We start from the raw sequence: 69,385 nt of genomic DNA on the forward strand, positions 1-69,385 counted from the left end.
AGTCAAAGGCAAGAGCGCGTATTTGTATATAGAACGAGTACGTAAACGTACGTATATATATATAAAAAAAAATATGTACGCATACGCGCAGAAGTAGTATATTATAAGTTGGCTGAAACTGCAGTACATCAGGCTTGGCTACGCCAGCGCGGCATTTCTTTTGGTCTGCCTAAATAAGAAATGCTAGAATCACGTATACACGTCGTCATAAATATTAGCACGATAAATTTCGCCCCAGCGCGGCGACGACTGCGAGGACAAAAAATTCGTTTGGTCCGCGAACTCGGGTAGCTGCGAGAGCCCGCGAGAGTGTGCAGTCTATAGAAGCGATATTTCTTCATTTCCTCGTTGCCGCACAGCAGTACCAGCCTCTTTTTTTTACACAAGCGGCGCCGTTCGCAAAACGCTAGATCGAGAAAATCGGAGCAGAACTTTTCTACGCGCAGCCCGCACACATACTTTGCTATTAGAAAAGCTACTTTGAGGTCGCAGCCGCCAAAGAGCCCGAAAGAAATGTTCTCACCATGACGATGTAAAGTTTTGATTATTTCCTACGAAGCACGTATATCTATGCAACCTCGGCAAAGTAATTGGAAAACTCATCAACTACATAATACGTGTATGCAGCCACTGCGCGATACTACCAACAGACGTATATACATCTAGCGAGCTAGTATATTCTAAAACTTGGAAGACTCGGCTTTTACCGCTGTAGCCTCTGCGTACTTTATTCTGGCCGATTAGAAAATTGTTTGGCAACGCTTGATATGATTATGCAGCAGCTTACATATAAATATATATAAATATAGTGCAGCAAGCGAGCCGTACATACGAGCTGGAAGTTTTTTCAAGAGACTCGACGAGCTTCCTCGAGCACTATAAAGCACCGAGCTGCAGCATTCACGGGCTCGTTTTAACTTTTTATATTAAAAATCGGTTTCTCGTGCCTCGAGTATAGAGGTGCGAAATTGAAGCCAAAACTTTCCACTCGTATGCATCGGCGATAAAAAGAGCTTTTGGCGAATAACACGCGTCTCAAGTACCTGTGCAGGACGAAGCGCCGAGGCAAATTCGAGCTCGACCTTTTTTTTTACCCAGCAAACTTGTCCGAGTCGGACTGCAACGAAAGCCGATGCCCCTGGGGCTGATTTTCGTTTACGAAAAGTCCAAATAATCGAGTTTGGCGCGCGACGCCGTATCGTCGCTCGGCTTGTTTGAGCACTTGCGTCTCGCGTTTACTCGTTACTTCCTCTCGCGTGTGCAGAGTAATTTCCTTGGCAAGAGCGAGCGCGTAGTACGTCACTCGTCACGCGCTATTTGCGGCGCGCGCACGCACACCGAGAAATACCCGTCGAGCCGAGCGACAAATTGCCAACGAGCTAATTATCGATATTTAATAATACGATAATGTTGACTTTGACTCGTTGTCTTTTCCCTTTCGAGGCTGCTCCGAGTCGTCGACGTCGACGCCCGCGGCTCAACTGTCGCACCGTGACGTTTTATACACATGGAATTTCGAATTCGGCGTGTGCGCGTACGAGGTAAGCTTTTAGCGGCGCTCGTTGGCTTTGATATCGAGGTAGGCCAGCTCGCGCGAGCTAGGTAAAGGCAGCTGCCGAGAGAAACGGGCGCTTTATACCTTGTTTGAGTTGGCGACTCTCGCAACGAGACCGACGACTCGATAGCTTCTATGTATAATGACTCGTACACGGCACATTCACGCATTGGTTAACGAGCGCGCGCGCAGCTTGTTTTCGATATACAACTCAACTGCACCATACGCTTATGAGCCTTCGCTATTGTGCTGGACGAAACGACAGCATAGCGCGTTGCCATTGTGTCCTACGGCCAGCCGAGAGAAATCGATCGCAAGTTCATTTTCTGACTAAATTATCGTGTGATTTTCGGCTGCAAGCGCGTATAAGAGTTGCCCAATTTCTAACTCGCTGTAAAAGTACCTAAATGCACCTAGAAGAAAAAAGTAACCAACCATTTCGATGGGAAATCACCTCAGCTTTCCCAAGTCAGATTTCCAAAAATTATCCATTTTTTTCGAGGAAATTGACGGAAAACCTTCAAAGTCAAACATCTCAAAGAGGGCATTTTGAGATTTTTCTCAATAGTCTCAATCGAAAGCTGGGAAAATTTCCTATCGATATGAAAGTTTTTACAAGAACGTGTAAAAACACGACTTTTCGTGGCAGCTGCTTCCGCGCGCAGTACACCGCGCGGCGCCAAATCTGACGTTTTTACACGTTCATCGCTGTATTTCACTAAGTAATAATCAATATCACTCTTTGTTAACTTGCATATCGATAGGAAATTTCCTCAGCTTTCTATTGAGACTAGAAAAATCTTAAAAATGCTCTTTTTGAGATATTTGACTTTGAAGGTTTTCCGACGATTTTCCCGAGGAAAATGAAAAATTTTTGAAAATCTGACTTCGGAAAGCTGAGCTAGTGTCCCATCAAAATGGTTGTTTACTTTTTTCTTCTAGGTGCATTTAGGTACTTTTATGGCGAGTTAGAAATTGGGTGATTACGCTTAATAATGCCGTGCGGGCCTTGCGCTGGAGACTTGACGTGAAATGACTCATAATATATACTATTGGATGAACTATTGGATGAAATTTGTTTTAACTTCTGTACAAAAGTCAACATTTGTAAGTACTCTACCGGCTCGATCGATTCGATTGCCCGATACGTATTAATGCGGATAAAATGAGAGACCGGAAAAAATATGGTAGGATGCGGCGTGCGTTTTTCTTGCGCGCATATCATATATTGCTCTAGCTTGCCTGCAATATACGTATTATGTATACATGTACGTGAGCGAACTGTAGCGCAAGACACAGAGCTTGATTGCAATAGAAGCTTACATTCTGTCCAATATACATATAATGTGGCATCGATACAGGCTTTGGTCAGCCTCTCTCCCTCTTTCTCCCTTGTCTAGAGATGCAGGCCCAGCAACTGGTACGGCAAATGCGCTTTGTGGCTTCGCATTTAAATTCGATACACCGATCGCAGTAATATACACACATTCATGTGAAATACGTCTATATATCGCTGCTAGTGCCTATTTCGCATGTTAGATTTGCTCTGGAGTATGTGTTTCTGCGAGTATGTGGGGAGAGGGCTATCGAAAACCAGCCGACGTATACATTTTTAAATGAGAGAAATGTCGAAACGTAGCAAAAATTTCTCATATGCAGTCCGCTCGAGGAAGTTTTCACCGATTTGGGAGCTATATACATAGACGTCGATTGATCGAGTCACAACTCAATATTTGTATCGCAGGTCCAAAAATGATCGTGACACAATTAGAAACGAGTCAAACCTCGTCCGATGATCCTGGTATCGCTATAAGTCACATTCGAGGGGCCAACTCAGCAGCGAAATGGGCCTTTCTTTACTCGTGAGGGAATTTTTAAGTATAATGCTCGAACTCGCGTAAGCTTCAGCCAGCAGTCAATAGTGGCCGCTTGTCGAAACTTTGCTCATAGTTTGCCAGTGCAAGATTTATATTGTATAAATACTGCAGCAAGCAGCTATAGGGCAAGTTTTGCCTTTAGCAGTCACGCGTGAAAATTGCTTTAATTGATTGCTCTACGTAGGAAGAAGTTGGATGTATACGCGCGGAGAGGAAAGGAAGCGAGGCACAACAGCGGTAACGTATATAGGTGCAGCGAGCGCAAGGGAAGACCTCAAAATTAACATGCTATATAGCTCGGGAGAGGAGGGCAGCATCGAATGGCGGGGGGCCGAGTCTGCAGTAGCTGCTGTGCTCGCGAGATTTGCATAGTTTCCCATATATACGTATATACATGCACACGTGCAGCCCAGCTACTTGCATATAGTGCAACACGCTATATATACAGATGCACGGAGCTAGTATAACGCAGCGCGCGTTTGACCTGTTGTGAAATTTGCATTAAACGGATAGTCCCAAGCACAATTGGCTTGTATACCGACGTGCCTGTATACGCTGTAACACGCATATTCGTAAGCTGTATACACGTACTTGGCAGTCGAGTCAATCCGATTGATATCGTTGCTGTTTCAGTATTATTACGATTATATTATTATTTATATAATATATATCATGGCGTTGTTGATGCTTATTAAAGCTAGCGCGTATAATGCAATATGGGCTATCCGTGAGCCTGACGGAAGAACCGACGTCAATCGAGTGGACGAGACAGCAATTTTAAAGACGCTGATAACTGTCGCGTCCAGTTGCAGTAAGGGCTCGCGCGCGCCTACCGAGTGCAGCCATTGCAAACCACATCGCCGCATCTGCTGTAAACGGGGCGCGAGCTACGCGGAGAAAGCTTCAACCGCTTGGATACTTGGTTACGTTTACAGGCCTATAGAGTCACGGCGCTTTTACCCGTTGGCCATGCGTGCGTGCACCGACGCATTGTCGGCTCGATACACCTATGCGATGCGTACATCGTTCACGAGCGAATTTGGAGAAAACCGCAGCAGTTACTGGTGCGAGCTGTAGCGCTGGCCATGCGCTCCGATCGCCAACTGCGGCTCCAACTTGATGGCCCGATAATTTGTCGACAAAAGTCCAAACGAGTCTCGAGCCAACTACCAGTAGCCTGCCTGACTTTTCAAGGCCACCAATTAAGAGCTGCTCCAAAAGACAAAGTCAATTGAAAAAAGGAAGCTGAAACTTTGCCTCGTCCATTCAATGAGTTTGAATCTACCTGAAAAATCAATCAGGCGCAAATATCCACGTATATTGTATATTATATGTATATTTAAAATATTATATAAATGTATATTGGAGCAACGTCAGTAGCAGCGGCGTCGACTGCGGCAGTAGCTGGTCGGGCTTACAGCAGCTACGTATGTATACGCCAGGGACTATATGGACAATAGACGACGAGGCTGAATTATGCAAAATGCAGTTGGCAAAATGTAGCCTTCCGTCGTGGCCTGCGGCAACGAGACGAATAAGCTCTAGCTCGCAGCCGCTAGCTTACATTCGAGGGGGAGTGCATTGCACTGCGCGCGACTCTCGGCGGCTCGACTTCTAGCCCGGAAACGACAACTTCTGACTGCGGACTAGCTCGCCGAGCCTTGGCTAATATAAGCTGCTGCGTCGACTGGTTCTGCGAGCTCCACGCGTACTTGGCCATTTTACGACTAATGCGTTGGGCAAAAGTTTGCGAGCACCTCCTCCGCTTGTAGCGACACCCGACTGCCCGACGCGACGTCCACTTAATTTTGTTTACTCTTTCACGCCGGCTCGCAACGTGCCAACCGCGATTCGACGCGCTCGCGATACAGTCTCTAAACCATCGAGAATGCCTCTCACGCTCTTCGCTGCACTCGCCCAATAATTCCGCTATTAACTCATTGTTAAGGAGCTGCAGCAGCAGCACTTTTTTCGCGTCCAAATCGTTCGGCTGCATTTTTCAACGAGATCGCTCGGGGCTCCGCCTCGTGTTTTATCATTCAAAGCGCGAGGACTCGTTTTTCTTTTCCCTCGCCGGACTTTTAGCAGGTCCGCGTGTTTTCGCCCGCCCGCTCGCCTCTGCATATTCCATGTTTTTTATCTACTCTACTGGCGTTAAGTAGACGCGCCGCTCGTGAATCTCGAGTATTTTATGTTACTGCGTGGCATTTTGGCAAGTGCGCAGGAACTACTGCTGCATGCGCGCTTGCGACGACGACGAAAAAACTCCCACACCGCTAGCCTCTTTTTCTGCTCGTTAGTAGTATTACCGGGCCATTTTGGGTGGCTGTACTGGCTGTACGAGCTGCTGCGGCGCAGCTCCACGCTGTTTTTCGTTCGACCTTTACTTCATCACCGTTGCAATAAGAATACGAAAGTACTGATTTTTTCTTTCTTCCGTGTAGGCTATTATTTTTTGTGAAACTTTGATAAATAAAACATGGTCTCGATCAACAAACGACGGCTCATACGTATAATACAGCTTTACACTCATTCGGAAGGTTTCGTTACAAAGTAAGGAAAAAAGTATAGTTTTTATTATCGCGCTTCTCAATCTGTATCTCCGTATATATTTTTATGTTGTAATATCTGAATAAGCACCTACGCTGCTGACGATCTTCTAACGTTCTAACTAAAAGTTAAAAATATCTCATTCTTCCTAATGCCTGTCAAGCCCTTTATAATTATAATAACTATAGGGATGTTCGAGCATCCGACTTTTCGACTTTATCGCGTCAAATTTTTTCGGGCACTCACACAACCCTATCAATTTTTATATTGTTTCTGTACTGAATTAATTACAATATTAAATCAATTATTATGACTTTATTACTGAATTAACTATCATTATCAAGAATTAAAATTTTTTTAAATCCATCTTTAACCCAATTTATGTGCCTTTCCATTACCAGTGCACGAAAAAAATTTGAGTACTCGAAAAAACCCGAGTACCCAACAAAACTCGCATTCACCAAAAATTCTAGTACTCAAATTTTTCTATTTAATTCGAATTCGAGTAGAACTAGTAAAATCGAGTACACGCACACCTATAATACTAACAAAATAGATTATGAATTCTTTCATTAATTCTCGAACCTAACACACACCTTCACAATACAATAAGAGAATACAAAAGTGTATACAAAAGAATGTAAAAAAAAGAGGATAAAAAAACAATTGAACTTCAAAAAACTGAATCATCAGATTAGGTCAACGCCTCTTACGAAAAGTAGGAAGTTTATATTTAAGTTAACACATAAACTTTCTACTGTTCGCCATTGTAAAGAGAATTGAAAATCTGCGATGTACGTGCATCCAGTTTTGTACAAAATTATTATTTTGCGCCGTATAAAATTGGAGGCAGTTCAAATAAAGAGAAGCGAAAAAGAAGAAAAGAAAACTGAATTTTCTTCGGCGTTTTTCAGATCTATATATTTTGGTCTTTACGTGTCGCTTATCTACCTAAATTCTCTTTATCAAACATATTATTTATGCGACTATTTTTCTAAAGAATTTTTTATTGAAGTGTGTATTTGATCAATAATGACCTTATGCCTAAAGTTTAGTATACGATGTCAATAAAAGCCTGAACATCGTTGCAAAAATTGCATTAATATATTCGAGTTCTTAAGCCTCGAGTATAAACGAAATGAAAGTTATTTTTTTGCTATTTCAATGCATTCCAATCATAATTTGTTTTGTTGATGAGTGAGTTATCCAAAAATTAAAAGAAAAAACGTTCTCCTTCATGATTCAATTTGATAAAAGTAACAATTTAATGAGTGACGAAATAATCGAATTCTTCATCAAAACTTCAATATAGTTTATCCTGGACCACTGAAAGACACAATTTTATCTTTGACGATCTCAAGTACAAATATATTTGCTTAGTTGTATAGGGCATATAAAAAGCTTTTATTCTTTTACCCTCTTTCTTTGTCTTTCTTGCTCGTTCCCCAGACTGTGCACCCCACAAACCGAAGCCCTACATCTTATTGTTATAATGTCGCACTGTGTGCTAGAGTGCAGAAACGCTTAATATGAAGTGAGAGTCATACGCGTCCGCGCAGAATATATGTAATAGGCAGTAACAGATTGCAGACTCTGTTCTGTATGCCAACAAATGCGCACTTGAATTTTTAAAGCCACTCGACCAATCGCTCGTTGGTTTTGCTCGTCGCCGTCGCCACCACCGTCAAAGTCCTCCGAGTCGTTGCGCTGAGCCGTAAATGCCCAACTTATAAAATGCGTTTTTTTTCTTCAACAACATAACAGCCAAGCCTGGCTATTGGAGAGAGGCAGGGAAGAGGGAAAAATTTGAAATTCACGAGCACGAGTCTAGGATAGTGTGGCGTTTTGAGCGGTATCAGGCGGCTTGTTGCTCGCTGCGCCGATTTTCTCATTGAACCAAGCTCGCGTGCTCTAATGGCTGTTGCAGTTGTAAAATAGTTTTAGTACTGAAGCTATGGCGCGCGTACATTGTACCATACGGCATGCGGCATGCAGACTGGGCAGGGTCAGAAAAAGCAAATTTACGCTTTTACGTACTCACACTACGATATCCGCGTTGCCTCGCACGTTACAGCTGGCCCGAAGAAAAATTTATATTATTCATAATGCTTTGCGTACTGTGGTCCAAGAACGAGTAAACAGTAAAAGTAGCTGGAAGCGCATACGGCTACACAGAAACCTCGAGCTTTCAAAAGGTTTTTTAAACTAAAGGCCAGCACAAAGTCCGATCGTCGCGCAGCGGCAGTAGCTCTACTCGATCGGTAACGTATATGGGACCCAACTCGACGATGAACAAGTACACAAGTATACTCGAGCCAGAGGAACCTGCTTACTTTAATCTTCTTTCTGCAATCCGCCCGGGGCTATGCTCTCTCGTTCCAGCTTTATGCATATTCTTGCTGAAACTTTCACGTCTCATTTCCGGACAGCTTTTCAATGTCTCGAGACCTGCAGCTAATCGAGACACTCGTCCCTTGCCTCCGATCCCCCGATGCCGCCCGTACGCGAGAGCGACGTGTGTGTGTGTGGCCTCGTCAACTATGCGTCGTTGCCCGCGGACTTGACTGCACCGGCGGCCGGCGTTGAGTACTTTTGACCCGAGGCTATACGAGCGGACCCGTCGTCTACCCCAGCAAAGAAATACACGACTCGTTATCACTTCGACGAATCGCGACAACTTTTTTTCCTTCGTAACTGTAATTTTTTCTTTTTTCGCTTCTTCTGTCGTCCACAGCTGCGGTCTGTTCGTGTATCCTTGCACTTTATGCAGCGCGCATCATGTACCCTTTGGCTTGGCAATCAATTCTCTCCAGACCAAGACGAAAAGTCATAGTCCTGATTGACAATTGTAACTGATGCAATCGCAAGACTGACTCGATCAACCTTATTTTTGATCTTCTTAATTATGCGTATTGGCTTTCTCGACCCACCAGATTTCGAAAAGTTTGCCTTAAAAATATGTTTTCTTGCTCTTAAATTTGGAGAACCATCGTAAAAAATTCGAAAAAATTTACAGTTGTAAAAATGAAAGTTAAAAGTAGAAAAATAATTTGTCCTAATTTTTTAACGAGCTATGTGTTGCCCTAAAAGAAAGGATTTTCCTTTGATAGAGATGCTTTCACGCTAGATTTTGCGTTATTAAGCCCGACAAAATATGGATCAATTATTATATTTTGTATTTTTATGTGAAGAAAAGAGACAAATTTGCAGATTGCATTTTCAAGGCTTATTCAATTTTGAAAATATTTTCAAGGTACCTTTTTTAAGTTAAAAATGACTTTAGAATCGGCAAAGAAAAGAAGAACTTTTGCGATTTTTGCCGAATCCAATCTAAATTCGGGCCTAAAATCTTGACTATTGGATTATTTTCATATGTTCTGTAATAAATCAAAAGCACGCCAGAATTAGTGACTCGTTACGAGGTGATTAGGATGGATATAGATAAAAAAATATTATTTTAATCTCAATATAAACTACTACTATTACGAATAATTTATTTACGAGTAAATTACTCCATATATTTTAAAAAAAAATTTTCATATCTTGATTTATATTTTAATTGTGTGAAGTTGGATTTAAACTCAGCCATATTTGTCACAACTTTTATTTCAACTTCATAATTACACATCAAACAAATAGATTTTATTCATATATTACATAAATACATACTTACAAGTACACGAGTGTATAATAATTTCAATGTTTATGCACAATTTTCAGGTAAAAAACAAAGCGATTTATTACAAGTCAATTCATGCTTATTTACAATCAAGCAATTTAAGTAAATGGTAAAAAACAAAGCGTATTATCATTTCATTATTACATAACATTCAATTTAGATAAAAAATGCATGTAATTTACAATTAATTTACACGTGTGTAACACATTTTTGTCATTATATTTACACAAATTTTGTACATAAAGGTTTCTTCCGGGTATCACTTCTCGACTAGGAAAGCACAGATCCAATCACACTTTAATCGAGCTTTTTCATTTTCTTTCATTTATTGCATTTTCATAAGCTCGCAGCAAAGATTTTGTTGGTAAAATTTGGGCTAATTTGTTTCTGGCAGATATGACTCAGTCACAATTCTCCTTATTGCTATCATCGTTGTCCGATTTATAGCCGATAGCCTTCCTTGGCATACTTTGCTTTCGAGATCGTCTCTGCTCTGGTAATTTATGATGAAAGCTGTTTACAAATATAAAATTAGTACTTTTTAACCGAAGCTTTCGAAGACGGTTATCGAGTTAATTTGTTTTTTGTATAGACTTTTTTGTGCTCGTTCAACTTCGCTTTGTAGACGAAAATCACAAAATTTTTTGTTGGCTTTGACAACCTGTATTGCACTTTGCCTTAGGTTAGAGCAGTGGTCTGCTGCTGAGAATAGGCGCTCGTGGCGAGGGCGACGATAAGCTTACCATCTCGTAGCCGCGACCACTGCTGAGCTGCGTCCCACAAAGAAATTTCATCTTTTAACTATTATTTCTATTCATACAAAAACTTTGGTTGAATACATATGTTGACACATAAAACGTGATTTTATTTCGACAGAAATGCCTGCAGTGTTCGAGTTTTACCGAGGAAAATTCTCGGGTATTTTTTGGCCAATTTTTACATAAAAATGAAAATAAATAACTTACTCTTATTAATAATCACGAACATCTTGGTTCAATATTTATTTAATAAGAAAGTATTATTATAATTATTACTATTAAAAAGTTGATAATCTTCAAAATTGCCAAAAAAGCATCGAGGTTTTTCCAGGAAGCGTAAAAATTAATTAAATAAGTCAACGAAAAATTACACAGCGCACAAGTTATAATTAAGGTTTGGTCACCCTGTCTGTTTCAATGATGAGAGTGTAACGATTTCAATATGAGCATGTCAAAAATGACAAAAATAACAACAAAACCAGCAACAAAGCCAACAAAAATTGATGAAAGTGCATAAAAAGTAAAGGTAAAAAAGGACATTGATTAAGAAATAATAATGAATTGGTTCATCAAAACATAAACTGAGAAGAAATGAAAAGTATCGAAAGTTGAATGGCGATTATGGCCAATCCTACTTACCTAAGTATCGTAGCCGAAGTCAAAGCGGCTGTTGCGGGCACTATAGTAGCCGCCGAGGCCGGAAAAACTGGAGGTCCGGGCGGTGCTCTGCCAGCTCCAGCGACATTGCTAAAAATTCAAACAAAGGCTCGAATCAGCTTAATGCAAATGGCTGCGTCAATTGCGTACGGAATTTGAAAATACTCACAGGACAACGTGCGCTTCTCCCACATTGCTTAAGTTGGACACGTTGAGCATGTCGTTGTCGTTCTGGACTGGGGCACTCGAAACCGAGTTGGACGAAGCGGCTACGTTGGCCAGCGGTATCCTGTGCATTTGCATCTGATGCAACTTCAGTTGATCCTTTTCTTCAGCAAGGAAAGTACATCTCGAGCATTGGTACTTGTTGTGCACTTTTTCCGTATGCGAGGTGAGCCGTTCTGCCCGAGCCGCTTTGTAGTCGCAAATTTGGCAAGGGTACGGCCGGTTGTGCGTTTTGAGGTGTCTCTTGAGGCACCAATTGTCGGTTCCGATCCAAGAGCAGTAGCTGCAACTGATTCTGTGGACGTAACGAGGACGCGGCGCAAAGACCGATTAGTACGTGCAGCTTTTTCAAACGAGGTTAAGAGATATTATTAATTATCACGTTGGTTATATACTTACGTTTTCTTTTTCGAATTGGATTTTGGAGGCTTGGGCGAAGTCCGACCATTTTGTAACCTTTTGACCGCTTGAACGACTGCATTTTGCACCGCCACTTCGGCTTGTGGAGCTTGCTGCTGTGCCGGCACGATGTTGGTATTATTGACAAGGGTCGAACTAGCCACAACGATGGCAGCGGCGGCATTGAGAGTAGCGTCGCGATAAATAACGTTGCCCGTCGATTGACCGCTGCTGATCAGCGGCAACTGTTGAAGCTGATACGTCGTAGTTGGGCTTTTCACCGCGAGGAAGGTGTTGTTGTTGTTGCTCGCCGAGTACGACGGACTCGTCATTATGGAGAATGCGTTATTAACGTTATCGTTGGCTTTGGGGCTCGTGACGGTGGCCGTCGCCGAGTTCGAAACGACGCTGCTGGCGCTGCTAGTGCTGTTGCTTAAGTCTCTTCGAATGCGCGACACCTCGTACTTGTGCTCTCTGTTAGGAATATCAAAATTGCAATACTCTAGCGTGACTGAAGTTTAAATTATTTTATGCTCGATTTCGATAAACGAACAAAGTCAATGCGAGTGCGTCTTTACATACAAGATAGGCTCAGATTTGACGAACGGGCTAAAACTTGAAAATCAGTCGCAGGGAAAGACGAAGAGGCGTCGTTAGACAAAGCGCGCATTTCTCAGCCGACGCGAAACTCGCTCAAAAATTACCCGAGTTGGTGCGACTGTGTGGCAGATGCACTCATACGACAGCTGAGCGTCAGAAGAGCTAGGAACTGTTGCAACGGCTGAGTGGAAAAGTTGGTGCCTCGTCTGCAATCTCGAGCACGAGCGCAGCTCAACATTCGCTTCGGAGGCGTAGCGCGACACTGACAAATACGCGATTACGCGAGATTAATAAGGAATCGAATTTCGCTCACCTGTGTATTCGATGAAAGTGTTTTTTCACGTGATCCGGTCTGCTGAAGGTCTTGTGGCACAAATAGCAATGGTAGGGTTTCTCGGCTCGATGTATGTGCTCGTGTCTGGTGAAGAGATCCTTGCGATCGGTGCCGTAATGGCAATGGGGACACATGTACTTCTTGCGCGTGCTCGGCTCGCTCTTGTTGTTCGCGGAGGCGTCGGAGTTGCTCGAGCCATTGGCAGCAGCGGCCTTGACTGCGCCAGAGCCGACCGCTAAGAGGGACGTCGCCGTAGGCTGATGCTGCTGCTGCTAGATTTACAAGAGGCGCACAAAAGACAGAAGAATATGAGTGTTGGGATCGCATACTAATGAGCATGTATATGTGCGTGCAATAGTAGCGTCGAGTGTACAGACATCGCACGCTACTAAGCCAAAGAAAAGTGCAACGAGCAATAGTAGTCCTCCGGGAAATCATCGACGCGTGGGAAATCTTTGAGAAAGATGAGGGCGCGAGACGCGTATGCGACGTTACGCCGCTGCTCCGAGCTACAATGAGAGGGAGAGACGCGCGAGCGTTGGCGCACGGCTCCAATTTGTATCCGACTCCGTCTGCGCTTGCTTTGTCGACTCTATCTTGCTCGCTGCAGCTCGAGCTCTTTTGTGATTTCGGCTCTTATCCGTGCGCGCATAAACGCCAAAGATTATTATTATTACAGTCGCAAGCCTCCTTCGTTTGAATATGCATGTGTGCGTCACGGAACCAAGTACGAGTATCGCGCGCGTTTCTTCCTTAACTACTGTTCGGGTCGTCGAGCCAGTTCTCGTCTAGCCCGCGGCTCTTTGCTGTATCTGCGTAACCGTTGCAGCTCTGACGAGGGCTGCTACGCTTTACGCCGGCTCTTCTTCTAGTTTCGCCGAAATAAGGAGCTGAAAAAGCGTCGAATCTTGTCGATCTCGACTCGCCATTAATCAACTTACCAGATCCTCGCTCTGGTGCAAAATCTGCGAAGCAGCAACTACGGGTAGCTCGGCGATTATGAAGTTGTTGTGAACTACCGGCGCTTCCAGCGTCACGGCGCTGGCTTGCGCAGCTTCCGTTCGACTTTTCAGGTATTTGCTCGATACCGTGACGATTTTTCCCAGATAATCCGTCAAATCCTCTAGCTGAACGTTGTTGAACATCTCGCCGTCCTTCTCTATGCGATTCGAATGGTTTTCCACAAAGTGTTCCGCCATTTCTCGTGCCTCTCCGTCTATGTATTCGCCTGTTTAACAAATACGTATAAAAGTCACTCATTAATCATTTATTGCACAACTTGGAAAGAGGCCGATTTTTCGGTCACTATAGAGGTATAACATCGAAACTATTTCTTATAGTTCAATTGCCACTCGATATCTGTAGCGCAGACTCTGCAAATGAGATAAAAATAATTGTAAAAAGGTGCCGAAAGAGGTGCCGAGTTGTCGGCCGCTGGTGGCCTCCTTGAAGTTGGAAAAAGCTCGTGAGTTAGAACAAACTAGGCAGCCATGCTCGCATGCAGCACACAAGTACAATTATGCGTCGCGATCAGCTTACCGCATTCTTCGCAACGCCAAGTGGAGCTAAAGGCCCTGTAAGAGGCCACCCGACTGCCATCGGTGCCCTTGAGCGGCTCGTCGGCAACGTGCCAGTGACCGGCCTCGTCGGGGCTGACGTTGCCCGTGGCCTCGTCCATCGGCCGGTTGTTCATCGACGCGTCAGCCTCGTCCTCGTCCTCCTCGGTCTTGTAGTTCACCGAATGGGCCTCGCTCTCGTACGACGTGACCGACGTTTCGAACTCGTTCTGTACGCTCGACGCTGCAGATATACAGTTTACCAAATAGTATCGGACCTTGTCATCTTTTTTTCATTCGACCAAACTTTTCGCTCTCTAAACGCGCGATCGTACGTGCGAATACAAAAATGTATACCTATATATACGAAAGCAAAGGAAAACTTGAATATTTTCATAGGAAGATTGTGTGGACGCTCGCAGTAAAACTTTTAAATGTTTTCCACTGTCTAAAAGTTGTTTCACTTTTTTTTTTTTTTTTTTTTGACATATCGTGACGCGTATTGCCATTTGACGAAAGTTTTAAAAATTTTTCTCAGATTGCGTATCACGCCATTTTTGCCTGGGCAAGTTTTCGTGAAGCTTTTAAAGTGTCATGAAGAAATTTGAAAAAACACTGCGGATACATCGCTGCGGCTCGCAAGCTCGCGATCGAAAATGCTGTTGAAAAAGAAAAAGAAAAAGAAACATTACGAGCTCTATTTGGGGACACTCGGATTTTTTCGATTCAATGCGACAGTTTCCGAGGATAGCGAGTGTGACGCAGTTTCAAACTGTCAACTGACCCAATATAGACCAATGCTTTATCATGAGCAATACGTGCGACGAGGTGGGATAATTTCCTCGCGTACGTCTTGAAACGGCCCAATCGATCAAACGAGGACAGTTATAGTTAGCGGCTGCAAAAGTTAGTCAATCGTTTGCGCAGCCACCCTCTGATATAAGGTCAACAAATACATATAATCCCGGAGCACTTGTCGTCGATTCGTACGCGTGCCATGAACGTATACGTGCACTCGTATATACAGCGGATATTGTGCTCGACTCGGCGCGATAGTGGAAAGGAAAGAGAAAGCTGAGGAGCGAGAGAGAACAAACGGATTCGGCTAATAGCTTCATACTGCAATTAGTCGATTCAATTCCATGTTCTGCTACAGCAAGCTCAAACTCCTCTCCCAGTCGCGTTTCTTGCCAGTTGCCGCATATCGCTATATATACATACATAAACGTGAGATGCTTGGCTGCTGCTGCTGCTGCTGCTACGTATGCATTATAGGTAGGACGCGCTCACCCCCGCAGCAGCGGCCTATACGTCTAGAGCGGCAGAGATGCGGTTGAAACGTTCGTACGTACATCGACCGAGCAATCGATTAGGTTTATCAATGCTAACAGCGGCCGAAGCTAATCCTACCTGATGTGCAGCTCATGCTACCTCGTCCCTAAGGAATTAGTCACCTCCCACCCGGCCCGTCCGTCCCTCGCGTGATTCAAGAGTGCTGAAGGGAATCGCGTATGGCGCGCATAGCCGCCGAGCAACCTCATTGTCGCTCCAATTTCCCGCCTGGCTCCTGCCGCAGCTCCAATAACCCAAGCGACACCGCTGCTTGGCTTCGATGCGCTAATTTATCGTTCGCGGTGGCTATCCACTATCCAATAACGATTCACTATCCAATACGAGCGCTTCTTTCTTCCTCGTCGCGAAATCGACCGCTTGATCGCCGGATTATATGATTTCTTACTCGATAATGACCTTGGACCAAGAGCAAGGCACAAACTTAACTCTGACTCAACTTACTTCTTTGCTCGAGGTCATCTCCGTAAAGTTTCCTTGTGATCTCCCGAAACATGTCCTCGTAACCGTCCACGAGTCGGTTGCTCTGCATGGTGCTCCTGTTCGATACCTCTGATGGACTAAACTCTGATGGACCAGATGTTTCCTGGCCTAAATTTTAACGTCTTGACGCTCACTCCGATGATTTTTTCACCATTTCGTGTGAAATACCTGCAAGCAGACAAAAAATGTTTATCGAGGGACAATGTCAACCAACTATGAGATCCTTAGATAAAGATGTACGCGAATAATTGTGTTTTTTATGAAAAAATTGCTCGGCTTGAAAAGATGTAATATGCTAGATGCATGCGCGCTTATTATGTACATACTCGAAACATTCACGCATGTGATGTATTTCAAATAGACGAAACTGTGACGTGTATAATTTCATTTTTTGTCATTCTCGATTATGCATACTCACGTAGCGCATAGCGATATTAATTTTCTCTGCTCAAGCTGCAAGTGAAATCCTATATCCTTTTGCATATACGGACCAACTTTATTTTTATAAAAATATGAATCCTCGCATACGCGTACGCAAGTACGTGTGAAATTGTCGCCTTTTGCTCGAAAGCTACATACGTATGATGCAAATTTTTATTTAAAACAGTTTTCGTGGCTAACGAAGAGCAAAAATATTATTACGAGTCTCAGAGCTATCTCTGTTTTTATTTTTATACTTTTTTATATTATAATATACTGTTTTCTTCATATTTTTTTTTTCATCGTGTTATTTAAAAATTGTTGTTTTCTTTCCCCAAAAACGTGTAGCGAAAGGACAAAAGCGCAACTTCATCGCGTATGATACGAGTGAGTAGAAAAAGAAAACATACAGAGCTCTCGCCGGCACGTGTAAATATCAACTTTACACTGCACAAGGGAAACTCTTTATCAGGCTGCACAGAGCTCGACGAGGGAAATTCGACAAAAGCGTATCGTTTGCGACATTCATTTGCTCTTCGAATCCGACATGTTCGTAAGAGGTGCTGCCTGTTTGACTTCATCAGTGTAGCGATCTTGTATGCAATTACGATTCCGTGCGAGGCGTCTACGCGGTGGGGACGAGCGAAACGCAGGGGCCAAAGGGAGAGAAATAATTTTCCACCCGTATACATACATCTGTGCTCTGCAAAAGATCTTTAATTGCGCTTCGTAATGAAGTACACGCGTGCGCAGCCGTTGGTTGCTGCACACGCCAGTTTCCGTCCTGCGCAGCTTAGGGGAACGGATGGTTCTTTAAAAATAAAAAATGTTAATTACGCGATTATTTTATGTACCTGCAAGATCTAAAGCTATGCGAGGTTAAAAAAATTCGCAATTTATAGGGAACTAAATTCAAAGCTTGATACTTTGACTGAGTCATAGAGGTACTCGGCTGCAGCGACAACTGCAAGTGCATGGCTGAGAGAGAGAAAAAGAAGAAGTAGGGAGCTGGGGAACGCGAGAAGAGAGAGAAAGCCCAAAGGGGAATTGAATCGCTCGGTTGTTAAAAAGAAAGTTGCCTGCAACCACAGGGACACTACACGTGCTGGCTATATGCCGGGCCGCCACCGCTCTTTACCTGTACTCTTTCTGCCTTATTCTCAAGAGTTCTCAAAGTAGTTAGCAACTTTATACAAAGCTCTATGTGTATAGATATATATAATCACATGTATTATAAGTATATGGGGTAGAGTGTCATTAAAAATACTCGCGCGCGTATAAGCTCGATGCGCTACCGAGCCCCATGGCTGCGAAGCTCGGGCGCGTGCGAATTAACCTGCGCCCACTTGATGCTGCTTACTTGATTAAGCAGAAATGCGACTCTTTTTCACGCTTCGCCTACTCAGTCTGCCTCGACTACCTAAAATGCGACATGAAAAAAGCCATTTAGACGCGTATTGTACGCGCGCAATAGCAGCAGCACTAGCTATTGTATTTTCGAACATAATGTAAGTGAGCGCGAGTTCTTTTCCAGCTTGCCGCAGCGCCAATTGCATTCGAGTTTGCAGTCGAGCTTTCCCCTTTTCTTTCGTCTTTTTTTCTACTGCCACCACATATACACTCTTATTTCCATTTTCCTTGCAAGAAAGTCAACTCTTTTCATACATTATTATGTGCGTATAAATTACGGGAGCTGAGTTTCAGGCTGGCTGCTTTTTGTCTCTCAAGTCTCTAGCTAGTATAAGCATTAAGTGCGCTTATTCTGCCTTACTTGTCCTCGTAGCGTCAGTCCACCTCAGACTTGCCACTAACGAAACGTGTCCTAAAAGATGTAGTTCATTTTCATCTGGGGGATTTGTCGTCCACGCTCCCTCGGCTTCCCCCTTGCTCCTCCTTACTTTTTTTCCTGTAATTTTCACTTGAGATAGCTAATGAGTATATATATACGCGAGAGATCTTTCACCTAAGCTTGCCCACGAGTAATTAAATTTGCACGCTTATAGATCAAGTCAGTTGACGAGCAATTTTAATTAATAATACTCTCGCGACAATATATTACATTAATTAAAGAATTTTTAAAACAAAATAAGTAAGCTTTCGTGTTGTTATTTCCATTTCCAGCTTCTTTATCGACTCAGGTTTTTATCAAAAGTACATGAAACTACAATTTGCTTGATTTACAATTACTACAATGTTATTAAACTCTAAAAGATTAATAAATAAACAAATTAGCAAAAAGTAAATGTAATGACTATCTTTCGTTATTCAATCAATCGTTCAAATTAATTTCTGCAACTGTTAGAAATTTTATTGCAACGTATTAGAGGTTTTATCTGTACCCACTGATGTACTATTGTTATTATGATCAGATTTACTTGACATAAGCACGAAATAGCTAATGGGCGCCAAAAGGACAGATATAAGTGCTTAAAAAAAATGTATCCTTTTATAAGGATTTGGATCTTTGACTCGGATTTTTTCTTGTGATATGTATATGAAGCTATTTATTAAAATCCAAACTAAGGCGCGATCATTACAAATTCGTCTAGGTATGAAAGGCGCGTCTGCAAGTCTTGCAAGAATGTTGACTGCTGAAAAATCAAAGTTTCGTTGTTCGTGTTTGTAACGACGATGTAAGAGGAAAAGCCGAAACGGAACAAGCGGCTACGGGTGCGCGCACGTCAAGCTGAGAGTAATCTCGGCTCGAGTCTTGGCTACGAAAGTAGGACGGAAGCAAATTGGCCCTAGATTACTACCGCCAGGCGAGGATGCAGGAGCAAGAGGCAGCGCAGAGTACACGCGATGCGTCGTTATATAGGCGTCACGATATACGTGTGCTACAGACTCGGCAGCGTTGCCTATATATTGCACGTAGGTTAACTGCCTCGTGCGAAGGAAGCCGAAGCAGCCGCGCGCACCCTCGGCCGCCCAGGCAGTGCAAATGCACGCCGAGCGACAATGCGTCCTTCCGCGTACGCACAATCATTCCGTGATCGTGCTTATAGCGGCATCTGCGCCTTGCAACCAGCACAGGTCGGAGCCACGTAATTCGCAGTCGAGAAAATCGATTTGCCGAATGATTGCGGTCGTCGTAAAGCCAGGAACGCGCTGCGTGATTTCGCATTCGTGATCGAGGTAAAGGCTAGCTCGCCTATAAACTTTTGTCGCTAACTGTACGTAACGAACGCGTTCGCGCGTTTACATAGAGGGGCTGAGGGGGTGGCCCAGCATAGGCAGATTTTTCATTCTTCGAAAGCGAACAATTGGCTTGCCGCTCAAACGAGCTCAGGGAAGCAGTTTCGGATTCTTTTCTTTGGCATTTAGCTGAATCGCGCCGGCAGCGCTTCAACAGCGTTTTGGGAAATCGATTGTTTGCTGGCTCGCTACTCTCGCAAGCATAACTATAGGCACATGTGAACGTATCTTTGCTACTTTTAATCCTCCCTCCCCCCCGTCCTACAGCTACGTGGAAGCAGCGCCTAGAAACTTGGTAGCTGTACGCGGCTCGTACGACCGTAGCCGCAGTAACAAGCTGGAGTCTCGCGCGAGCCGATGCACGCGAGACGAAAGTGAAAAGAGCGACTATTGTACAACTCGGTGCCATTGTTGAACTCGTTCCGTTTGGTTGAGCCTCGACGGCGTCTCAACTCTTTAATGCTCGATTCACGCGACGCCGACGTCTCGCTCGTAGAGCCTATCCAAGTCGAGTTTCGCGCGCTCATCCGGCGATGGTCAACTGTACCGCGAGAGGGAAAATACAGCCGCACATGCATAGGCGCGTGGATCGTCGCGCAAGGTACTCGTGCGCCCCCAGCGACGAGCCACTCGCATCCCCCAGTCGGTTTCGCTGGATCGAGCTAATGTAAGCAAATACGTATAGGAGCGCGCGCGCGCGCGCACCAGAGAGGCCAGTCGGCGCAACTTACCAACGGTTATATCAGATATCGATCGGCTCTCGCGGCAAGTCGCGCACATCAGGCGGAGCGTCTTTCTTGCGTTCACGTTCTTGTGAATGTAAATGCGACGACGATTCGGTCGAGTTTCCTCAATAGAGACGGCCTAGGCAACGAGAGAAAGAGAGAACGAGACGATCGAACGAAACAACGGTGAGAATCGAGCAAAGCGAGTAGCGACAAAATATCTCGCATCGTCCGTTGGTCTCGCCAGCCAAGAGAAAATTCGCAGATCCGAACGAGCCAAAGTCGAGCAATCGATCGCCAACTCGCGCTTGCGCTCCAGTAGCGACGCTTGTCCAACTGTCAAAAGCTGCCTACAGTTTTGCGATAAGAGCAAAGCGCAATCGTATAACGAGCAGCGAAAAACGCGAGCCTCGTTGACCTGGAACGCTGCAGCTAGAGATCATTTGGAAATAGTTGTCGCTCTAAATCTACAGTATTTAACGTGTGTTACGGTTTCGAGATGAGAAGCAAACTGTACCGGCATCTGTTCAAGGACGCTCCGTTCTATGCACACCCACGCTAGTTTGCCTTATTCATGCTTAGCTCTCTCTCTCTCTCTCTCTCTTTCTTTTCTCTCTATTTTTTCTTTTCTTCTGCATCTCCTCGTACGCACACACACATACACACACGCACACACACACACAAGAACATTATATGTACAGCTATACGCACACATGTATCCAAATACACTCTTTTATATTCCCAATCTCATAAACACATTGAAACGCTCCAGACCATGCGGTGTATATGGAAACGGAGAAAGAGGGAGGGAGCAACGAAGAGAGAGAGAGAGAATAGCAGACTTGGTATTTACAGGCCGCTGATGCGCGCGAAACTCGAGCGTGCGCAATACCGGTTGATTGTGCCCTCACGAATACAGACACACACGCACACAGTCGGGCACGCAGGCTCACACACATGAACGGAGAGCGGGCATCAGCGGCACAAATGCACCTCGGCCTATAACGCACGCAAGACACAAACACAAATACTCACACGCACGTACGGTTCAACACATAGACGGCTGCAGAGATTGGCAGAGTACGCAGGGCTGCAGGAGCCGAAGCTGAAACAACCCAAGGCACTCGCGCAACTACGACTTATCGAGGCTGCCAAAGATGTTTTCACGAAATCGCGTGGGCGTCGATTAACGGGATAATTAACTAGCCACTACTCACCATTTAGGCAAAACCAGTCGGTTAGTGTCGTTGGTAAATGGAAAAATAATCGCAAGATGTAGGCTGGCGTCGTCGGTCGATGCTACGCGCAAACTCCGGGGGTGGCAGGTGTTCTTTCCTCCTCGGCGTTCGGTGGGCGAGTGGGTGGCGGTCGGGTGGTTTGCTCGATATAGCCAAGCAGCAGCAGCAGCAGCAGCAGCAGCAGTAGCAACAGCGCAGCTCCACCACACATACACACAAGCACCCACACGTATACACTGGCTCGCTCTTCTCCTCCTCTTTTGCCTCTCGTCTTGGTTACTCTAGTATGTATATATGTAATATCATAAAGTCTAGCACTGACACTCGCGCACAACGCGAAACGACGAGCATTCAACCGTTGATCTCCGAGGACACCCGGCCGAGTATTTTCCCGTCCAGAACTGACCTAGGTGGCCTTTGCTGGGCTAGCGGTAACGAGTCGCTGATGCTGCTACTGCCTACGAGCGACGCCGCACATCGTGCAAGGCGCACACGTGCTGGAGCATGTGCAGGTGGCGAGCAGTGGTGTGGGTGGCTCCAGTAAGGCCCACGAGTCTCTCTTTGATGCGTCTCCCACTCCCACAGCGGCAACTAACGAGACGAGCGATCTTCCGCTGCGTACATATATGCCTACGACTTTCTTCGGCATCGAGCTCGTCTTACGATGTGCTGTAAGAGCTCCACGGATGAGCGCAGTGAGCCGCTGTTGCTTTGCCCCCCCCCTCCCCCTCCCCCGCTCGCCACCCGCAATATTCGCTGTTCGCCTATAGATAGATATAACTCCATCTACACGTGCTCGTAGCTTCTATGTGCGTATGCCTCTCACTATGGGCCTCTCACTGAAGCTCGCGCGTTTATGAAAAAAAGACGGAAGAGCGAGCCTGAGAGAAGAATCCTCCCCCACCCACGCATCATGACTATAGACCACCATCCAAATGTACGTTTTAATCCTGCCAACCGGCCTCGTACCGGCTTCTCGGAGTGGCGATAGTTCTGAACTACTTGAACGCTTTACAATGATAATACTTGGCCGAAAGAAATACTCGATTTTCCATGATTAATTTCAGACAATTGGCGGGCTATCGAATCATGAGATGATTGTCGCAACTGCATATTATACTCATTGATGGATTGTTGATATTGATGATGACGGCAAAAACGTCAACAAGGCGATGTAGACCCGATACATATAGGAAAGCTAAAAGTGGGTAAATTTATTGATAATGACCGACCGAGACCTTATGTCATTCTGGGCACACGAACAACTGCTCCAGCTGACATCTGTTCTGTCTCGGAGCCATGAGCGCAATGCTCCGACATGTAGCTGCACAAATTGCAGTAAGTGTCGCGACGATCGACGTAGGCTCCGTTAGGCTGATTTGGCCAACGTCACGATCGCGCTCAATACGCGTGCCGACTCGAGCCGCCAAGAGACCCCGTAAACCTCGCTTCGATCGAATCTTTTTTTCAATTCATTCGAGCCGTATGTCCACGCGATTGTCCTCTTCGACCGACGCTATACATTTGAGCAGTCTCACTCCGAAATTACTCGAAACATCGATTCAAATTATAATAGCACTTATAGCTGAAAATCGGAACCAGAATTTAACTTCATTACTTGACTCTTATTTTTTCATATTTGCAACCCAGCCATTTAAGAAGAGAATTATTTGTGCGACACAATCTTACATATCTGTATAATAATCTCGTGCTCAAAAATATATTCGAAATTTGAAAAAAAACTGTCTGTTGAATGTAAAAGGCCAAAACGGCATTTTCAAAAATTTTCGTTTCTTTCAGCTACTCACCAGAGGTCGCAAGTTGCGAGTTGTGTAATGCATCGAGCAGTGCAGTTTAGACGATCGACCGTCGATAAAATTACAGGTATAATAAAAGTTGGCGACCGCCAAGGTAACTCACTGCCCTCGCGTTAGCTTTCTCCACGAGCAGTCTGCAGCTCTTGCAGAACAAAATAATTGCTGAAACTGCTTTAGCAGGTATAGAGTTTGAGCGTAGCTGCAACGTATTCGAGTCGATGTGTGTCATCGGGTGGGCTGTGGCTTGTGCGCGAGATATATATACGTATATATACCAGTTCGAGTTGGTCGAGGCGTTATAGCGGGAGAAGCAGCATCGCAGCGAGTGCCAATTTCAAGCGCGGCCGGGCGCACAGCTTTCACACTGGCTATAGCGTCGTCTAGTATTCAGTACGACGACGATCGACGAGACGACAGCCGACGCAGTACATTTTATCGACAGTCACGGGAGTCACCTGTGACGTTGTCCACGCGATAATCGACGTCCGCCAGTGCGGTCGACACAGCACGTCACGAAATACACGTTCGAACATTCGCTTCGGAAAGAGCGAGAAATTAACGACTTTACGCAGATACATCGGTCAGCTAAATTAGCCAAAGGCATCAAGCAGGGTAAGCGAAACTTTGCAGCCGCTCTCGAGAGATCGTCCTTCCTTCTTCGTCATCTCGCATACTCCAACTTTTATAATACTTACTGCTACAAGGTAGCTTTTTACAGTGAGAGTGTCGTCAGCGATTCTCTCTTCCCCTCCCTTCCATTAACCCGCACATAGAAATTCTGTAGTTATGTAAAATCCGCGAACTAACCAAAAAATCAGTGGGTTTCCTCGGGCGAGATCTCGTCACTAACTGTATAATAAAGCGACACCTCCATCCGTCCGGCTCATCAGGCTTCAGTCGGGTTGCAGATTATGCGCGAGTAAATAAAAAACGTCATAATGACAAATTTTCCTTCATGCGCGACTTAATAGTGCTCCTCTTGACTGCACCCATCAGCCCCGCGCACCACATGCTGTTAGCAGTATAAGCAGTCGAATTGCGAATTCAGAGCCCAATCGACCTTTGTCAATCCTTTTTACGTCTCGCACTTTTTTCCTTCTCTTTTATCGACGCTTACATTATCAATTTAGCTGGCTACAACTTTTTTTTTTGTTGCTTACGAATGTGCCTATTTATATAGGTCTCTATCTCTCCCTCTCTCGCTGTATGTACACACGAATCAGTATATAGGAACGTGTATCTATAGTCACGACAGTCATCCGCGCGAGCAGTGTTGTGTAACGACTTACGACGGGTACGCGAGGTATATGACGTTAAGCTAAAACTGAGGTGTCGATCCCTCTTCGAAAACTCGGGTGCAATTTCATTCAACTCTTGATGCGTACCTCTCGACAGCAAAATCATTAGTGAGGGATGATTCGCGATCGAGTGTATCGACTATCGAGACTATAATTAGTTCTTCGGTTCAGGCGATTACCGGCTCAATTGCGACTCGGCCGAAATTTCTAGTCGACGCTATATGCACGAGTTCAGTGATGAACAAAATCGAATAGTCAGTTTGATTCATACGTTGCGCTTGAAATATTGGATGATTATCTCATTGACGCAGCCATAACTATATAGGTATATAGGTATAATGCGCCATAAAAAGTCAAGATAAAGCCCATTGCCAGCAGCCAGAGTCCCGAGTCGCGCGCGCGCATTCCTCGTGGGTATAGCTTGTCGACGCCACCGCCACCACCGCGTGCAGATATCGTCTGCGTTCATTCGACGTTTCGGCGGCAATTGTACAGGCAGCACTAGTGCAGCGTAAAACGTGCCTCTCGTCCGAGACCCGAGAGCTCGTGTTCCGCAGTCGCCAAGCAGCCTACATCCGCACGAGTAACAGCATTTACGACACGGCCACATAGCATTCACGATACGCAGCATTGAGCACTTGAGCAGGTACAGAAACGCATAGGCCGTCTCTTCCTCATTTTTTGCGATGCAACGTAATTGCTCTGACTGCAATCGGTTTGTGTGCTCAGCAGTCAGCAGACGAACGCGGCAAAAAGTTGCACCGAGACGCGTAAAAGTGTGTCACTATAGTCACATGGTTTTTTCGCGCCGTCTACACTCTATCGTTCTCGTTTCTTTTAGAGCAGTTGGCCTGCCAACTAACTAGCGCCGAGTTGTCGTCGTAACGCTTGTGCGCGCGCAAGCAACTCTCTACTAACTGCTTTAAGTTTTCTGTTCTGTACACCCACACCGCCAGACTTCAATGCAGCGACTCTGTGCGTATATCCATACACACATCTGTAACTTATACACGCGCGCATACAGTTTTGCTCGAGTCTCGCGTCGTCGTGACTCAGGTGCACTTTCACGACTCACGCAGGTTTTCCCTCCCTCTCTGCTTTTGCAGTCGATTCGATATATATAGTTCGTATTCGTAATTGCCATCCAAATTAGCCCACCATCGGCCGTGTGTATAACGCTTGGTATATTTGCTGACTTGAGCTGATCGTCCATCTATACTTACCGTCATTTTTTCCCAAATGTTATCATCGTTCTTCGCGCGTGACATCCAAGTATTTCGGAATCAGTTGCTTATTTTAGAAAAAAATTGACGCAGCCTACAACTATTACACAAGTTTGCATAATTCAACAAGACAGTGCGACTACAAGTATGCTAGTACTTTTTTTACACTCGAATCAAAATCTCGGTTTGTTTACATACCAGCAAAAGAAATTTTCACTACATCACTTTTCAATATAATGATGTCTTCAGCGAGTATTTATAGATTAATGCAATGTCTAATTGATTCGTTGAGACATTGATAAAATCATGTCTGGCAAAGATAAAACAAAGCTTTTCAAATAATTATTCATTACTTCATACACATCCTCAATATTGTTTTCACTGACTGTTTTGCAATACAGCAAATGTTTTGCTCATGTCAAGATATTTTTCATTTGCTTTCATTAAGCAGCTTATCTTATTTTTCAATTATTGACTCTTTTCAGGCAAATATGTATAATGCAAGGGCAGCGTTTCATACTTTGACCCCACTGGCTCCAAAAGTCTGTGGGGCAGTCAAATTTGCATCATGGCTCGTGCGAAGCAGCGATCCAATTTCCAAGACTAGTCAAGTAATGGTTTCAGCACATTTATGTAGACGAAAAAGCACTGCAGCTTCGGAACCTTTTTTGAATGGAAGTACTAGCTCCTATGTGGAAGAAATGTACAATGCCTGGCTACGAGATCCTACTAGTGTACATATTGTATGTATTGAAAGACAATTAATATATTATTTATTAATAGTAGTTACTGGAATTTAGATAGTTACACTTTTTTTAACAGTCTTGGGATTCTTTCTTCCGACAAAGTACTGCTGGTGCTGGGCCTGGTTTAGCTTATCAAGCTCCACCATCATTAGGAAGTGAAATAGCTCTTGGTTCTATTATGCCAGCATTGGGTGGATCGCAGCTGGGTCATGCACCCATAAGTGAAAAAGTTATTGATGACCATTTAGCAGTACAAGCCATTATTCGATCTTATCAGGTAAGAGAGTGCTGTGATCTTAAAGTTTGTATAACAGTCAATCATGAAAAATGTCTTTAAGACTGATAAAAGCGTACTATCACATATACTTGTGATGTAGATTTCTAGTTGACTAAGGTCAATTTATGCGCCTGCTACTTATTATTGAATCTGAAACCTCAATTACTGTACAAGACAGACAACAATAATCAATTAGAAATTGTAATGTAACGAATGATAAAACATCTGTTGTTTTATGTATTTTTGGACGGTTAAGAGCCAGCACCTCCCGCTTTTCAATGTATTTTAAATTTACATGACTTTTGCCATAAAGTTTTACTCTGTTTCAAATTTATATAAAATTTAATTTTTAGTCAATATTGAGGTCACGGATCGAAATAAACTTACAATAACTATATCTTATGAAGAGCATGATTACAAATAACTTGCTTTCCTAAAAAAATAAGCTTATGCTCATAATCTACATCCCTTTTCTGCCTTAAGTGCGGCATGAATTTTCAACACACTAAATTATTTTTCACCATTTTTGAAGACTTTAAAACAGTGGCAATTGGCTGTTGCATGATACCAATATTGAAACATATCTACGTACATAACTCATAATTCAAAGTTCTTAATCATGGCATTATAATGTCCTATGTGGACAAAAGTTATTAGAAATTTTAATTTTTAATTATCTATAAAAAGTTATTCCATCAATATTTATCATCATATACTATTAAATTCACGTTTTATCTTGCAGTTTATTATTTCATGTTAGCAAAATGGTGTGTAGTTTTGAATGATTTTTCAATTGTTCATTTTTTGTGAATAGTGAGCTTTTATTGTTATAAAATGCAAGGATTAACCAAATGATTGCGCAACCATGTGTCATATTATTGGTCACTGAGTATAAAATAATTTTTTTTTAGACCATAGAAAAAACATTAAAAAAATACAGGGGTAACATTTTTATGGGTGTTCGTTCATTTATATATATAGGCTCGAGGTCACTTAGTTGCTGATTTGGATCCATTGGGTATAATGAGAACTGATTTGATACACACGCATTATGCAGCTCGCAAGGGTTCTCCTGAACAGGTTCTACGACAATATATGCTTGGTAAGGCTTGAAATTGTGTCTCATGTTTCAGAAAAAATTAAAAACGGACTGCAGTGAAGGTGCTGAAATCAAATTTCATTCAAATCTAAATAATCATCTCATTTCTTTTATGGGCATGATTAATGTAATCAATTTGCTTTCAACAAATTTCATGCAATCACACCTTCACTTGCCTTATCATATCTTTTCATATCTAATTTCCAAAAAACATGACTTTTTGCATCAGTATTTCATTGCTCAGTATACATCATTAAAGAAACTATAACTTTTCTTACCTATCTTATCACTGATACTGAAAATTTCTATCTTAATTTCTTTGACAGACTTATTTCTAATATATTTTATAAGTAGATAACCATTGAATTATCAAGGAATTATCATGATTAATTTGAGAAGAGCATTTGGTTTAATTCCCTCATATTTAATTAACATATAGTTATACTTGAATCAATCATCACATTTCTTTTTTTTTTGCATCAATCAATTTTGTTAAATGCCAAGTTTAAAAAAGTATTCATTTAAATGCTAAAACCATATTGTGTGTGTGAGTGTGTATGAGAAAAGCTTTTGCTTGTTGTCTTGCTTGCGTTGCATGAATCGCATGAGTATATTAATCATTGCACGATTATTCGAAGCTGAAGTAATTCACTTACACTCTGCTTCTTTGTAAGTATTTCAGATTAATGGGAGGTGTTAGGTAGATGAAAACTGAGTTGATAAATAATTACCTGTACTGAAGATGACGAAACAGAGCAAAGACATTACTATGAAGTAGATATCTAATAGAAATGGAAATGTTTTAATTTTTAATGTACTTATTTTTTGCTAAAAAACTTGATAAATCAATTCGCTGTTAGATATCACTCGATTTACACGTAAAATTCAAGTTTAATGAAACGTTATTAAATGTATTATTCAAAAAATAAGTAAAGTTGAAAAGAGTAGAGGTTGAAAGACAAAGGGCTTAAAATTTAACAGATTCGTGGTCATCATATCGCAAAATTGGATCCACTGGGAATCAACGCAGCCGATCTCGATGACAGGCATCCACAAGAGTTGCTCTATAATTATTACTCATTTGGTAAGCTCGAATAAAAATAAATTGAGGCTTATACTATTAATTATGAAATTTTTGAGATATTCATAAACGTAGCGTTCATTTTTCAACTTTACACTCTTTAAAGTTGATGATGAAGTCAATCTTTCGTTGCTTGAACAAATTTTAACCAAAAAAAAATTTATCCCGGACATGCATCATAAACAGAGCTGTGTATGAATTCAATACATTATGTTTATTTAAATGAGTTTGTCCATCAACGAAAGAGTGTCAATCATTATTGATATTCGTCCCGCTCGATTTTTTTTCTTTTATTTCCATCGCCTAACGTTAAATTATACCTATATGCATCTTCTATTTTATATTCCGTTCCGATAATCATGATTTTTGATTTTTCACAACTTTATTTTTTTTCGTTAACGACCATTTATTGAGACGGCATTTATTGTCTTCGCAAAAATTGCGTTCGTCGGTAAACTTTTTGAGAGTTGAAAAAAAAGTCGATCGGTTAATTCGTAATGCAGTCGAATCGTCGCAATTCTAATCATGTTCTCACAGACAGGAACGGTCCTCGAACTACTTATACCCAGGACCTTCGAAATCGAGTAGCTGCACTTACACAGAGTATGTATTAGTTTTTGCCACATTAGCTGAAAATTCTGCAGAAAAGCATAAAGCTTTCATTGATATCTGGGTTTTAAAAAATCTCTTATTGTATTTTTGGTAAAAGAAGTTTGTAGCTCTGGGTGCTTGGTTAAATAATTTGCTATGTCAATTGTTGGGTCAAGAATATATATTACATAAGCTACTTCTCAAAATCTTGTAAACATTTGAAGAATCGTAAGTAAAAAAAGCTAAATCTTTAAACAGAAAAAAACGTATAATCTTTTAGATGAATCTTACACCACACTTTGAGGTAATTAGACTTGGGGTGTTTTTTCTCATTTCATGTTATTGCTTGTTTCGTTTTTTTGTGTTATTCACATTTTTTTAAAGCGCCATTTTTCATTCTTTCGAACGTCTACTACGGTGAATTTCATATTTTTTTTATATTATCGAATTTTTTCGACCAGTTCCATTACACTCTCTGTTACTATCCTGTACCATCACATGAAAGATTAAAAATTTTAACTACACGTTATCTTATGTTAATTTGAGATTTTTTTCTAACTCGTTGTGGTATACATATGTGTAAGTTTGCGAGTTTGCGCCCGCGTGTCATTGAAATTAACAATCGTGTAAGTAATGCATGCGAAACAAAAACGACAAAAGTGAATGAATTTGTGTGTGTGTGTTGGAAAAGTTGACGATGAATCGATCATGTGCGACAGGTGCGATTGGACTATTTTCAGTATCAGTGTCAAGCTTGCATTTAGTTTTACAATCTAAATCATGATGTTATTCAGCTATGAAAGGTGTACGGATGTAAATATATACATTATTTCTTATAAAAGTCAGTGATTGAAACCATTGAAAGTCCACAAATAAGAGAGTGAACGATTTAATCACTTTATTTTCCATCCATGCTTTTACACAGAGGAATCGGATATGGACCGAGTGTTTAAACTTCCATCAACTACTTTCATCGGTGGAAAAGACAAATCTCTTCCGCTTCGTGAAATTTTAAAGAGACTCGAGCAAACTTATTGTCAACATATCGGCGTCGAGTTCATGTTCATCAACTCACTCGAACAATGCAATTGGATAAGGCAAAAGATGGAAACACCTGGAGTCATGGAGATGACCAGCGACGACAAGAGACTACTCCTCGCTCGTCTGTCGCGCGCAACCATGTAAATTTTTTTTCATTCTATTTATTCATTTCACTTTTGCGCAAGGCAACGTTTGTTTTCTCGAGCGTGCCGACCTTGGCTGCTACGCATTTAAAAAAAGCTACTACTGCTAGAGCCAGATACGCGTGAGCTCGCAGAGAGAAGAAACAAAAATAACCGCACCGCGTATTTAACTGAGACTCGAATATTCTCGCGTGACTTTGTGTGCCCCTATATATGCGATCGGACGCTTTTCACAAGTTCTCTCGGAAACAAATATGAAAAATTAACATGCTGATGATCGATTGATGATTTGCAGGTTTGAATCTTTCTTGGCACGTAAATGGTCATCAGAGAAGCGTTTCGGACTCGAGGGCGGCGAAATCCTGATCCCGGCGATGAAACAAATTATCGACAAATCCACTGAGCTGGGCGTGGAGTCAATTGTTATGGGCATGCCACACAGAGGACGACTCAATGTATTAGCTAACGTTTGCCGCAAACCCTTGAACCAAATCTTTACGCAGTTTGCTGGACTTGAAGCCGCCGATGACGTACGCTTAAACATTACTTGTAGATTTTTTTCTGTGCTAGGCATCTAACTTATTTTGTGCTTGCTTGTTTTTACGCAGGGTTCTGGCGATGTCAAATACCATCTAGGCACGTACATCGAACGTTTGAATCGGGTGACCAATAAAAACATTCGTTTGGCTGTCGTAGCCAATCCATCCCACTTGGAGGCCGTTGACCCCGTGGTCCAAGGCAAGACCCGTGCGGAGCAGTTCTATCGCGGAGATGGCGAAGGCAAAAAGGTTAGTCATTTTTAATTGACTTTTGATGAGGCAGTTCACATAGCTTTACGAAGCTCGATTCTATTTGGATTGTAAATTTTTAGGTCATGTCGATGCTTCTGCACGGTGACGCCGCCTTCTGCGGACAAGGTGTTGTCTTCGAGACAATGCACTTGTCGGATCTGCCCGACTATACGACTCACGGTACCATTCACATCGTCGTAAACAACCAAATAGGCTTCACAACCGATCCAAGACATTCGCGCTCGTCACCTTACTGTACCGATGTCGCTCGCGTCGTCAATGCACCTATTTTCCACGTTAATTCGGACGATCCTGAGGCAGTCATGCATGTATGCAAGATTGCCGCTGAATGGCGAGCCACCTTCCACAAGGACTGCGTCATTGACATTGTCTCGTATAGACGTAACGGACACAACGAGATCGATGAGCCGATGTTCACGCAGCCTCTTATGTACCGAAAGATTAAGAAAACGCCACCAGCATTTGAACTATATGCAAAGAAACTTATCGAAGAGGGCACTGTTACCGCCGATGAAGTCAAGGCGGTCAATGACAAATACGATAAAATCTGCGAGGAAGCTTATTCCAACGCTAAACAAGAAACTCACATTAAATACAAGGATTGGCTGGATTCGCCGTGGTCTGGCTTCTTTGAAGGCAAAGACCCATTGAAAATGTCGCCCACCGGCATTAAGGAAGATACGCTCGTTCATATCGGTAAGAGGTTTTCGTCGCCACCACCCAATGCCGCCGAATTCGTCGTTCACAAAGGTATTGAACGTATCCTCAAGGCGCGCATGGAAATGGTCGAGTCACGACAAATCGATTGGGCCCTCGGAGAAGCTATGGCTTTTGGTTCTCTTCTCAAAGAAGGTATACACGTTAGGCTATCTGGTCAGGACGTTGAAAGAGGCACTTTCTCTCACAGACATCACGTTTTACACCATCAGAATGTTGACAAAGCCACGTATAGACCACTGAATTATCTATACCCGGACCAAGCTCCTTACACAGTTTGCAACAGTTCCTTGTCCGAATATGGCGTACTCGGTAAGTTTTAAACCTTTGCTTTCGTCTTCTTCGCAATTTTTCTCTCATTTTAATTTTTACTCGTGCGATCTTGATGAACGATGAAATCACTTAAAAACATTATTGTTGCATTATTGCAGGTTTCGAACTGGGATACTCAATGACCAATCCAAATGCTTTGGTTATTTGGGAAGCTCAGTTTGGTGACTTCAACAATACTGCTCAGTGCATCATAGATCAGTTCATAAGCAGTGGTCAAGCCAAGTGGGTTCGACAATCTGGTCTCGTTATGCTTCAACCTCACGGCCTCGAAGGAATGGGTCCTGAGCACTCAAGCGCCCGTCTCGAGAGATTCTTGCAAATGTCAGCTGATGATCCCGATTATTTCCCACCTGAAAGCGAAGAATTTGCCGTTCGCCAACTTCATGATATTAATTGGATTGTAGCAAACTGCACGACACCGGCAAATCTCTTCCATATTCTGCGCAGACAAATTGCTTTACCTTTCCGTAAACCTCTTATCATTATGTCACCCAAGTCGCTTCTGCGACACCCAGAAGCACGCTCTAGCTTCGATCTGATGTTGGAAGGAACAGAATTCCTTAGGATTATTCCAGAGGAAGGAATTGCCGCTGAGAATCCCGATAACGTTAAAAGACTTATTTTCTGTACCGGTAAAGTTTACTATGATTTGAAGAAGGCTCGAGCTGAAAGAAAATTGGACGACTCTATAGCTATTACCAGGGTAGAACAGGTACAATCGAATCGATACAATAATTATAAGAATTTTACAACGCTTGAGCTAATATAATTTTCATGATTAAATTCAGATTTCTCCGTTCCCCTTCGATTTGGTGAAAAAAGAGTGTGCCAAATACCCTAACGCTGAGCTAGTTTGGTCTCAAGAAGAACACAAGAATCAAGGTGCATGGGGCTATTGCCAACCTAGATTCCAAACGGCACTCACTGGATCTCGAACAGTAACGTAAGTTCAAAAAATTATTAATTTCAAATAGTTTTAACGAATTTTGCTCTTTATGCGTTATACTTTGCATTATCATGTTGAGTAGTCATTATTTTTGACTCGATCGTAGTGAGATATATGTTACACCACGTTCACATTATTTCTCATGTTTACTGTGAGTACGGCCCTTGTTTTTACGACTGATATAGATGACAACGTCCTCGATCGATAAGATGGAGCGCTACCCCGGGACATTGTTTTATGTTTCCATACTTTTTAAATTCGTCTTGATCGGTGCGTATGGGGCTGGTAAAATGTTTTATGTACGTGTTTCGATAGATTTTTTCCCAGTTTCATATGCATCGGACACGACGAGTTGAAAAACTAGCGCTACATTTAAAAAATCGCTTCACGTGCTTTAACAGATTGATTGTGGACGCCATCAGATATATTTTTACGTTTTTGTGTGAACTTTCTTGTAAATATTGTAATGAGTAGAAATCGGGGGTTCTATAATAAATTTGTGGGAAAAATTTGGGCCGTGTTGCAGTAAACCGAGCGCAAGTGAAAACAATGAAGGATGGTTGAGTAGCCTCTTCTCTTCATCCCAAAAGACAAACACCTCTTCAGTATCCGATTCGAAAGAATCATCAGAAACTCTAGAACGAACACTTAGGTAATTCTGTGGTTTATAGCCTTCATCGAATCACCGAAATTGTTCTATTTCCAAATAGTTGCGTTATTCTCGTTGTTGCATTGAACAAAGAAAAATCTTCTTTTTTTTATTTATAGGTACGCTGGCCGTCCTGTAGCAGCATCGCCAGCAACTGGCAGCAAAATGCAGCATCTCAGAGAACTGAAACAGCTCTTGGATGACTCACTAAATTTGTAAAAAAAACTAGATTATTCAATTTTACCAATTCTGTTTTAATGATTGTAAAAGATAAACGACTGCGCCAACTACATTTGAATTATATCAAGCATCCCAGTGATACTCATCATAAATTAATTTATTCTCAATGATGCCTTGCAAACAAGTTTATCGACGTCACCACAAGAGTTAAAGTAATAGAACGAACCAACGAAAGACGCCTGTAAAATCACTAATTTTTAATGAAAGTAACAATTGATGAATATGTTGTGATTCGCCGCACCATAAAGTGTCGGTGATTTCATAGCTGTCACATTTAAATAAGAGCAAAAAAACACAAAAATGAAGCGTTCTCATTCTATGCGTTTAAAGTAAAATTTCATATCAGATGTATTTGATTTGTGTCTCTAGTAAAGCAATTGTCGTGATATGCGATACAATTTTATAACCATAGTATTATTTTAATCTTAAAAAGCTGAATTTGTAAGATGAGCAAAATAAGGTGCTTGTTATCAGATTCTGTAACTCAAAATGATTAATTAAAAGTCGTGTTATGATTATTTTAAAATGCGTACTTAGGCGCAGAACCGTTTTAAAACCAAGAACGTCAAACGATTATCTCTCCGCGAGAGTACTTCGTACATTAGCACCTGCTAAGTATTGTCACTACGGTTACTATTACTAATGACGATGTTGACGTGCGTGGGTGTGTATGAGTGTGCGTGTATCTGTATTTCGATAGCTCGTTTGTATGTACAGTAAAATGACGGAAGAACTGATGACGTTTTTACTGTAAGTTATATAATTTATATTCATCTCTTCGCGTCATCTACTGAAATAAAGTATTTCTCCAGCAAGAATTCTGGTAAACGTTTTATGATGAATACGTTTTTCGTTGAGTTCAACTGACTTTTACTTAGAATTGTCAAAAAATAAATAGTCTAATGAATTAATTCGTAAAAGCAGGAATGCAATGGCGCTTCGCCAGCTGGTCGTTGGTTATTTCTGGCGGGATCAGACTTGATAGAACGACCCGAAACTGGCAACTTACGGCATATATATATATATATTTATGTAAACATGAATATTTAAGTTAAAAAACAATTGACTTTAGTTAAATAATTTAAAATAGAAAAATTGTATGTTCTGGCATGAGATTTTGGTGATGATTATTACGCACGTAGGTGTATTTTTTCCCAACATTAAGAAAAAAATGTGGAAAATGACCGTGTGCAATAATGTAACTTTTACTTATGTGTAAAACAAGATTAAATTTTTTGTGCGGTGCTGAATATTGTATAAAAATTAGTTACAAAATTATATTTCATTGGCTAAGCAAAATGATTTACAGTGCACTTGATAATTGTAGAGAATATTCAGTCTTATATTAAATTAATTCTTTCACCATGAAACAATTTTTTATTATAAAAAATAAATATCCTTAACACCAATCGCTCCCACATCAAGACGATTCAAAATTAAACATTAAGTACGAGAAAAATAAAAAACAGCCGATCAGATAAACTCATTTATTTAAAATAATTGTCGTTAAATCTTCAGAGTACATCTTGGTTCGTTGGTAGGCACGTGAGCGCACATGCGTGCATGGACCCGAACATTTGTTTCGTGGCTTGACTAAGCAATTTAATTTCATAAGCTCAAATAATTGAACAGATATATAATCGATAAAGCATGTTTCATGTGTATAACTTTACATTAAACACATGCATATTCGTTTAGAAAGAAGAACGAAGCACTACAATATGAAAAAGGTGTTCGTATTAACGCTAACGATTTGTATAAATATATGCATAGAAAATAGAATTTATCTATAGAAGGATAATCATTTTAAAGTAGCTGGTGGAAAAATAAAATCTCTTCTTAGGTCGTATACGCAGTTTGCAACAATAAAAATATACAGTATATGAGTAAAATGGCTCGGCAAAATTCGAATCCAACAAGTCCGTTTGCAAAGCGTCAGTCTAATTCGAGCAAAAGTAAGCGAATCAAATGCAATCGCTCATTGAAAATTTAAAGTTTATTTGCTTCGTTTTACTTTGAAAAGGCAGAAAGTGAACGGACTGGACTGGAGAGTGAAGTCGCGCGTTGAGCTCGATCGTCTCGAAAGGACGTTGCAATTTATAATATGTGTACATGAAAATATATGTATTGTATGTTTATATCATCGTCAGTCGATCGGACTTGGAGGGCTCGCCGACGAGGTATACAACGGTCCCTTTTAGTACTCGGTTTCTCCAAGCACGGTGTACATGATCCTTTTGAAGCTGCTGCTCTGGTGAATCGTCTCGCCGTCGTTATCCACCACGTTCACCTGTAACGAGCAGCCCCACAGGAAACAGTTTACTCGCAAGTTCGATTACGATCCACGAAGAGAAAAGAAATCGTGCAAATACGGTAAAGGTGAGAAAGTACAGAGAAAGAGATAAAGAAACGACACTTACAGTATAGTACGGGTTACTTACGATGGGACTCTTGGGCCGGAATGAACTGGGCTGTAATGAAATTCAATACGAGGTCATTATAATCGATACTAGTTGCGATGAATTAAATGTCCGAGCTTTTGGACAAGGAAGCATAAGTGCCCCGCACTGATTAGGCAAGTGGGACTCTTACTTGGTTTTGTCTGGGCCTTTGAGCCGGCGAGAAGAGTCCCTGGCGCGTCGGCTGGCTGACTTTTTGAGCTCTCTGATCGTTGTAGTCCTCCTCTTGTAGAACCTTGTAAGTCTCACTCAAGTTCGGGTCCCACTTGGCTGGCTTTTTGCTGCGTTCATTCGATCGATTCGATTTATATTCGGATAATTCACATGGATATCTTCTCAAATGTTGTTAATTTATTTGGTAATGAGCATCACAGTGCTAATTGACGAGATGAAAGCATATGAAAACATAGGCGCTGCCAATGAGTGAGTACATGACAGGCTACATGTTTACGTGTTACAATTGTCACTCAAGCCGCACGCCATGTTAGCTTTGTAAGTAAATGATATGCGTATGCGGTAAGGGTTCAGAGGATGCGTTGAGCATTTTAAAACGCCGTGATTACCTTGACTCGTTGAACTACTCCTGAAGCAATTAGCGGTAAGCAGTAGCAGCGAAAAATCAGTCTCCAAGCGGCTTCTGTTAGGTATTTCAGTTAGGGTGCGTATGAGCTTTACCACGGGACAAATGTTACCGATCCATGCTATTTCCTCCTTTTTTTACCTTTATCACTACTATCAGTCGTTTTCGTTTTGTTCCATTCGTGGCAGTTTCGAAGACTGCGCGAATCGAATCGGATGATTCGGTCATAAGATCGTTCAAGCGCTTCAGCGACGCTTTTTTCGGATGGAGGATCGCGCGCGCACGCGATACGGGATGACAGAAAATTTAATGATACTTCGAGGTTTCCTTCAAAATAACGATGGGCCAAAGAATGGATGTGTCAGTCGGAAGCATTGATTATTAAGCAGCCACGCGCGCGCTCTGAAGGAATTCCAAGTTTGTCTATGAGTGTTGAGTGATATGTCAAGGTCTTGGGATGAATTTCGAGTTTTAGATTTGTTACTGGGGCCTGTTAAATTGCCGCCAAACGTTCTTCGCAGCAGATTGACGCGCTTGTTCTTTCATAATTCTCGCTTGCTCTTCGATTTCCCGTTTCTGTTTTAGAAAGGAAAAGTCTATAAAAATGCTGCAATCATACAACAACATTCGTCGGTCACGGTTACTGTTTTCTTTTAATTCAATTGTAACTGTCGCAGTGTTTGTTGTTATGATTTTTGCTGTTGTCTGTTTATCCATCGGTGTCTGTAATTGAGACGATTTAGAAAATTGCTCTGTTCACGCGCTCCGTTCGCAAGCCATATGATTTTTTTTAACACCGCTTCATATGTGCAAACATTAACGAGTTCAATAAAGTTGATGCCAAAAAAGTTAACCCGATGATAATCCTGCCCACTGATATCAAAACGTGCCTGTAATTTCATACCATTGGCAATATTTTTCCAGAGTGTTTGGAATTAATCGCGATTGAATGAATCTATTAATAAGCAAGTAAGTAACAAAAGTAAGCCACAAAAAATTTCAAGCAACAAAGTCAGAGAAAAAAGTACAATGAACTGAATGCCATGGCCGTGGTATTATGATGATGAATGCTGTGCTATTCTTACGTTCGTTTGATTGATCAACGTGTCTCGTGGCTGTGCTTATACGTTCAGGCGAATTTTCGCTTGTGCATAAATAATAATTTTAGCCGCCAGTTCGTTGTGAGTAATGATAATGAGGCGCTTATGTGGTGATAATTACGTGCAGATGATATGTATATGAATGCCATATGAAAAACGTGATACTGAGTTGACTATAATAGATTTTTTCTTTTTATATGCGATTACTTACGGTATGGCCGAGGCCTGACATTTTATAGTGTCTGCTATATTTTGCTCTGAGTAGAGACCGATCGGCGAATTGAATTGCTTGCTTACGACCTGCCGAGAAAAACATCATGTATGCGGATATTTTCTTCCATTAGCTTTCGAATGCTTATTCATTAATCTTAAATATATATTATATGTATGTGTAACATGTTTATACATGCACAAAAGTATATAAATTTGAATCATTTGATGTAGAAAAAAACTCAAATCCACTCTTCGTTTAGTTTTACTTGAAATAACACGGAATTTATTGTTGATCGATTACCATTGTTATTATTTCTATTATTATTACCATCAATATTATAATATTATTATTTTAAATGAACAAAAAAAACCAAATGCGAATAACGATGAAGTTGTTACAAAACTTTTTGTCGATTACTTGATACTTGGCCGCATGTTCATGGCAATTGAATCAATATCGATTAAAATTTTATAAAAATACAATGATTGTAGTAGTTACACACCTATTTAATCCAATGTAAAATTCGATAAATTGTAAATTTTTGCTCTTGAAAGCCAAGTATAACGAGCTTAAACTTTGAATAGTTCGAAAGCGAGCTAAAAATAAATATATATGTATTCTCAATGAAATGTTGCAGCTGAAGCCATCCCAAATGATTTAGTTTGGCTCTTTGAGAGAGAATCATAGTGACATTTCAGCGTGTGTGTGTATTGCAGTTATTATTGTAATATTTGAGTGAATATAGAATTATTACGGTTGCGTAAGCGATTATTATTCTCGTTAAAAAGCGAAAAGCGATTCGAAAATGAAGCGCAGCGTTTATTCAGCGAGTGATTGACTTTGCAAACCTTTGGTAAATCGTTGGGACTGAAAACTCGTTGAATTACAGTGTCTGCCACCTAGTACAATTTATGAAACATATGTAATAAAGGAATATAGTACAATGTTCGCTTCAAGTATATATCAAGAGCATTTTTGTTTTGATTTTGTAGGTAGCGTGCGTAGAGTGTGAATAAAGGAGACATTTTTGGAAAACAAAAACGCGCTCTACACCTAGCACTTATAATTCTAATCGTGGATTTCACTTTTTTGCTCTTTTTTTTGACAACAAGCGACTCGTGACAGATCCTTTAGGGCTCGATTCGAAGCTCTTGAACAACCGGTGTGATCTGATATTTGAATGTACGTACTTTCTGCTTCATGGCCACCTCTGGGTTCGCCACCTCATAATGGTGAGGTGCCGCTCTAACCATGGGGTTGGGATGGTGTCGCAGATAGCATTCACCCAGCGGGGCATCCTTCTTGATTTTGGCGCCAGGCAAGACCAGTGGCGTCGTGCGGTACGGCTGCAACCAGTTAATCCACGAATTATTTCGATAACCGATTTTTCATGTACGCGGTAGGTTTTCAAATGGCCTATACTAATGAGACCAATCTACTTCATCGTGGAAAATTCGTTTCACATGACATAAAAATACAATCTTAAATCTGCTGTATAAAAAAAAACAAATATTCTGCGGCTTTGTGAATTTTCAGGTTTAATGACACACGAAACGAATTTTTCGCGATTTTTTTCAGGGTTCGAGACAAAGCCATGGAAAAGCCCATCAAAGTGGAACGACGCTTCATCATGCCTCGACGCGCGAACGACGCTTCATCATCCATCGTTCCAATTAATATAGCGTGTAGCGGCTTTTTCAGCGCTGGCTGAAAATAAAACGGGCCAGAGCTGCGCCGCACCTCTATCTGCTCCCGTTTTTTGACAAATTTCCCAACTGTAATAACGCGCGACGAGCCGTTCTCGAGGCAGTTTTTTCGATTCGCGCAATCAAACGCGAGCGTGCGCGGGTGGGTGGGGCGTAGCTCAAAAGGGCAACTCATGCGTCTTGTTCGCGGCTCATTCTTCGAGTCTTTTCTAAAATTGTTGACTTTATTTGTCGGAAATGTTGGCGCGGATGAGGTTTGCGCTGCGCTTTTGACGTTGCAGCTAGCTATTTCAGTGACATCTGCTGCAGCAGCTGCCAGCTCGTGAGGTGGATGGCAGAGACGTCAAAAGCGCAGCGCGTCCCGACATTTCCGCGAACAAGCGCAGTCGCGTAGAAGCGGCTCGCTTTTGTTCGCTCGAGCGAGTTATTCGAGAGCCACGGAGCTTTTATCCGCCGCTCGGGGCGTGTGAACTATCGCGATTCAAGGTCGAAGCTCGCGCGAAGAAAAAAAGTCGCGTCTCTCTCGGCACGCTCGATTTTGCCCGCCTTACGCGGCGACGGCCCGTTGACTGATAGATATAGGATACGCGCGCGGACGAGCGACTGGCCTTTGCCGCGAGCACTACGCGTGTTTGAATAACCCAGATTTACCCAACGAAAATAGCGAAAGCTTCGGAACTGCTCGCGGTAAATCAGCTGCCGCTGGCGGATAAAGCTGCGCAGAAAGAGAACAGCGCTGCAGCTCGTTGCTTCCGACGCGTAGCCGATCAACGACCCAACCATCGAACGCGCCTCGCCTCCTCCCGATCGCCGATCATCGATTCGCTTCAACTTCGAGCAGCGCACCGACGATTTATAGTCGCTCTGCAGCGAATCCAATTTCGATGCATCCGAATTGGCGCTTGCGTTCGATCACGAGTGAACAACTCAAAAGCTACGTCGAAATTCGACGCTCGCTGCAAAACGTCATTTATGCGTATGAAGCTGCGTATGTTTATATATCTACCCAGTAGACGGCGGCTTCTTTTTCGTTGCTTGGTCCACTACGCGGAGCCGGGAAGGGCTCGTATTCGGCCGTGTGGGATCTCCTGTAGAAAGTCATGTTCGCCTCGACTGGACTCGGCGGCGCACTGTATCGCACTGGCTGAACTTGGCACACAGATCGACGTTGGTCGCGGCTCGGGATTCCGTGGGAGCGCGAAAAGATACACGCGACGAAAAAAAAAAAAAAAACAGCTCCGAGTGTCCGAGTGCTACGATCGACGAGAAACGTACTAAAGCTCGCGCGTCTCGGGAGTCGCGCGGTGGAGCCAGCGCTGCTCCAAGGATCCGCGTTTGGAAGCTCGCATACGCACCTCCCACGATTGGTCGCGCGTCATCGCGGCTAGCGCGTCTGACAGTTCGCGACTCCCCTCTATATACCTCCCTTTCTCTCTCTCTCTCTCTCTCTCTTGGTCTTTGCCCGTCCGACGATTCTGGCAGCTTATCTCACGCGTTTTTCCGATCTGCGCGCAGCTTTCGCCAGCTTCGCTCTTCGGTGGAATATGACTTTGGCGCAAATAGGGTATTCTTGTAAAATGCGTGCTTCGACTCTCTTTCTTTTGCAAGTAGTAAGATTCGATCAATGCGTGTCACGGCAAATGTCGGAGAAGCTCGAAAATAAAAATTTTATATTTATTCGAGCTAATGGCGCGCGATGAAAAGCGAATAAAAAACAGACTTGAAAAAAATGAGCTCACAGAGCTGTTAATAGTAGCCATGTGCAATTTGACCTTTTGCCTGTGGCACGTTGAAAAAGCAAATACAATTTCCGATAGAGAGCGGAGCTCGTGTTTATGTAGCAGACACGAGCAAACGACTCGAACGACGTAACTCGTTGCGCGGACCGCTTATAGAAGCTCGAGGCAAGTTGCACGAGCGGCGGCGTATATATACGCCTGCGTTATTATTCGCGGCGCTAGCTGGCGCGCGTCGAGAAGGAGAAGCGTAAGCAGCCGCGACCTTGAACTTGCAGCAACGCCGTTGCTTTCGACCGGTGCAATTAGAGTTCCGAGTCGCTGTTCGAAGCCGATTATTCAAAAAATTATTCAGACAATCGAGGGCAGCTGGACCAACCTGGGATAGGTAGTATCGCTCCTCGCGCACCTCGTCCAGATGCTCGTGGGCTGGGTTGAACTGGCTCGGTGAAAATATTCGCTGATATTCCGGTATGTCGATGGGTTGGGGCGCAGATATCGGGCTCTTGGGCAGTAACGCCGGGCACTGCTGACTCTTGGGCCTGCGTGTCGTACAGTAGGCAAAAAGATTAATGCGATGACATAGACGATAGACGCGCAATTGACCTAATTTCGTGTTTACGTATGATAATAGCTGGTAACGAAAGATCGAGTCTCGCTGGTGCAATCGGCGCGTGCCGTTCGATCGATTGCGCGGCCGGTACGAGCGTGCAACGACACGACTTTGGTGCAATTTTAGCGCGCATCCGAGCCTCGACTTGGCTATCGTCGAGGAGTTCGAGTCGAGCGACTTGTGTCGAGCCTCCTCGGGGACTCCCGTTTACGCGGCTTCCGGCTTTTTATGCCCTCTGTCGAGCTGTGCGCGTGGCCGCCGCGATCGCAACGACGAATGACCGATACGCGTTGCAATTAGGTGCTCCCGACGACGACCCGACCACGACCTGCGCTACAAAATGAAGGAATGTCTGAAGCCGATAATGACCATGATTCGTCTAATCTCGAGACAAAGGTACAATTGTGATTAGCCGACCTCTCGATGGCCAGCTTAACGCAGCAAGTGTTTTGGAGTAATGTCTGGGCGTCTACATGCCTCAAGTCTCGTACGTCGTACTCGTCGATCTTCTTGATCACGTCACCCTTCTGCAACTGCTCGTTCTCAGACTGCAACAGACAAATAGACACGCGTCCATTACACCGCATTCGTTTCATGGCTGCGACTTTGACCCACCGATGCTTGCGTATATCGCACGCACACATGTATATCAGAGTCACAATGGGCATTCGTACACACGACTCGCAGTATTATAAATGAAACGATCCAAGCTCGAGACGCAATAACGCGGCGCAATAGTAGCTCTATTGGGTTGCTCGTAGTCGATACAGCCGAGCGTACGACGAGGTCGTAGCCTGGCCAGGCCCGATCGGACGGCCGCAGCCAGCCTCGCGGATACGCGCTTACACGCTCAGCCCGTTCAATCGTTCATTAATTTTGAGGCTGAATCGTAAAGCTCGCGGGATAACAGCACGACGACACGAAAAGAGATTGAGAAAAATCGAGACTTACACGGGTGACGATCAAAGGAGTGCCCAAATCAGATCCACCGGCGATGCTGATGCCCCAAGCCACGTGACAGCCGGGCCTCTTAAGCTCGACCGTGACCGAGTGACGCTTCGTCATGGCGACGAAGAGGACGAGTATTTACTCCGACGGAGGAGGGGAGCCTAAGAGGGAAAAAAGCTTACGAGGTCCAACGAGCCGACAGCTCACGAAATCACCCTCGAATCGAGCCGATAATCGCACACTCGGATAAACTGAGGCTAGCAAAACAAAAGGCAGGCAGCTTGGGCGAACGAAGAGCGCAGCTACGATTCCAACGCGACGAGAGAGTCGATCGACTAGTAATAGTAATAGGCCGTATAGAGCAGCTCGCCTGCACCTCCGCGACTCGGCCTTCTGCTCGCCGAGCTCAACATTCGCATCGGACCAGTGCGAAATCTGGCCTGGTTTTACTATTGGCAGCGGCTTCTCATTGTCTCCCTCTCCTCGCTCTCCTCGCTCTTCTCGCTCCCTCCGTCCCTCTGCGTACACACGCGCGCACGTGGCTATATAGCGAAAATACAGCCGAGCTCCGACGACGACGCAAGTGGCTCGAGTACCGATTCGAGCCATATCGATCGTTTTGTGCATCGATCGATGCGGAATAAGGTTCGGCTAGCGTGTGCAGTAGTTCGACTGGCGCGACTCGTTGTCGCCTTTCGAATCGCAACCTCGTTTCGAGCTTTTTTCCACGTGTACCTTTTTGCTCGCTATACGCTGCGTCGAGCGACGATCGTTCGACGAGCCTCGAAAATCGATCGTCTCACTGAAGCAGCGCATACGGCTGTCGTTGCTCTTCGAACTCAACGAACGCGCTTACATTCGACGATGGTACACCGAAGGGCGCAACACACACTTGGGCACAGCTCGCTGCGATACTCACGTAGGTCTCGAAATAATTGACGATGCGAAATCTCAGCGGCATGGTGAGCTATTCTGCCTTGCTTGCTATCGTTGGACGGGAGAGTCGCTGTCGAGTCCTAGGTGAGTCGAAGGTCGATCGCAGCTGTGCCGCAGCTTCGTTTTGCTGCTCAAAGGCTGGACAGGAGGTGGCGCCGAAATTCCCTTATTAGTATTGGTATAGAAGCACGCGTCGTTGGATGGAAATGGTAAGTACTCGGTGCGGGTAGGACGGGACGAAATCGCGACGACACTCGGCGCAGTGCAGAGAGGGATGGCGGAGCCGCTCCGAGAATCGATCTGCAGTCGCTGCACTCGGACTAGCATTGCTTCGATCCGATCGCCTCCATCAAAAGTGAGAGAGAGAAAGATAGAAAATAGAGATAGAGAGAGAGATGACCTCTCGAGCAATAGGGATAAAAAGAGAAACGAAAAAAAAGGAGAAGAAAAAAAACATGCGTCGGCTTGTGTGCGGTGACACGCATTGCGCGCATTTCACGCATTTCTCCTAGACCAATTTAGCTGCTCGTCGACCTCTCGGCTCTGCAGCGCGTCTTTTTCCTGACTCCTCGCTCTCGATCATTTATTCTACTACCTCATCCACTCGATTGTGTTTTGTATTTGTTTTTTTCTTGTTTTTTTACGAGTACTCTGCACGCACCGATACATTCGTATTATACGCGTCGGCTGCCCTTGCGGATATGTAAGTGGCTGGCTGGACAGTGGCTAGATCTATTATACGTTTATACGCACAGAAATAAACAAGAGTTGCCGATTCATAAATATTTATCCTATAAATGTATATACACAGAAGTAAATATCGATGTGGAAAGTCTCAAGCGTCGTTGGGCGATTTGCTAGAGTATTGGTTAGCGATGGCCCGAGCGATGATCATTCGGCGGATCTCACTGGTACCGGCGCCAATCTCGTAGAGCTTTGCGTCCCTCAGTAATCGTCCAGTAGGGTAGTCGTTGATGAATCCATTGCCACCTGTCGAGCAAAGGCCGAGGATAGACGAATATCGTTCGAGGCGAAATCGAAATGAGCGATGCGACACGATCACTTACCGAGTATTTGAATGGCTTCGAGGGCGCACTTGGTGGCCTTTTCGGCCGCGTAGAGAATGACGGCGGCGCAATCCTTGGAGTTGACGCGTCCGTTGTCGCAGGCCCTGGCCACCGAGTAGAGGTAACTACGGCTGGCGCTCAGTCTCGTGTACATGTCAGCGATCTTGGCCTGGAAATTCACGTTGGCAGGCACTGCACTTTCGTAAAATGCCCAAGGACGAGTTTGAAAAGACGACTCACCTGGATCATTTGGAAGTCGGCGATGCTCCGACCGAACTGCTTGCGCTCGTGGGCGTACTCGAAGGCGACGTCGCAGCAAGCCTGCATAATCCTGCATCGCGAGGTGTCAGTTTGGTAAAACGTAGTCGGCGCGTTGGCGATCGATTAAGAAAATTAAGAAGAGAGACTTGGCTTACCCCAGCGGCCCGCCGGCCAAAACGAGCCTCTCGAGGTCCAAGCCGCTGAACAGCACGTAGATGCCCTTGTTCTCCTGGCCGAGCACGTTGCAGGCTGCGTTGCAGGTTAGTCGCGTTATACAGAATGTAAGACGATAGGATGCAGAGATGTAGGTAGGTCCTACCTGGCACGAGGCAGTCCTCGAAGACGAGCTCGCCGGTGTTGGAGCCGCGCATGCCGAGCTTGTCGAGCTTCTGGGCGACCCTCAGGCCCGGACTGGAGGCCCGCTCGAGCAGGAAGGCCGTGATGCCGTGCTGCTTCTTGGCGGCCAGCGGGTCGGTCCTCGCGTACACGACGAGCAGGTCGGCGTCGGGCGCGTTCGTGATCCAGAACTTGGTGCCGTTGAGGAGGTAGTGGTCGCCGCGGCGCTCGGCCTTGAGCCGCATCGAGACGACGTCCGAGCCGGCGCCGCTCTCCGACATGGCCAGGCAGCCCACGTGCTCGCCGCTGCAGAGCTTGGGCAGGTAGCGGCGCTTCTGCTCCTCGCTGCCGTGCCGGTGGATCTGGTTCACGCAGAGGTTCGAGTGGGCCCCGTAGCTGAGGCCGATGGCGCCCGAGGCCCGGCTCAGCTCCTCCATGGCGAGCACGTGGTCGAGGTAGCCGGCCCCGGAGCCCCCGTACTCGGGCCGCACCGTCATCCCGAGCAGCCCGAGCTCGCCGAGCTTTCGCCAGAAGCCCTGAAGCCCCCCCGATCGACGTTTTATATGCCTATGCTATACTTTGCTGTATGTCATACTTACTTAGTTCGTACTTACCCGCAGCTCGTCAAATTCGTTTTTCCGATCGATCTCGGCGGCTTTGGGCGCGAGCTCTCGTTGGGCAAAGTTCATCACCAAAGTCCGTAGCTGCGGCCACAAAGAGTACCGTACGAAATAAAACGTAATAAAATGTAATAAAATGTAATAAAACAAAGCTGCTACAAAGAGCTGCTCGCCATTTGAATACTCGCCTGCTGTTGCTGCTCGCTCAAGCCGTAGATGTGCTCGTCGATGGGGAAAAAGCGCTGGAACGAGGCCGAGCTCGTGGCGATGGATCGGATGGAGCCCCACGGGGCCAGGCAGCGCGATGCCGTCCTCCTGAAAAGCTCAGCCATGGCCGCTTTTCGTTCGTGCGTCTCTTATCGCTCGCGATTGCGACTGAGCGACTCGTTTCGCCTCGTTCCGCCCGAAGAGTGCGGAGACGCGAGGGGCAACGCCGATTACAATATTCTAATCGGACGACCTCGGCGGGAGTCGACGCGAGAGCCCAACGTCCCGCGACTCGTGTACGTCTTGTATATGGCAGCTGCCGAATCGCGGCTGCATTCGATTATTCCTCCACTCGGACAGGTACATTTTCGCGCGACCATCAATTACTCGTACATCGTGTGTTCGATAACGCAGCCGATCCAAGCATTCGGCGACATTTCCAATGGACTTTTCGGCCGATACTCGATACTTATTCGTTCGCATCTGCTTTCTCGCCAATGTCAATACGTATCGCGAATGTCGAACGCCACGAGTTGTCTGCTTATAAGTAGTAGGCGCTGATAAGCCAAATTAACATTTGCTTTCGCAGTCTAAATGTTGTAAGGCTAAATGTAATATATTTACAAAGGCGGCGCTCGAGTCTCGACGCGCTGCTGCCTGCAGTGCCAGTGCCGCCTGCGGCTTTTCGAATTTCGTGCATGTCACGCAGTCGAATACCCAAGACCTAGATGTCGCCCTCGGACAACAACACCGGCGTGAGTGACGCAACCCTGCGGACCGGCGTCGTCAGCAGGCCATGCGCACGTGCTCGCCACTGCTGCTGCTTCACCAACCCCTACGCTCTCGATATCTCTCGAAGCTGTAAAGAGCCTACTTACAAACGTCCCGGATCGGTGCTCGCAGTTCAAGGTCGCGCCTGCAGTTGCTTCTTTCAGTCTGCTCTTTCATTTTTTAGTTCCTTTTAACCTTTTGCACCTCGGCGAAGCTCCTCCTGATTCACCGTCTTACACCACGTAGCAAGATGGGCTCGCGGAGACATGTCGGCTCCAACGACATCTCCGCTGCCTCAAAAATTGATGCAAAAAAGTTTACCAAAAATGTCCAAAACATTGAGGTTAGTTTACTGATTACTCGTACACCAGTGCCAATCTTTCTTACTTTTTTCTATCATTTCCTTCTCTCATATTCTATATTTATTATTATAGGACAAATGGAAACTTGTGCCGGCCTTTCTCAAAGGCAAAGGCTTGGTCAAACAACATATCGACTCTTTCAATTACTTTATCAATGTAGAAATTAAAAAAATTGTTCAGGCCACTGGAAAAGTTTTCAGTAATGAGGATCCCAATTTTTTCTTAAGGTAAGATTTTCATTTATTTGCTTGTTCGTCAAAAACCATTCCATTTCAACTATTGCTACATATACATATTTATGTTTTATTTCTGCAGGTACGTGAATGTATCCGTAGGAACACCCGATATTCCTGTAACTTACCAAGAAACGCGTAAATCTTCGCCCCATGAATGTCGTTTAAGAGATCTAAACTATTCAGCTCCAATTACTGTTGATATAGAATATATGAGAGGACAGCAGCGAAAATCGAGTAAAAACTTGTTAATAGGGAGAATGCCCATCATGCTTAGAAGTTCCAACTGTATATTGTATAATAAGTCCAGCTTCCAGTTGGCAAAACTCAATGAATGTCCGCTTGATCCGGGTGGTTACTTTATTATTAATGGTCAAGAAAAAGTTATTTTAATACAAGAACAAATGCTCAGAAATAGAATAATATTAGAAGACGATGGAAAAAATTGCATCACTGCATCTGTCAACAGTGCTACTCAAGAACGGAAAACCAAAACCAATGTAATTGGAAAGGCTGGCAAATATTATCTGAAACACAATATCTTTCAAGATGTAAGTATACCCTATTATCATTTAATTGTTCTAATTCTCATTTTAATTTAACTAAAATTATCAACAGAATATTCCAATAGTTGTTATATTCAAAGCTATGGGTATTGTTTGTGACCAAGAGATAGTTCAACTTATTGGAACTGAAGAAATTTTCATGAAAAAAATTGCTGCCAGTCTTGAAGAATGCCATTCGTTGAATATTCATGGACAATTACAAGCTCTTAAATATTTGATTAATAAAAGAAAACTCAAAAGAGAACTAGGTCGTGTTTCTGGATCTAAATCTAGTATTATAGATGAAATGAGAGATACCTTAGCTTCAAATGTTTTGTCTCATGTCCCTGTAAGTTTTTTGAAAAGTATTTAATGAAATAATTACCACGAATGAAAATAATGCTTATGACATTTGACTTGCTTTTATAATAGGTCGTTGATTTCAATTTTAAACTCAAAGCAACATACCTGGCGTTAATGGTACGTAAAGTTATGATTGCTCAAATCGATGGAAAATTGATTGATGATAGAGATTACTATGGTAATAAAAGATTAGAGTTAGCAGGATCCTTATTAGCACTGATGTTTGAAGATTTGTTCAAAAGATTTAACAATGATGTAAGTGATTGATTAATGTTACTTTGTAATAGAAGCAAACTTTTACAAGAAACTTCTTCAATTTTTTAGTTAAAAGCAGTAGCTGATAAAAATATCCCCAAAGTTAAAGCAGCTCAATTTGATGTAACATCATATATGACTAATAATTCAGTGATCACCAATGGATTAGCAAATGCAATTTCTTCTGGAAATTGGACGATCAAGAGATTTAGAATGGAAAGGCACGGAATGACACAAGTACTTTGTCGTCTATCATACATATCAGCTTTGGGACATATGACAAAAGTTAATTCTCAATTTGAAAAAACTAGAAAAGTTTCTGGCCCGCGTTCTTTGCAGCCTTCGCAATGGGGAATGATGTGTCCGAGTGATACACCAGAAGGAGAGGTGAAATGAGATTTGCTTTTATTTAAAACCACAACTGACTGAAATTTGATCAATTTATAGATGTTATAAATTTTATTTCAGGGATGTGGATTGATAAAAAATTTGGCTTTGATGACTCACATTACAACAGAAATTGAGGAACAACCTGTAATTAATATGGCTTTCACTTTGGGTGTAGAAAGTGTAAATAGTTTAGGAGGTCAAGAAATAATTAGCCAAGACGTGTATATGGTTTTTTTAAATGGCAACATTTTAGGCACTGTCAAGGATCATCATAGGTTTGTGAATGTTTTTCGCAAGTTGCGAAGAAGAGGTCTTGTAGATCAATTTGTATCCATATATCCCCAACATCAACACAAGTATGTAATCATAAATGTTACTTTTTCAAAATGATCTTTATTATGTTTCGAATGATGACCACAAATATTACTTACAGATGCGTGCAAATTAGTGCAGATGGAGGAAGATTGTGCAGACCGTACATAATTGTTGAAAGATGTGAGCCTCTAGTCAATCAGAAGCATTTGAAACAGATGCAGCAAGGAATAAGGAGTTTTGATGACTTTCTAGATGAAGGCTTAATTGAATATTTAGACGTGAATGAAGAAAACGATAGTTTTATAGCCTTCAACGAATCTTACATAAAAGAGGATACGACACATTTAGAAATCGAACCTTTTACATTGCTTGGAGTGTGCGCAGGTCTTGTTGCTTATCCTCATCACAATCAAAGTCCTAGAAACACCTACCAGTGCGCTATGGGTAAACAAGCTATGGGTACAATTGCCTACAATCAGAGAAATAGAATTGATACTCTTATGTACAATTTGGTATACCCTCACGCCCCGATGGTAAAAACCAAAACTATTGAACTGACAAACTTTGACAAGCTTCCTGCTGGTCAAAATGCCATTGTAGCTGTCATGTCTTACAGCGGTTATGACATTGAAGATGCTTTAATTTTAAATAAAGCTTCGATTGATAGAGGATATGGAAGATGTTTAGTGTACAGGAACTCAAAGTGCGTATTAAAAAAGTATCCGAATCAAAATACGGACATAATTAATGGACCAATGTTTAACAATCACAAAGTGATTCCAAAACATGAAGCATTGGATAGTGATGGTATTGCTGCCCCTGGTCAAAAGGTTGAATCTCGATCGGTGATGATTAATAAATCAAGTCCTATTAACTGTACAGGAAATGTGGTCACTGAAAGTAAATCAATCAAAGATTACAAAGACGTGCCAAATGTGTACAAGAACTCGGTACCGGCTTACGTAGAAAAAGCCATGATTTCTACCAACACGGATAATTTATTCTTGGTAAAACTTTTACTCCGACAAACGAGAAGACCTGAAATAGGTGACAAATTCAGTAGTAGGCACGGTCAAAAAGGCGTCACAGGACTCATAGTAGAGCAAGAAGATATGCCATTCAATGATTCTGGCATTTGTCCTGATATGATCATGAATCCTCATGGTTTTCCGTCTCGCATGACGGTCGGAAAAATAATAGAACTACTCGCTGGTAAAGCTGGAGTTCTGAAGGGAAAATTTCACTATGGAACAGCTTTCGGTGGATCTAAAGTTGAAGACATTTGCGAAGAGTTGGCAAATCATGATTTCAATTACTTAGGAAAGGATGTATTTTATTCTGGTCTTACTGGAGAACCACTTGATGCGTACATTTATTCAGGACCCGTGAGTATATTGATGGTGTAACATCAAACTGAAGTGTATCAAACTCATGATAATCAATTAATTGTTATTTGTTCATAGGTATATTATCAGAAACTCAAGCACATGGTACAAGACAAAATGCATGCTCGAGCCCGCGGACCTCGGGCTGTTTTAACGAGGCAGCCAACCGAAGGTCGATCGAAGGACGGTGGTTTGAGGCTGGGTGAGATGGAGAGAGATTGCCTCATCGGTTATGGAGCCAGTATGATGCTGATAGAAAGACTGATGATTTCAAGCGACTCATTCGACGTTGATGTGTGTAATAATTGTGGTTTGATGGCTTACAGTGGCTATTGTCACGCTTGTCGTACGAGCCCCGTATCGACTATTACCATGCCTTACGCTTGCAAATTACTGTTTCAAGAGCTCCAGTCAATGAACATTGTGGCTAGACTTACTTTAAAAAATTATTGTCAATGATAAGTATTATTATTATTATTATTATTATTATTATTATTATTATTCCGATTATTATTATTTTGTTAAACAATAAAATTAATCAAATTTTAAGAAATACATGAAAATTTTATTAGTTATATCCCCAAAGCCATTCAGCGTCGATGCCATGAATACCAATCGTTAATTTTCCTTTTTCGGCTCCCACATAAATCAGGCTTTCTACAACATTTTTGAATTTTAAAGCATCCTTAATTTTTCCTATAATCACGAATTCCAAACTTGAGTCGAAATTTCGGCGACTCGGATCTCCCACATTATCCCAACCACGACCTTCAAAAACTATAGAATCTGCTGCGATGTAGAAGTTACCACCCAAATCACTCCAACCCTTGTGTTTAATATCGCTGCTTTGTATGTAACGCATCAGAATTTTGCATTCTCCGAGTGTCTGACAGACCTCGGCATCATTTTTATGCAGTTGCAGTTGTTGAACAGGTTGATATTTAAACTTGTCGATCTCGAAGCTAGGTGCCGAAGCATTCCACTCTTTTCGTGAAATTATGTGTGGAAATCGTCTGGGCGTGACTTGGCTCGGCGGTTGATAATCTGAAATTCATCTACTACTTATCAACTTTCTCCTACTAATATAATTGTTATAGTTGATTAAGCCATATAGATTACCTGTGTATTCATCTGAATTTTCATCTGCGTATTTTGAATCGTCGGATGATTTAGACAAAACGAGTCTCGAAGATGACACTAATATGAGGATGAAGTAAGTGATGGTGTAAAGGCTATTCAGTATAGACGTCATTTTGAACTTTCATAAAACTTGTGAAGCTTGATGAGTTACACTAAGCTGCTATAAACAGCTAAGGAAACGAAAAAGTAACAGTGGCTAGTAGCAGATTTCAATGTACAAGAGCCACTACGATTGTTTAATTCGTCGATGATATTCAATTACGACTACTCGTCATTGCATGCCAGATCCATTGAGTATATAAAAATGAGTGTGCTTGAATGTGCTCGAATATTTTTTTCTTGACTGCTTTGTACATCTTGCGCTGTTGGTTGTCTTGCACAAGTATAAGTAAACTATTTTCATTTATTACCATAGCATTCGATTTTTCTTCAATATAATAAATTTATTCTATTGACTGAGCCTTTTTTGGAAAATTTTCAAATTAAACGTAAAATTTATAAGAAATTATAGATGCAAAGTAAAAAAGTCATAGTTGCTTCTATGCAAAAATGTAAAAATTTGTATACATAACTAATTTTAGCAATTTTTTTCTGTATTACCGTGAATATGAGTAAATCCGAAAAAAATCTGCACTTATAAAGGTCAAAAAATTAAAAAAAAAATTTGTTTGTACGCGGGTACCGATTAGTGGAAATTGCTTCTTAGGGTTCTAAAAGTAAGAAAAGGTGGATGTTCTAAAAAAATGTTGATAGGTATTTGCTGTGTAAGAGTTTAAACCCTTTGACACCAAAATCACCGGGGAAAATTATAAAAAAATTTGAGGATGCTCCTTGATCAATTCTAAGACATTTTTGTTCATTACATTATTCTTCTAAACTTGTTAGTTTCCGAGAAAAAATTGATTATATTAGTAAAAATATTTAGTATTTTTTAACTCGGGAACTAACAAGTTTAGAAGAAAAGGGTATAGAACAAAAATTGTTTTAGAATTGATCAAGGAGGAAAAAATTATTATATAAAAAAAAATTTGATAGGTATTTCCCGTTTAATCCTGAAAGTGAAAAAAGTTGAGAGTCTGGAATGAAATAAAAAAGCTGATGATTTTTCGTTAATGCTATTTTATAAAGCAATTGAGAAAAAAAAAGTAAAAAAATCAACAAAAATATTTTAACAATATTTCATTTTTTCACACCGTGTTCTTCGTCATTTGCAACTCCGTGATAAGCGTTTGCATAATTCTTCTTAATTTTAATTGACACTTCGAAAGGGTTGAATTATTCTGTCACGCGGGACGACAAGGCCTTAGGTCCCCACCAGTGACGCGGCGCACGACAATGAGAGTGATGAACATCGCTCATCAGCGGCGTCAGTATCAGTACATCAAGCGACAAGGAGAAATCTCACGCTAATTAGTTATTTTGTCTTTTATTTAACCCCTTCCCACGTAACACCCTGGGCGCTCCCCCTAATTTTGGTGCTAGGTGTGTTCGACGGTGACTGTTCTATTCGTGATCGGTGCAAATTTTTGTTTTTGTCTTTTTTTTTAACAAAAAAAAAAAAAAGAGTTCGACACCGCACGCAGCAGGACCAATACACCGGTGGAAGAGTGAATTGCAGGGTTGTGAATGTGGCATGGGATGAATCGCAAGCTGCCTATACCATTGCGAGAGGTGAGTATAGTTAAAATTGTTTTTAAAATGATTGCAGTCGCGTGCGGAATCATTTATTATTTTATTTTATAATCAACAAGTCCAGAAGTACCTAGAAGACATTTGTGCAAAGTTTCTGTACTTAGATGAATGTTTTTCATCTCGAGGAAATAAATATCTAGATGTATATTTTTAGAAGCTCTCTCTGCCATACTTGCCAGAGCGAGTGGCAAGCGCGCTCCTCGATTATACTTATAGTTAATACCTATCTGGTTATCGAAATCCGCACACGCGCAGCGGGTGCTGTTTGAGCAGGTGATGTTCATATTTATTTTATTTTAGAGAGTCTAGTTTGATATTTAACCTAACTAAATATTTACAATACCTGAGATAATATCTAATAAAAAATATCTAAAAAATTGAATGCCTAATATCATAAAATGTTTAATGAATGTTTTAAAAAACTCTACACAAATGTTTTCGAGCTATGTCTCGACTTGTAAATACTAAAATAAAATAATAAATGATTCCGCACGCATATTGCGGGCGCCGCAGTTGCTCCGCTGCGCGTATGCAGATTTCGATAACGGAATAGTTATCTTCTATCTATCTATATAAAGCGAAGTTGGTGTCTGTTTGTCTTTTATGATCTCAAAAACTACTTGTCCGATCAGCTTGAAATTTTTACCATGCATCTATCTATATAAAGCGAAGTTGGTGTCTGTTTGTCTTTTATGATCTCAAAAACTATTTGTCCGATCAGCTTGAAATTTTTACCATGCATTTAGTATACCACTGCGCAGGTTTCTATCACATTAAAACCATTATTTACTTCTTTATTTTTGAGTTCAGAATTTTTTTCGTTTTTCACCACTTCGCGCTCGCGCTTGTTTGCAAGTCCGACTTTTAAATGCCGATGGACATTCCGAGCCTTTGTGTGACTTATTTAGGCAATTATTTATTTATTTTTTTTTTTTTTCAACCAAATTTTAATTGCAATCTGTCGGGTATACATTAGACAATAAGCAAGTAGTGTTAACATGAAATATGAAGGCAGGAGGCAGAGGATGAACCAGAGTTCATCTCACACGATATTGAGCTTTAACATGGAGTTAATAAACGAAATTTTATATAAAAATTATTATTCAAGTTGCCGTCTCTTTAGTCTTGACGGTGGTGGCTGAATATTTAGTTCTAGTGCTAGTGGATTTGAGTGTTCGTGAAGTCTATTTTTGTATCTTGTGAAGACACTTTTTATTTCTTCTCGAACAAGTGGACACTTAGATCACAACGAATCACCTCGTTGGGTACAAACCACGGCGCGTCCACCATGCTACGCAACACTTTGGCTTGATATCGCTCGATGATATCTATGTTGGATTTTGCGGCCGCTTCCCACAGCTGAATGCCGTATGACCAAACGGGCTTTAAAATGCTCTTGTAAATTAGCACTTTATTTTCCAGTGTAAGGTATGATTTCCTACCCAGCAGCCAGTAGAATTGTCTTAATTTTAGACCCAGCTGTTTTCGCTTTGTCCATATGTGTGTCTTCCAAGTGAGCCGACGGTCGAGATGCATCCCGAGGTATTTGACTTCATCCGATTGAGGAATTGGGTTTCCGTACAAACTAACCTGAGGACAATCACCTTTTCTAAGAGTGAAAGTTATATGGCAGGATTTGTTGGCATTAACTTTAATTCTCCATATTTTGAACCACTGTTGGAGTTTATTTAGATGGTTTTGTATATTAAGTGACGCCTCAGGTGCGTTTATGCAGGTCGCAAGTATGGCTGTATCGTGTGCATATGTGGCAGTCATTACTTCAGGCGAGGTTGGAATATCAGCCGTGTATAGCAGGTACAAAGTGGGCCCTATCACGCTACCTTGGGGCACACCAGCTCTTATTTGATATAACTCTGTGATTTTTGAATTTACTTTTACTCGGTAGGTGCGATTTTCGAGGTATGATTTGAGTAGCTTGTACAAGTTGATCGGAAAATTTTTGCGAATCTTAAACAGTAGTCCTGCATGCCAAACTTTATCAAACGCTTGAGCAACGTCAAGAAACACTGCTGATACGTAGTGTTTTTTTTCAAATGCTTCTTGCACTTTGGAGGCAATTCTATTTACCTGCACGATTGTTGAGTGGTGGCTCCTGAATCCGAGTTGGTGATGAGGGATTAATTCTTTCGCTCTAATGATTTCGTCCATTCTTGAGAGTATGATTTTTTCAGCAATTTTAGACAATATAGGTAACAGACTTATTGGTCTATATGATGACACAATGCCTGCATCTTTCCCTGGTTTTTGTATGAGAATTATGATTTGCGCTTCTTTCCACTGTGCTGGGAAGTGGCAAAGCCGAAAGCACGCATTGAGTACAATGGTTATGAATCTCAAGGCAATTGTAGGTAGTTCCTTGAGCATTTAGGCAATTATAGCAGAGACTTTTATCACGTGCGTATTTCCATCTTTGATCGATCGTGTAGCTAAGAAAATCTGGACAAGATCCCAGACGATGATCCGCTGAGCACAGTGAGCATTTTGCCTGTCGCCGTGATGATGAGTCTGCGCTGGCTGCACGATGAGCCGAAACAGATCTAGAGGGTATTTGAGACGCCTATCTGGAGTTTTTATTCTGTCGAGCTGATGTATCGGGGTCTGGACAGTTTGCCGTGTCCAGAGCTTGAACCTTGTCCTCCAAGAATTTGACCAACTGTGTAAAAGTTGTTGGTGCGCCGTCGTCCGGCAGGTGTTGCTCCCACAGTTCCCTCGTGTTGTTGTCGAAATAAAACACAATTAAGCTGACGAATCAGCGATGCCAATGCTCAACTGGTTCGCCTAATGCACTCAAGCCACGACGACACTCGTTGCTTGTTTCAAGCAGCCGAGTGACTTCTGCAACTGATCTTGTAACCGCTTTGGGCATGTATAGCAGCCGCTTCATGTAGACCGAGATGCGTAGACGCTTGTTTTCATAACAGCGGCTAAGGGCCGTCCATGCTACCTCGAGATTGTCTGCATTAACCTCGATGTTTTTGATTGTGCAATAGGCGTCGCCTTCGACACAGGCCAATAGGTGTTGAAGTTTTAGCGTTGGAGTGAGCGTTGGTGCATCTTTTACCATAGATACAAACAACGCTTTGAACGAGTCCCAATCAGACTGTTGTCCGCTAAACTTCGGCAATGTGAGTTTCGGCAGTGAGGTGGCTGTGGTCGACATTTGCACTACAGCCTGTGTGTTGTTTGAAACAGGCACTGTATAGTCGAGCGCACGCGCCGAGAGGGCCGTAATTTTTTGCATGTGGTACGCTCTTGCTTCCGTGTATTGATTTTCGACTTTAGAAAATCTGTCGTTCACAAAATAGCTCTCCTCTTCGAGCTCTCTTTCAAAGCGAGACAAGGCGAGGTGACGATCAGTGTTCACTTTCCAGTACGACTCAACGTACACAATCGCGAATTTAATGAGTCGAAGGTCAGATTCGCCTGTCCGAGTTTTTCTGTGTTTCAGATAAAGTTTTTGATCATTTTTCCAGTCGTGGCCTGATCTTGTAGAGTCTCCTTGTGGTCACACATCTTGAGTGAGAAACACTGTCGCTTCTAGAAGATAAGAATAGTGCGCAAAAACTCGCGTGTAAATGTATCACTTTGCAGCGTAGAGGTCACTGCACACAACACACTTGTCGTTGAGTCGCGGCACTCGCGCGAATTGGAGTTTGTAGCAACACTGCGTACTGTGCAGTTGCTTGAGAATGAAGGGGCTGTAACTCGCTTTCAGAGTTTCTAAAAATTTCGACCTCGCACACAGAACGCGACTTAACCTGCACTGAAGAATGTTCGAGAATTTTTCTTTTTCACTTTGTTCGATTTTAAGTTTCTTTTTTCTTTTATACTCCTCGATTACCCTTTGCATTTTCACTTTTTTTGATTTTTATATAATCAGCTCGATTGTTAGTTAATCCGGCTCCGTAGGACCATATTATATTTTCTGCCACTCCGATTCTTACTTTAATCAGCTATCGACAGAGAGAGTGCGGTCATCGGCAATGGGCAATGGGGAAGAGTAAAATCAGTAGACACAATGCACTTAAGTTGAATAAAGAAAAATATACTCGCGTGTTTATTGTTAACTTTGAAGATTATTATAAATGCTTGCAAGCGTCGCACGCGGGTTAAGTCCCATCTCGAGGTCTTGCCTCTCTCAGCGTCACAGCCAAACTGAACTGCTCGCGATCACAAGAGGTCGCGCTGGACGCCAGTCGCGACAAAGACATTTTCGGAGTACTCACACACGCATACACTGTCTTGCGGCCGACACCTAATTCTACACACGCAAACAGTGGACTTGCGTAGAAGCAATTCCGCTTACGGGCAACCGACAGAAAATCCCGGCAATAGATCGCGTAGCGTACAGTTTCAAGGTCCACTTCTAAATTATAGATCGTTAGATAGTTGTATTAAGGAAGTTCCTTTGCGACTTTCGCAAGAAGTACATTTATCAATATCGATAGATTTTGACCTCCCGAATCGAATGGTATAACTCTTATATGCCCAAACCAGGCAAAATCTCGAGATAAACGCGATAACATTTTCCAAAATTAACATGGGCAACATAGAAATGCATGAAAATTTGAGCTACATTTAAAATTTATGAAAAGAAATCAAATTTCGCAGAGGAATGATTATACGCAAATTGTAGAGAAAGTTCTCATCTTTCCAAAATCGTGTCTCAAAATAGAGGTAACCAACCGTTTTTTCAATATTTTTTTAACCAAAGAGAACAAAACAAGACTTTTTCGGCTTGTTTTAGGGCTAGCAGACGCAAGCTCATCAATTGCGTCGGAGCCACCGACTACGCAGAAGAATAATTGACTAGTAGCGTATCCGGCTCAATTCTCAAGTGCCGGGCTCGAAGATAAGACGACAACGCTTGGGGTGCCGACTTTAAATTGCATAGGTGTGCGAAAAATATTACCAGCTGAACTGGATCATCGTCCGGGTAGAATCTTCAAAATGCGCACGAGACGATATAAGTCAAAACCGCTAAAAAAAAAGAAATTTAATGACGATTCGTTGTTGGACTCTCTGCATCCGGCCTAAAAATTCGAGGCAATAGAGGAAATCTGTAATGACGGCAACAGCGACGTCAGCATGCTACCGTTGCCGGAGCGTACAGCAAAAACGCGAGCACGAGAAAAAATTGCTGAGATCGTGAACGTGGGCAAAAGACATCGCAAGCCGGCGGTACCGCCACAAGCACCTGCAATACAAGTCGAAAATTTAGACTTGCAACGAACGGAATGCCAGAGTGCTTGTGGTGACGATCTAATATCATTCCAGGAAAATCTATGTGAGTCACCACCTGCATCAGCGAGCGTGCAGTCGCGGATTAGCAATCTAATGCGGTACCTAAGTTGATATTATACTACAACAAGCAAGAATACGCTAGGCGCTCTTTTCCGGAAATCGCAAAGGAAATCTTCAACAAATTGCGTATAGATTTACGCAAAAATCTTGTTCCCAATAGGCGTGAATTGCAGAAAGATATCTGGGAAGGGGGCTCGGATAAAGAACACTCTCAAAAAGTATGCAAAAAAGTTCTCGAACGTGGCACATCAGTAAGCGATATTAAAATATCACAAGACATTGGACAACTAAATGATAATAATTATATTATCCCCGCGAGAAATTTTGATTCGTTGGCAAACTAGCGAGAGAGCTGGAATAGGCCGCGGAAGAAGTCGAGCGAGCATTGCGACGCAAAAATCGTAGAGTCACCGGAATAATATCGCTGCGTTGAGACGATGCCATAGGTGCCCTTGCCGATTCCAACGCACAACAATATACCGCTAGAAGCTCGACTAGGGCCAGGTACAATGCATGGCACGCGCAACGTGCAGCAAGATCAATTTGCGCAGCATTACGATGAACGAACGAATGACAACATATCATATGATTACAACAGCGATAATACATCGACGCGTGTCGAGTCTTCTATTATTCATCTCCCAGACAACTGGTCGCCTTCACGAGAAATAGCAGACGCACGAGATCATAATACCTCGGCGCGTGACACCGGGAGCTGCGCACTGCAAAATGCTGTCGTTACACATGCAACGGAGGAAACCGAAAATGCGCAACAATGTCGCGACATCGCGGCACTTTGCAAATACTTTGTCGTGAAGTCGAGACCCCCTCGCGATAAACCTCCTTGGGATGATGATGGCTTAAACGGGTATAAGTTCTTTTTTTAAATATTTTTTTAATTAACAACTTCGGTCGTGGAACGACCTGAAGCTGAATAAAAAAAAATAAAGACAAAGGAGATTATTATATGAAAATATATATGAGGAAAAGATAGTATGTTTATAAGATAATATAATAATTTTGATTATGTTTTTTTAGCAAGCAGTTTGTTGTATCAATTGTTTGGTTAATGATAGGAGAAGAAGACGATTGAAGCTTTAGGTGACTTATAAATTTAATTTAATTTTAATGAATATAATTTTTTGCTTTTAGTCCAATCAATAAAGGTTTTGAAAAAAAAAAAAATTCGCAACCAGATTTTTACGACGGATTCTTATTCTGGGTACCCTAAACAAATAATTTTCATAAAACGCCACTGTTTTTTGTTCCTGCGTTTTTTTTATAAGCCTTTAAAAATGCAAAAAACGGATTATAATTTTTAACTCTTAAAGTATAAGTTTTACGATAAAATGTTTCAAACAAAAGTTGTAGGCATTTCGAAAACCTTTATTCTGGTATTTTTTTAATATTTTTTCGTCCATTTGTTCATTCTCCAGGTCGAAAAACCCCTAAAAGTGGCCGTTTTTATAATTGTTTATCATTATGTATTAAAACGTGCTACGGCAATGAGATCTCGTGAAAATATAGCCCTCGTTACGCACAATCCAATGCATTTTTCAAAATCTCGCTAATTGCATTATTTATCGAGATATTGCATTTGTTTATTAAAAAACACTCCCTTAGAGATTGTTAATTAACTTTGAATTGGCTCAACGTACCAGGACCAGGTAGGGCGCAAATAAAAGATAGTGACCTCTCAGTTAATTTGCAATAATAAAAACGATAATTTGTTCACGAAGACTTGCAAAATAAACACCAAATATAAACGGGTACGAAAATTCTTATAAACAAATAGACTTATCGGAACAGACCCCAGAAGTCGTAAGTCGAATTGAATTTCGGCATCTTGTTCCTGACATTTTTACGCTAATTTAAAAAAAAATTCACCTCTCTAACTATATTAGAAGCGAAGTTAGGCTTTTTTTTTAAAAATCACCACGACTTTGTTTATCAACATTAAGAGCTGAAATTTGGTAAACATTCGAACAAAATATTGAACTTTTATATGTGAACGAATGCAACTACCAATCGCCGTTACTTTTGCAACGATAATATTATTAACTAACAAAACATTCTGACTCTATCATGCACTCGCACGGGCAGCGGAGTGGGGACAGGCCGAGGCCAGCTGTTCGGGCCGCTCGAAAAACTTGAAATTGACTTTTCAAAGTGAAGCGCGCTGGAAAAAATAACGTTATCTCGGCTTCTATTGGACTGAATTGGTTCATTTTTTTTTAAATCAAAGCTCTCAACAAATAATTAACAATTACATATGTTTGAAACCATTTCGTCGCCCCAGCGCAAGAACCGCACAAATAAACTCAAGTGGCAAAAAGGTGCCTTAATCCTATCCTTTTAACATAGGGATAAGGTTATTTTTGCCACTTGAGTTTATTCGTGCGGTTCTTGCGCTGGGGCGACGATTTGACCTAGTCGAAATCCATCGAAACTAATGATTTATTTTAAGGTGAAATGTTTTCGTCGGCTGAGGGCGATATAATATAATTTGATTAATTGATATTTTCAATATGTATGATTTTTATTGACAACTGTTTATTATAAACAAATTAATTATATAAGGTGGTCTGTACCTCACAGAGTCAAAGAACTTGTTTTATTTATATATTTTTTTCTAAATCGAATATCGAAAAACGGCTCTGTGGGAACATTAATTTGGTTGCTCTCAATAGCTGGTAAAAGTTTTAGCTCATTCCACCGACCAGATTTCCCGGAAAACGTGTTTGAAATTTGCATCCTTTTTTTTCGGCTTGAAATTTTCAAACACGTTTTCCGGGAAATCTGGTCGGTAGAATTAACTCAAATTTTTACCAGCTATTCATAGCAATAAAATGAAGGTTCCCATAGAGCCGTTTTTCGATTTTCGATTTAAAAAAATATACATAAATTAAACAAATTTTTCAACTTCGTAGGTTAAAAATGTGGGGTACAGACCACCTTAGGTTATGTGCAATTTGTACTGTTTGTTTTTTTTTCGAAATTTGAAATTTCACGTAATTAATTGTTATTGTAATAACTTGGAATAAATAAGGGTCAACAATGGAATACAACTATTATGTATAAATACTTTATTAGACCCGACGTACACCCACCAGGTTAGATACTCGGACCTTGAAAATTTGAGATCGATTAGTTGCTTCCTTAACTGTTTATAAACAGCGCGTGACTACATTTTTACGACGGACGTTGCGCAGTGAAGGAAGCGAGTAATCGATCTCAAATTTTCGAGGTCCGAGTATCTTACCCGGCGGGTGTACAAAGTGTCGGTGTTAGCTTGTTGAGACCTGAGTTGTATCTGCCTGATCGGCGTAAATACTTTAATTCTAACTTATGTTATAGGTGGCGCTAACATACAGGCTCGCTGTATCACGTACCTTCACCCTTAGATTGCAACTATAAATTATAAATTTTTTGGTTTAACATTCGGTAATTAAACGCTTAACTGGCTTTATAGTTTTCTTTGGTCGCTCATTGATATTTAGTTTTATTTCTGGTTTTTTAACTGCTTCAAAGTTCTCATTAGTTTCACTTACACACATACTCTCACCCGTGTCAGGCTTGCTTGCAAACTGTACTTGTTGAGATTCATTTTTTTCACTCTTTTCATCATTCGTCTTCGCATCATTTCCGGTTAACAATATTTTTTCATTCTCATTATTTTCATTCAACACTTTATTTTGAACCACAGTAGGAGTATGTTGTTTTAGGAAAACTTGAGACAGCACGATAGACTATGCCGTTTATTTTATATTTTTTAATAATGATCGTTATAAAGAGAAAAGAAAAGGGTTTAAGAAATTAAACAAATTTTATTTTTCAATGTTTTAATGAAATTGCATTGTTATGAACAAAATTACAATTTTTGTACAATTGTAATTTTGCTATGAACAAAATTACAATGTATGATAGCTGATTTGAATGAAAAGAAAGAAAATGGTATTTTTATAAAAGAAACAAATTAACATATTATTAACATATTACAATTGAACTTGACTAAATATGTTTCTTTGGTAATCTATTTCTACCGAGTGCAAACTTTGAAGTCTCGTTTTTTTTTATTTTCTTTATTTTGCTTTATCAACTCTGCTTTCATCTTTTTTTTAGCAGACGCGCATTGTTTCTCTTCTCTTTTTTTCTTCATCTCTTCAGATTTACGCTCTTTTTCCTTTTTTTTCTCCAATCGAGCTTTAGATTTAGCTTCTTTATCAGCTTGTACTTGCTCTTTCGATTTGATTCTATTTTTTTCAAAATTGCTTGTTCTTCTTTTTTGATCTTATTCAATTTCTTTTCTTCAATTTTTTAAATTTTTTCATCAGCAATTTTTTTGTTACTGGAGATGAAGTAAGTACTTCAGAGTAGTTTGAATTCTTTGGTTGATTTATCTGAGATTCTTGCTTTGATGAAAACTGAAATTGTTCAAAAAATTGTTCAAAATCAGAATTACCAAATGGTATGCACATCAATATGAATGAACATCAAACCATATCTTACTATGCTCGAAGATGATAAAACTAATTTGAAATTTTTTTTCGCGAAATATTGCAATTATTCCTTTAAAATTTAGAGCCTATCTATAATATGTTCTAAGAACACACAATACAAATCACTCACAGCGATCAATAATTTTCAATTCTCTAAATTCATGAGAATACAAAATTAAATGTCAACATATTCTTATATTTTTCCAAAAATTTTACTTAATACAAGGTCTATGAAGAATTAAGATTTTAATAATAACACAGCTCTACAAAAAAAAAAAAAATTTTCAAATCCACTGACCGGACCTAGTGGACTTTATGTTTTTGGGGTCGCTGAATCCGAATCCGGGGTCGGTTTTTCAAGGTTGGCTCATTTTAGAGGTCATTTGAAGGTCAAATAATCGGAATAGGGTAAAAAATCTGAAAAAATTCATACATGGGTTTTTGAGGATGCCAAATCCAAATCCGAGGTCGGATGTCCTGTAAGAGGTCAATTTTAAGGTCATTTGAAGGTCAAACTACAAGAATTCAATGAAAATATCCGAAAAAACCACCCTCATGTTTTGAGGGTCGCTCATTCTAAATCAGAGGTCATTTTGACTGTATCCGGCCTTGTAAAGTTCATTTGAAGGTCATTTTAGGGTCAGATCACGAAAAAAGCTTAAAAAAATCTGAAAATACTCATTCAGAGGTTTTTAAGGATGCTGAACTCAAATCTGAAGTCAGATAACCTCTATGAAGTCACCTTCAAGGTCATTTAAACTTTAAATTAATACAAGGAAGTAAGAAATTAAGAAAATATTTTTAATTTTGCATGCGTTTTTACTTTTTTTTCGCAACGCATCTTTTTTTCTTCAAACGAACGGCGTAATGGTTTTCGTTTGCGTTTTTTGCCTTTCTCATTTTGACTCTCTCTCTCTTCAACATCCAGCAGTAATCAGCCATCATCGAAACATCCTATCTACCTAATTGATACCGCTACTCCATACTTTTCATGTCTTGATAGAATCGTTCTCCATGCTCGTCACCGAAATCACCACAGTTATCCGGAAACTCATCTGAATGGTTATGTAAGAAATGCAGTTTATAAGACATATTACATTTTATTTCACCGACATCAAACTTATCGAGGCAGCAGGTAAAGACTAGAAGAGAAAAAAGTGTGTCAGAATGAGAGTAAGTTAACAGAACCGCATATTTCTCCATATCAATATCAGGAACGAAAACGGTGCATTAATATGAGAAAATATGCCGATTTGTCAATTCACTTCCCATGCCGACCCACCTGGCTCATCTCTACTTTGTCATAAGGATATACTTATAGTGAATTTATTTTTACACTCTCAGACATTGTTTCACAAAATTTTAAAATGCATTCGTTTTAATCGAAGAAAAATCCATTGATGAAGAATTTTTCAAATTTTGTGACCCAATTCTATAGTAAAAAATAAAATAGCCTATATTATATTCACATAAAAAGAAGTCCTATAAAAAATTTACCTGAAGCTATGTCAACCAAATTAAGGTAAATTTTATAATAACGGAAGTAAAAATTGATTGTTAAAAAATAAAGAGATTTTTTTGGTTGCTTTACTGCGGGGAAATAGCTTAGAAAAAATGTATTATATTTATTGAGTAGGGAAAAAAGCAGCTCTATCCCAGAATGTGAGCTCGCTAAATGTCTCAGACTAAAAAATTAATTCAGTTTTAAAAAACTAAGCACAACTTTCTTCCAATATTTTATCGCATTAAATAAATTTAACATTGAAATGACCTTGAAGGTGACTTCATAGAGGTCATCTGACTTCAGATTTGAGTTCAGCATCCTTAAAAACCTGAGAAAGAGTATTTTCAGATTTTTTTAAGCTTTTTTCGTTATCTGACCCTAAAATAACCTTCAAATGACCTTTACAAAGTCAGATTCAGTCAAAATGACCTCTGATTTAGAATGAGCGACCCTCAAAACAAAAGGGTGGTTTTTTCGGATATTTTCATTGAATTCTTGTAGTTTGACCTTCAAATGACCTTGAAAGTGACCTCCTAAAGGTCATCCGACCTCGGATTTGGATTCAGCATCCTCAAAAACCCACGTATGAATTTTTTCAGATTTTGTACCCTTTTCCAATTATTTTACCTTCAAATGACCTTGAAAGTGACCTGAAGGTCATCCGACCTCGGATTTGGATTCTGCATCCTCAGAAACCCATTTATGAATTTTTTCAGATTTTTTACCTTTTTCCTATTATTTGACTCTCAAATGACCTCTAAAATGAGCCAACCTTGAAAAACCGACCCCGGATTCGGATTCAGCGACCCCAAAAACATAAAGTCCACTGGGTCCGGTCGGTGAATTTGAAAATTTGTTTTTTTGTAGAGCTGTGTAATCGATAATTTTTATAATGAAGAATAGAGAAATAAATGTAAAAGTTTCTTGAACATCCCGCTGTAAGAGTCTAATTTGCGTATCAACCTGAGGAATTTTTACAGTAGCTGGGGATAAGTAGCCAAGGATAAATTCGCATAACTTAACAGATTCCTAAAAGTTTCGTCCCTAAGCAGCTAGAATCAGATTTAAAAAAAAAGCCTGGCTTTCTAACCTAACAGAATTTTGAAGGCTAAACGAGGTAAACCCTGGCTCAAAGGGTGAATCCAAGCTAAAGAACTCACGTGATGCAAGAGCCATTGGGTACCTTGTCTGCCTAAAATGACTGAAACACTCGAACGAGTGGAAGAAACTATTAAAAACAACTCTATAAACGGAGCTCCACAAAAACACGTCTGCTCGTACATACTGAGAGAGAGAGAATTAAATTGAATTGAATTGAAATTTATTTGACAACGGACCTTGGGGTAGACCCTGTCTGACACAGTATGCAGCTTTTTACAATTAAGCAATTTATACAAAGTTTGTAGCAATAGTTTTACAATTTGTATACGATATTGTGTTCATTGTAACTAGTTTTTACAATATTTAACATTTTTATAGTATAGTAATGTGTAGATTAAAAGTATATACATAGATATGGTATTTTGCAAGTAGGTTAACAGTATTGAGCAGTTGGCTCTCATAAGGTGTTGTAGATTACAAGTGTGTAGTTAGTGTACGAATTAAATTATTGAGGAACATTTTTGACGGTTATTAACGACGAGAGAAGGTAGGATCCTATGATGCGCTGGTTGGTGATGGGTGACGACTAGAAGTGAACGAGCTAGAGAACGATGGTAGTGCGATAGCAAGCGCATTCAAGTCAGCCTCGGTGTTGATCAGGGTGAGTTTGGTGCAGTTTGGGTAACGCATGTAAATGCGCATATTGCGAACGATAGGGTTAGGCAGTCTGTGCTGTTTTCGAAAAAGACAGCATCTCCTCAGCAGTCAATAGCGATCAGGTGGCAGAATGGGCGCCGTGCTAAGCCGACTGTCCTCAGCTTCATGCAATACAAAAATCTTCGACACTGGAAGACGCTGGAACTGGAATCGCGGTGCAGCGACGAGAAATGATTCACGTACGTTAGCCGAGGCAAAGCGCAGCACGCAAGCTTTAGTGTCTGGTACATGCTTTGCAGCAGTGTCAATCTGAGAGATTGCAGAGTTGACGGCTGATACACTAGGCTTTGTTTTCTATTCTCGTACACGCATTACGTGCGACAAAAATCTTTCCTCTCCTACCGCTTCAAGTACATGCTTGATGTTGGTAATGTCACAGGGGTCTAATTTCACTGGAAGGCCCGACAGGCGAATCTCCCAGTCATCCCGGCAGTCGGCTGTCTTAAAAGTAGAAGCAGGCGAGGGAGCAGCGGTTGAAGTTTCTATCGCAGTGGCAATTCTCTCCTGGAGACTTGCGAAGGCATGTTCGTTCGCCATTTGCCGGTTCATTAAAATTGATTCAATCTTATTGGAACCTTTTTGTTCAACTGTCTCGTTCCAAACATTGCATGATCCAGTGCACCGAACGTAATCATACAATGTCATATTGTAGTTTGTGAGTCTCGACATATAACAAAAGTTTGAAACTTCAGCTTTTGGCGTTATAAGAACCTTTTGCAGGTCGAAGTGAAAAACTTTCACTGAAGGATTAGATGCAGCTTCTTTTTTATCAGCTTTGGAGCGCCTTCGAGCTAATTTTTTATTTGCTTGATGAGACTCATAATCAGCCTGCATCGCTTCTTTGTCGGATTCATTGGAATTTTTATAACGAGCGCACAATTCACAACTGTAAAATTTTTATGCATTATATGTATATGGGTCAAAATAATACTTTTTTACAAAACCGTGCGCACGTATGTCACCGATCTTGACGCGCTTTTGGTATGTTATAATACATGGTAAAAAGGCCCCAAAAAAAAATTTTTAGACCCCCTCCCCCCTCCTACCCCCCACTTCCAGTATAAACGTCCATTTTCGATCTATATTTTTTCTGAGGACATGAAGCAATTAAAAAATCTGAAAAAATTCACAAAAATACTTTTCAACAATCCAAACCACCTTGAATTTTTCCAGATTTTTTAAGTACTTCAGGCATTCAGAAAAAATTATTGAAAATTCTGAAAATCGAAATACGGCGGTATGAGCCGATATAGTAAACGGAAATTTTTTCAGTTTTTTATTGCACTGAAAAACATAACCTAAATTTTTTTCAGATTTTTTCAGATGACCTAACGCACTTTTTGAAGCAAAAAACCACTTTTTTTTGACGAAAATAATTTTTTTAGGACGAT

At 41.8% G+C, this 69,385-nt stretch overlaps 7 protein-coding genes across 23 annotated transcripts; 2 read left to right on the forward strand and 5 right to left on the reverse strand.

The window, feature by feature from the left end:
- Nucleotides 1-9,570: 9,570 nt before the first annotated feature.
- LOC106660398 (protein charlatan-like) lies at nt 9,571-22,240 on the reverse strand. 5 transcript variants are annotated; one of them, XM_023461968.1, is made up of 9 exons: nt 21,581-22,240; nt 15,985-16,191; nt 14,174-14,434; nt 13,576-13,862; nt 12,614-12,903; nt 11,701-12,174; nt 11,246-11,596; nt 11,059-11,166; nt 9,571-10,174 (listed from the first exon to the last, which is right to left on the reverse strand). In XM_023461968.1, exons 2-9 carry the CDS (start codon nt 16,070-16,072, stop codon nt 10,063-10,065), a joined length of 1,971 nt encoding a protein of 656 aa, XP_023317736.1. In that variant the 5' UTR covers nt 16,073-16,191; nt 21,581-22,240; the 3' UTR covers nt 9,571-10,062. The 5 variants fall into 5 exon arrangements, with proteins under 5 accessions (XP_023317736.1, XP_014238833.1, XP_014238834.1 ...); XM_014383347.2 differs by having other exon boundaries at nt 12,614-12,906; nt 21,581-22,239; XM_014383348.2 differs by lacking the exon at nt 21,581-22,240 and adding an exon at nt 21,399-21,568 and having other exon boundaries at nt 12,614-12,906.
- A 1,343-nt stretch (nt 22,241-23,583) lies between these two features.
- Nucleotides 23,584-35,984, forward strand: LOC106660556 (2-oxoglutarate dehydrogenase, mitochondrial). 8 transcript variants are annotated; one of them, XM_014383559.2, is made up of 13 exons: nt 23,584-24,030; nt 26,425-26,682; nt 26,762-26,962; nt 29,043-29,145; nt 29,680-29,745; nt 30,659-30,914; nt 31,213-31,447; nt 31,526-31,705; nt 31,789-32,758; nt 32,878-33,491; nt 33,568-33,722; nt 34,252-34,377; nt 34,494-35,984. In XM_014383559.2, the coding sequence occupies exons 2-13, from the start codon at nt 26,431-26,433 to the stop codon at nt 34,591-34,593; spliced, it is 3,258 nt and encodes a 1,085-aa protein (XP_014239045.1). In that variant the 5' UTR covers nt 23,584-24,030; nt 26,425-26,430; the 3' UTR covers nt 34,594-35,984. The 8 variants fall into 8 exon arrangements, with proteins under 8 accessions (XP_014239045.1, XP_014239049.1, XP_014239048.1 ...); XM_014383560.2 differs by lacking the exon at nt 23,584-24,030 and adding an exon at nt 24,899-25,362; XM_014383561.2 differs by lacking the exon at nt 23,584-24,030 and adding an exon at nt 25,690-26,084.
- A 103-nt stretch (nt 35,985-36,087) lies between these two features.
- On the reverse strand, nt 36,088-44,351 carry LOC106660558 (PDZ and LIM domain protein 3). 6 transcript variants are annotated; one of them, XM_014383568.2, is made up of 9 exons: nt 43,974-44,351; nt 43,392-43,570; nt 42,789-42,951; nt 40,158-40,313; nt 39,816-39,866; nt 38,965-39,053; nt 37,207-37,354; nt 37,056-37,085; nt 36,088-36,904 (listed from the first exon to the last, which is right to left on the reverse strand). In XM_014383568.2, exons 1-9 carry the CDS (start codon nt 44,085-44,087, stop codon nt 36,812-36,814), a joined length of 1,023 nt encoding a protein of 340 aa, XP_014239054.1. In that variant the 5' UTR covers nt 44,088-44,351; the 3' UTR covers nt 36,088-36,811. The 6 variants fall into 6 exon arrangements, with proteins under 6 accessions (XP_014239054.1, XP_014239053.1, XP_014239057.1 ...); XM_014383567.2 differs by having other exon boundaries at nt 37,035-37,085; XM_014383571.2 differs by having other exon boundaries at nt 37,035-37,085; nt 43,500-43,570; nt 43,974-44,350.
- Nucleotides 44,352-45,682: 1,331 nt separating this feature from the next.
- LOC106660486 (isovaleryl-CoA dehydrogenase, mitochondrial) lies at nt 45,683-47,859 on the reverse strand. Its single transcript, XM_014383459.2, has 7 exons — nt 47,379-47,859; nt 47,185-47,274; nt 46,554-47,106; nt 46,390-46,483; nt 46,214-46,304; nt 45,974-46,142; nt 45,683-45,896 (listed from the first exon to the last, which is right to left on the reverse strand). The coding sequence occupies exons 1-7, from the start codon at nt 47,520-47,522 to the stop codon at nt 45,742-45,744; spliced, it is 1,296 nt and encodes a 431-aa protein (XP_014238945.1). The 5' UTR covers nt 47,523-47,859; the 3' UTR covers nt 45,683-45,741.
- Nucleotides 47,860-48,162: 303 nt separating this feature from the next.
- LOC106660392 (DNA-directed RNA polymerase III subunit RPC2) lies at nt 48,163-52,510 on the forward strand. The gene is made up of 9 exons (XM_014383337.2): nt 48,163-48,511; nt 48,603-48,757; nt 48,846-49,314; nt 49,382-49,657; nt 49,741-49,926; nt 49,996-50,313; nt 50,395-50,672; nt 50,750-52,016; nt 52,095-52,510. The coding sequence occupies exons 1-9, from the start codon at nt 48,419-48,421 to the stop codon at nt 52,473-52,475; spliced, it is 3,423 nt and encodes a 1,140-aa protein (XP_014238823.1). The 5' UTR covers nt 48,163-48,418; the 3' UTR covers nt 52,476-52,510.
- Nucleotides 52,511-52,584: 74 nt separating this feature from the next.
- On the reverse strand, nt 52,585-53,404 carry LOC106660329 (peptidoglycan recognition protein 1-like). The gene is made up of 2 exons (XM_014383263.2): nt 53,136-53,404; nt 52,585-53,060 (listed from the first exon to the last, which is right to left on the reverse strand). Exons 1-2 carry the CDS (start codon nt 53,266-53,268, stop codon nt 52,585-52,587), a joined length of 609 nt encoding a protein of 202 aa, XP_014238749.1. The 5' UTR covers nt 53,269-53,404.
- A 4,214-nt stretch (nt 53,405-57,618) lies between these two features.
- Nucleotides 57,619-58,029, reverse strand: LOC106660330. Its single transcript, XM_014383265.1, has one exon. It carries the CDS (start codon nt 58,027-58,029, stop codon nt 57,619-57,621), a length of 411 nt encoding a protein of 136 aa, XP_014238751.1.
- Between the last annotated feature and the right edge of the window lie 11,356 nt (nt 58,030-69,385).

This window comes from Trichogramma pretiosum, unplaced genomic scaffold, assembly GCF_000599845.2.
Source record: "Trichogramma pretiosum strain Unisexual culture from Peru unplaced genomic scaffold, Tpre_2.0 scaffold27, whole genome shotgun sequence".
NCBI lineage: Eukaryota > Metazoa > Arthropoda > Insecta > Hymenoptera > Trichogrammatidae > Trichogramma > Trichogramma pretiosum.

Bases quoted from the DNA above. Each gene is read 5' to 3' on its own strand.
- LOC106660398 (XM_014383347.2), bottom strand. From the start codon at position 16,072: ATGCAGAGCAACCGACTCGTGGACGGTTACGAGGACATGTTTCGGGAG. The intron at 11,167-11,245 runs GTGAGTATTTTC...TTGAATTTTTAG, and splicing joins GGAGAAGCGCACGTTGTCCT to CAATGTCGCTGGAGCTGGCA. The intron at 10,175-11,058 runs GTAAGTAGGATT...ATTTGTAAACAG, and splicing joins ACTTCGGCTACGATACTTAG to CTTTCATCATAAATTACCAG.
- LOC106660556 (XM_014383559.2), top strand. From the start codon at position 26,431: ATGTATAATGCAAGGGCAGCGTTTCATACTTTGACCCCACTGGCTCCA. The intron at 26,683-26,761 runs GTATGTATTGAA...TTTTTTTAACAG, and splicing joins ATCCTACTAGTGTACATATT to TCTTGGGATTCTTTCTTCCG. The intron at 33,492-33,567 runs GTACAATCGAAT...GATTAAATTCAG, and splicing joins CTATTACCAGGGTAGAACAG to ATTTCTCCGTTCCCCTTCGA.
- LOC106660558 (XM_014383567.2), bottom strand. From the start codon at position 44,087: ATGACGAAGCGTCACTCGGTCACGGTCGAGCTTAAGAGGCCCGGCTGT. The intron at 39,054-39,815 runs GTTTGCAAAGTC...TTTTCTCGGCAG, and splicing joins GTCCCAACGATTTACCAAAG to GTCGTAAGCAAGCAATTCAA. The intron at 37,355-38,964 runs GTAAGTAATCGC...GAATGAACGCAG, and splicing joins TGTCAGGCCTCGGCCATACC to CAAAAAGCCAGCCAAGTGGG.
- LOC106660486 (XM_014383459.2), bottom strand. From the start codon at position 47,522: ATGGCTGAGCTTTTCAGGAGGACGGCATCGCGCTGCCTGGCCCCGTGG. The intron at 47,275-47,378 runs GCGAGTATTCAA...TTGTGGCCGCAG, and splicing joins TGAGCGAGCAGCAACAGCAG to CTACGGACTTTGGTGATGAA. The intron at 47,107-47,184 runs GTAAGTACGAAC...GGGGGGCTTCAG, and splicing joins ACGAATTTGACGAGCTGCGG to GGCTTCTGGCGAAAGCTCGG.
- LOC106660392 (XM_014383337.2), top strand. From the start codon at position 48,419: ATGGGCTCGCGGAGACATGTCGGCTCCAACGACATCTCCGCTGCCTCA. The intron at 49,315-49,381 runs GTAAGTATACCC...AATTATCAACAG, and splicing joins AACACAATATCTTTCAAGAT to AATATTCCAATAGTTGTTAT. The intron at 49,658-49,740 runs GTAAGTTTTTTG...CTTTTATAATAG, and splicing joins ATGTTTTGTCTCATGTCCCT to GTCGTTGATTTCAATTTTAA.
- LOC106660329 (XM_014383263.2), bottom strand. From the start codon at position 53,268: ATGACGTCTATACTGAATAGCCTTTACACCATCACTTACTTCATCCTC. The intron at 53,061-53,135 runs GTAATCTATATG...GATGAATTTCAG, and splicing joins AAATTCAGATGAATACACAG to ATTATCAACCGCCGAGCCAA.
- LOC106660330 (XM_014383265.1), bottom strand. From the start codon at position 58,029: ATGTCGACCACAGCCACCTCACTGCCGAAACTCACATTGCCGAAGTTT.